The following is a 67,149-nucleotide window of genomic DNA, read 5'->3' as shown; positions in this document are numbered from 1 at the left end:
AGTAAATTGAAAATATTACCACATGTCATCCCAAATACCCTACACACTGTAGATAGTAACAATACAGTGGTATTTTAAATAGCACTTTCTTCACACTCAATCAAGTTAACATAATGATCACACAATAAAATTTCTCCCATTGCCCCAATAAAGGCCATTTATAGCTTTTATCTCCCCAGTGAAGGGTGCAGAGATTGCGCATTACTTTTGATTATTGAGTCTGTATTTTCTCTGTTAAGAACATGGGTCCTGGGTCTGGAGAGATGGCTTAGCGGTTAAGCACTTGCCTGTGAAGCCTAAGGACCCCGGTTCAAGGCTCAATTCCCCAGGACCCACGTTTGCCAGATGCACAAGGGGGCACATGCATCTGGAGTTCATTTGCAGTGGCTGGAGGCCCTGGTGCACCCATTCTCTCCCTCTCTTTCTGTATCTGCCTCTTTCTCTTTCTGTCTGTTGCTCTCAAATAAATAAATAAAAATGAACAACAACAACAAAAAATACTTAAAAAAAAAAAAAAGAACATGGGTCCTTAGGCTTCACAGGCAAGCACCTTAACCGCTTAGCCATCCCTCCAGCCCAACATTGATTTTTTTTGGTTTTTCAAGGTAGGGACTCACTCTAGCTCAGGCTGACCTGGAATTCATTATTTAGTCTCAGGGTGGCCTCAAACTCATGGTGATCCTCTTACCTTTGCCTCCCGAGTGCTGGGATTAAAGGTGTGTGCCACCATGCCCAGCTCCAGCATTGATTTTTAAAGGCCTATTTCAAGCAGGATATCTCTCAATATAGATTTGTGTGATCATTTCTTTATTATTAGGCTATAGACAACAACCAAGAACCCTTAAGATCTATCTAGTGTAAAAGGACATCTTTTCTTTGTAGTTAAAAGGTAACCTAGGGGCTGGAGGAATGGCTTAGCGGTTAAGGCATTTGCCTGCAAAGCCAAAGGACCCAGGTTCAATGCTGCAGGACCCATGTTAGCCAGATGTACTGGGGGATGCACACATCTGGAGTTTGTTTGCATTGGCTGGAGGCCCTGGTGCGCCCATTCTCTCTCTCTCTCTCTTTCTTTCTCTGTCAAATGAATAAATAAATATATATTTTTTAATAAAAAGGTAATCTAGGGCTGGAGAGATGGCTTAGCGGTTAAGCACTTGCCTGTGAAGCCTAAGGACCCCAGTTTGAGGGTCAATTCCCCAGGACTCATGTTAGCCAGATGCACAAGGGGGCTCACACATCTGGAGTTCATTTGCAGTGGCTGGAGGCCCTGATGCACCCATTCTCTCTATCTCTCTCTGTCCATCTGTGTATTGCTCTGTCTGTCGCTCTCAAATAAATAAATTTTAAAAATAAACAAAATCAAATTTAAAAAGGCAATCGGGGCTAGAGAGATTGCTCAGCAGTTAAAGGTGCTTGCTTGCAAAGCCTGTTGGTTCAGGTTCAATTCCCCAGTACCCACATAAAGCCAGATGCACAAGGTGGCACAGGCATCTGGAGTTTGTTTGCAGTGCTGAGAGCTAAGAGACCCTGGTGTGTCTATATCATCTCTCTCTTGATCTCTCTCTCTCTCTCAAATAAATAAATAAAATATTTAAAGTAACCCAAGAAAATAAGTATGTCTTCTATAATAATCTTCCACCAAACGGCTTTAGGATTCATTGCCACTCCTTTCCCAAGACAATTGTTTCAATAGTAGTTGAGAAAGAATGATATTCCCAATTACTCTGTTGGTATTATTTACATATCTTGGTTTTGGCATTTTGTACTTCCCGTGTAAGTTTTGGCTTAAAGGCATTTTGTGGATCATACAAGGATGCCTCAGCAGCACGCTTCAACTCCAGCCACGCTACTTGTACAAGGGTTCCCTTTCCCCATTTCTTTCCCTTCTCTCTCCTCCCCTTGCCTGCTACGGGCCACATGGCCACATGCTCCCACTGGGCTAATCCCCAAACCCCTCTGGCCTGTAACCATCATCTCCTAAAAATCTTGCCATAACCCTGCAGGGCTGGTTTTATTGTCCATATGTCCATCTAGAAATTGATGACTTCATGGCTTGCCCCATCATACAAACTCACCCTATTGAATTACCTCTGGACATATTCAGAAGGCTGGTGTTGGAGGGAACACAGGGAGACTCTTGCCCCAGAACAAAAAACCAAACCAAAACAACAACAAAAACAATGTGCAGAACATGGTGGTGTACACCTGTATGCCAACACTTGGGAGGAAGACATAGGGAGATCAGTTCAAAGTAATTCTTGACTATCTATTGAGTTCAAGACCAGCCTTGGATATATGAAACTTACTTCAAAGAAAATTACAAACAAGGCTGGGCATGGTGCTGCGCACCTTTAATCCCAGCTCACGGGAGGCAGAGGTAGGAGGATCGCCCATGAGTTTGAGGCCACCCTGAGACTCCATAGTGAATTCCAGGTCAGCCTGGGCTAGAGTGAGACCCTACCTCGAAAAAAAAAAAATTAAAAACAGGGCTGGAGAGATGGCTCAGTGGTTAAATGTTATTGCTTGTAAAGTCTGATGGCCAAGTTTAATTCCCCAGTAACCATGTAAAGCCAGTTGTACAAAGTGCCTTATATACCTTGAGTTTGTCTGCAGTGGCAGGAGGCCCTGGCATGCCATATTCTCTCCTTTCTCTCTCTCTCTCTGTCTCTCTCTCAAATAAATAAACAATAAAATATTTTTAAAAGCCCTAAAAACACAAAATGCTTAACAGCATTACCTCCTTGAATGATCATATGGTTTAATTATGCATCACTGATCATGGATGTTCCTTGTTGGTGACCATTGGGCTCAGAATGGACCGTCTCCATTGGCTAGCTACATTTATTGTAGTACCTTTTCTGAGTCAAGGCTTTGATAAATATTTGGTTGGTAGAAATGTACCTTTTTGTCAGTTGATCCATATATATATATATATATATATATATGGATATATATATATATATAATTTATTTATTTATTTGTTATGAAGCAGGGTCTCATTCCAGCCCAGGTTGAGCTGCAACTCACACTGTAGCTCCAGGCTGGCTTTGAACTCAGGGCGATCCTCTTACCTCTTCCTCCCAAGTGCTTGGACTAAAGGCACCACACCTGGTGTGTATGTGTGTAAGAGCCTCACTATGAAGTACAGGCTGGCCTCGAACTCATGATCCTGCTGCCTCAGCCTCCTGAACACAGGGACTATACTCTTACATCACCATGCTTGGCTTGTCCATTATATTTATATTTCAGAGTATTTATTGTTTGGGGAGTCTTTTCTTCTTTTGCTTTCTTTTGTCTTTCGTTTGTTGGCACATCCACTTCAGTGGATCTGGCTAAGAAGAAAATCCTCAACCACAACATCTTTTCCTAAAACCCTGGTGAACCCAAATGCTGTTTACAATGCTGATGGTGGCTGTGTGGAAATTCTCAGGTTGGGTCAGAAGGATGTTGACTGAGGTCTCTTTTTCAGACATTAGAAGGCTGCCACCAACTCTCTCTCAATCTGCTTCCTGGTGCTGGTGGGAGAAATGCTGAGGTCCTGTGGGGATCTCTGATTCCATCTTGACTCATTAGGAAACTCCTGTGAACGTCCACAGCAGATGGGGCAGGGAGTGGGGCTTTCCGGCACAGAGATTTCACAATGGCAGCTACTTCTTTTGCAACAGAGGCAATTCTGAGACAGAGGCTTCTGGAAGGCTATGTTTTGATACCACTGGAGCCTTACTAGGTGACAAGATGCCCTCAAATGTTTCATTTTGAGAGGCTTCGAATGAATTTTTAAAATGAAATGGAAAGATTTAAAATAGGATTGTGACGTACTTAAGTGTTTGACTTAATATTGAAATTGGGGGGCTGGAGAGATGGCTTAGCAGTTGAGGTGCTTGCCTGCAAAGCCTAAGGACCCAGGTTCAAGTCTCCAGATCCCGTGTTAGCCAGATACACATCATGGTGCATGCATCTGGAGTTCATTTGCAGTGGCTAGAGGCCCTGGTACACCCATTCTGTTTCTCCCTCTGTTTCTAATAAATAAATAAGTAAATAATATTGAAAGTGGAGTGGTAATAAGCTTTCCTTTCTTGATCCTCTGATACCAGCTGTGTGATCTTTTAACGTGTGTGCGTGTGTGTAGATCAAAGGACAGCTTCTGGATGTTGAGACAGGGTATCTCCTTGTTGTTTTGCTGCTAGGAACTCCAGACTAGCTGGCCTCTGAGCTAGGTGCATTGGGACTTAAGACATGTGCACCACTTTGCATCTGGCTTTACATAGGTGCTGGGAATCTGAACTCTGCTCAACAGGCTTGCAGAGCAAGTATTGCTGCTGAGCTATTTCCCCAGCACCTCACATGTGTGATTTTATTTGGGGTCAACACAGTAACTATAAACCTAATACAGATGATGCAAAGCATCAGTTTTCTGCTCTTAGTCCCAAGAAATGTACAGCTGCAATGTCCTGACCCTTGCTCTATTTCTTTTATTTCTTTAAAAATATTTATTTAAGAGAGAGAGAGAGAGAGAATGGGCATACCAGGGCCTTGTGGCCACTGAAAATGAACTCTAGATGCATGCACCACCCTATGCATCTGGCTTGACATGGGTACTGGGGAATCAAACCCAGATCCTTAGGCTCTGCAGTCAAGAGCCTAAACCACTAAGCAATCTCTCCAACTCTGCTTGCCCTATTTCTGATCAGCAGTTACTTTCATTTTTTTAGTGAAGAGAATCAAACCCAGGGCCTCTGGATGCCAAAGCACTTTCCCACCAAGCTATATCTCTAGCCCTATTTTTGGAGTTTTACAAATGAATATTTGCATTACGTAAAAATATGGCCTTAACCCTGAGACTCCATAGTGAATTCCAGGTCAGCCTGGGCTAGCGTGAGACCCTACCTCAAAAAAAAAAAAAATGGCATTAGCCAGGTATGGTGGCACGCACCTTTAATCCCAGCACTCAGGAGGCAGGAGTCTGAGGATCACCATGAGTTCAAGGCCACCTTGAGACTACATAGTGAATTCCAGGTCAGCCTGGGCTAGAGCAAGACCCTACCTCAGAAAAAAAAAATAACTTTTTAGGGCCAGAGAGATGGCTTAGTGGTTAAAGCTCTTGCCTGCAAAGCCTAAGGACCCAAGTTTGATTCTCCAGGTCCCATGTAAGCATAAGGTGGCACATGTGTCTGGAGTTTGCTTCTAGTGGCTAGAGGCTATTGTGAGCACATTCAATCTCTCTCTCTCTCTTTCTCTCTCAACTTTTTTTCTGTCTCAAATAAAAATAAAGTTAAAAATTTAAAAATAAGGGCTGGAGAGATGGCTTAGCAGTTAAGCGCTTGCCTGTGAAGCCTAAGGACCCTGGTTCGAGGCTCGGTTCCCCAGGTCCCACGTTAGCCAGATGCACAAGGGGGCGCACGCGTCTGGAGTTCGTTTGCAGAGGCTGGAAGCCCTGGCGCACCCATTCTCTCTCTCTCCCTCTATCTGTCTTTCTCCCTGTGTCTGTCGCTCTCAAATAAATAAATAAATAAATAAATAATTTAAAAAACATTTAAAAATAACTTTTTAGGGGGGCTGGAGAGATGGCTTAATGGTTAATGCACTTGCCTGTAAAGACAAAGGACCTCGGTTCAATTCCCAAGGACCCACATTAGCCAGATGCACAAGGGGGCACACACATCTGCAGTTCGTTTGCAGTGGCTGGAAGCCCTGGTGCACCCATTCTCTCTCTCTCTCTCTCTCTCTCTCTCTCTCTCAGTCTGTCTCTTCCTCTCTCAAATAAATAAATAAAAATAAAATATAAAAAATAACTTTTTAGGGCTGGAAAGATGGCTTAGCAGTTAAGCTGCTTGCCTGCAAAGCCTAAGGATCCAGGTTTGATTCCTTAGTACCCACATAAGCCAGATGCACAAGGTGGCACATGCATCTGGAGTTTGTCTGCAGTGGCTGGAGGCCCTGGCATGCCCATTCTCTCTGAAAAATGCCTATTTCTCTTTGTCTCTAGCTCAAATAAATAAGTAAAATTTTAAAACTCTTTTTGACAGCTTCCATAAGTATAGACAATAAACCATGATAATTCCCACCCACTCCTAATCTTCACCTCTCAAACCCACTCCCTATTGAATCCCTTCTTTCCAGTTAGTCTCTCTTTTATTTTGATGTCACCATCTTTTCCTCCTATTGTGAAAGTTTTGTGTAGGTAGTGACAGGCACTGTGAGGTCATGAATGTTAAGGCCATTTTGTGTTTGGAAAATTGCACTGAAAGCTGTCCTACCCTCCCTTTGGCTCTTACATTCTTTCCACCACCTCTTCCACAATGGACCCTGAGCCTTGGAGGTTGTGATAGAGATATTGCAGTGCTGAGCGCTCCCCCGTCACTACTTCTCAGCACTAAGGTCACTGTCGTCACTGCCATCTAAAAAGAGAACTGCTCTAACCAAAAGTGAGAGTAGCATTCATATATGCATATAAACATAAAAAGTGCTTAAAGGACAGTTTGGTCGGCATAATAAATGCATTTAGCCAGACAATAGCCAGAATTACTCCCCTAGGGCTCATGACCTCCCCAGACATAGGGTTTTGACTAGGTTTTCAGTACCAGGCATGTAGTACCTCCCTTAGAGTGGGCCTCCAGTCCAATTAGAGATGTGCCACTATTGCACCAGTTAGCACATTTGGCCTGGCTGACTAGTCTTAATGTTTGAGGGGTTCACTGCTGTTTAACACCATTGGTGACATCTCTCCCAAAAGGCTGCGTGCAGCACAGCTCTTTCCAGCTTTCTGGCAGCTAGTCAACAGGGAGGAAGTTTCCAAATCAGTTCCAGCTTGACTTTTCAGTAACCTGCAGCCAAAGCGTAAGAGTCTGCAGCAATGGTTCTTAACAGTTAGTTTTAGTGGGCAACCAAGAGCCTTGACAATGGCCTATAATGTTTTGGGGGCATTGGGGAACCTCCTGCTACTGAAAATTTTCTAATAACAATCTATGACTTCGAGATACTCACTTAATCATTTCCATACAATACTTCTGCCCATACTTCTCTTTTTTGTGTGTTTTTCAAGGTAGGGTCTCACTCTAGCCTAGAATGACCTGGAATTCATTTTTGAAGTCTCAGGGTGGCCTTGAACTCATGGTGATCCACCTACCTCTGCCTCCTGATTGCTGGGATTAAAGGCATACACCACCATGCCTGGCTCTCTCTCTCTCTCTCTTTTTTTAAATTATATATCAGTGTCTGGCATGGGCTGGACGGATGTTATCGTGGTTAAGACACTTGTCTGCTAAGTCTAAGGACCCAGGTTCAATTCTCCAAGTCCTGTGTAAGCCAGATGCAAAACAGGGTGCATGCGTCTGGAGTTCGTTTGCAGTGGCTGCAAGCTCTGGCGGGCCTATTTTCACTCCCCCCCCCTCTCCCTCTATCTTCAGTAAGTATTATTGTCTAGCAAAGAAGTTATGTTCCTTCCTAAAAAGAAATCAGGTGGATCAGTTTTTTAAAAAATCATTTTATATATTTATTTGAGACAGAGGGATTGAAGGAGGAGGGGGTTAAAGAATGGGCACACCGGGGCCTCCAGCCACTGCAAACAAACTCCAGATGCATGCGCCACGATGTGCATCTGGCTAACGTGGGACCTGGAATTGAACCTAGGTCCTTAGGCTTCGCAGGCAAGCCATCTTTCCAGCTCCAGATGGTTAAGTTTTAAAAACACTTGGGACACAGAAAAATGCAGGCCTAAACCGATCTTAAGACATTAATTGGAGCCAGGTGTAGTGGTGTATGTCTTTAATCACAGCACTAGGTAGGCAGAGGGAGGTGGATTGCTGCAAGTTCAAGGTCACCCTGAGACTACATAGTAAATTCTAGGTCAGCCTGGGCTAGAGTGAGAGACCCTACCTCGAAAACAACAACAACAACAACAACAAAAACTAATTGGTCACAGGGAATCCAGTTCCAGGCTCCAACACCCAGACAGCCTTTGTTTGCCCCTGAGGACAGTTGACTCTGAGGATAAGTCAAGTCACCTATATGGTTGCACCAAGGAGCACATGCACCTGGCATTTGTTTGCACTTTCTAAAGATACTGGCACACTCATTCTCCCCCTCAGATAAATAAAATAAAGTAAAATAAAATAAAATGAGGACAATCAGCCAGCTTAGGACACTCTCGCTTGTGGATAGAGACAGTCCCAACATAACTAAACCCTCTGAATTTAGATGTCAGTGTTGTCCCCACTCTGGGGCTCTCCCCCTTTCCTCATAGGGTGCTGTTCTTGCTTGTGATTAAACCATCATGCTCTTTATTCTTTTCTCTTTTAAAAAAATATTTTATTTATTTATAAGGAGAGAGAGAATGGATGCACCAGTGCCTCTGGCATTACACATTGGGGAATTGAACCTGGTTTTTTAGGTATTGCAGGCAAGCACCTTAACCTCTGAGTCATCTCTCCATCCCTCTTTGTTCTCTATAATTCTTTTTTTTTTAAGACTTTGTTTTTATTTATTTATGAGAGAGAGAGAGAGAGAATGGGCAAACCAGGGCTTCTGGCCACTGCAAATGAACTCCAGATGCATGCGCCACCATGTGCATCTGGCTTACATGGGACACGGAGAATTAAACCTGGATCCTTTGGCATTGCAGGCAAATGCCTTAACTGCTAAGCCATCTCTCCATCCCTTCTTCTCTATAACTCTGATTGCCTTACAATAAAGCTTGTTGCATTCATTCTCCCCACCAGTCTTGTGATTATCTCTCAGCCCAATAACAGTTAATTATCTCTTATTTTTGTTCGTTTTTTAATTTTTTTTAATTTATTTGTGAGCAGAGAGCAAGACAGATACAGAGAAGAGAGCAAGACAGAGAGAGAACGGGCATGCCAGAGCCTGTAGCTCCAGACGCATGTGCCCCCTGTGCATCTGGCTTTCGTGGGTCCTGTGAAATCGAACCTGGGTCTTTTCTGTCTCTCCAGCCCTCTTTTTTTTAAAAAAAATAATTTATATGAGAGAGAGAGAAAGAGAGAAATGAGAATGGGCACGCCAGGGCCTTCAGCCACTGCAAACAAACTCCAGACACATGCACCACCTTGTGCATCTGGCTAACGTGAGTCCTTGGGAGTTGAACCCGGGTCCCTTGCCTTTGCAGGTCCTTAGCCTCAAACACCAAGCCATTCCTCCAGCCCTGTTTGTTTGTTTTTGAGGTAGAGTCTCGCTCTAGCCCAGGCTGACCTGGAATTCACTAGGTAGTCTCAGGGTGGCCTCGAACTCAAAGTGATCCTCCTACCTCTGCCTCCCACACCTATGCCTGCTTGTGGGCTACCTGGCCTCTGGACAGGCATTTGTCCTAACAGCCTGTGGGCCTGTCTTTGTACCCATGAAACAAGGGCACGAAATACTCAGGGCTCTTCACACTCAGCCATCATCCAAAACTGACCGTTATCATCCTCACCAGCTTGAGCTGTGTGACTTTGGGCAAGTGAACTTATTGACCTTTGGTTCTATAATTTGTAACAACGTACTGATATATGTCTTCATACAATATGGTGAATGAGCCACTGTATATATAACACGTGCTCAATAAACGGTTACTGGTTGTCACGACTAACTCTTAGAATCTGTTGAGCCCATGAGCTGACCAATGTCTGGCTAGCTCTCCCCTCAAAAGCCCTAGAATAAGACCTTGCGTTTCCAGCCCTTGCCCCATGAAATTCACAATGGAGGATCATGCACTCCAGAGCTAGGACAGTTTAAAATCCCGTCTGAAATCAGAAGCCCGGGGCACCACCCATGCCCTGAGCGCTCCTCTGGGTAGAACTGCAGCACGAAGCCGGACGCGGATCACAGGGAGGACTTCTAAAACCTCTTATCAGCAAAGGAGCGGCTAGCTCAGAAATCGACTTGCCCAGAGCGCAGGCGCAGTAACAGAATCGCGCCGCGAACTACATCTCCCAGCAGGCCCCTCGTGGCAGCGGTGCACACCTCCCATTTCATCCGGGCGGCGCCGAAGTCCACCAGGCGGCTGCGCCCCATTCAGACACACTGACAGCTTTATTGCGCTTTATTTACTTTAACATTTTATTTATTTAGTTGCAAGCAAAGAGAGACAGAGAGAAATTGGCGCGCCAAGGCCTCCAGCCGCTGAAAATGACCTGCAGATGCATGCTCCACTTTGTGCCATCTGGCTTTACGTGGGTCCTGGGGAATCAAACCCGGGTCGTTAAGCTTTACAGGCAAGTGCTAAACCTTGATTGTGCTTTATGTGTGGCTCTGGAATTTACATTTTCACGCACTTTCCCCCCGGAAACCTGATTCAGGTCATTCGGCTTTCTTCCCTTCACTTCCCCCGACCCCATACAGGCCCCGGGATCACCCTCGCCGGCCTCATCTTTCCTTGTTGATGTGGACAGTGAGTGAGTCACGACCCCAAAATATGCCAGTCGCGGACCGGAAGTCCGCCGGGACGACTGGCTGCGGGGTCGTGACGCGTAACGTGCGCGCCGAAAGAAAAGAGACTTCCGCTGCTGGCGCTGAGCGCTGAGCCCTGCGTGGGTGTGCGACGCGGGAGCCGGCGTCTGCGTCCGGGAGCACTGGGGCCGAGCCGCGGAGCCGGCTTCTGGCGTAGCGACTCGGGAAGCCCGGGTCTGCTCGGCTCCGGCTGTCTCCTCGCGCGGAGTCCTCCGAGGCAGGGTCCGGGCTCCAGCCACTCTGGGGGCATGACCATGGCTTCCGGCCCGGGCTCCCAGGAGCCCGACGGGCTCCTGATCGTGAAGCTGGAGGAGGACTGCGCCTGGAGCCAGGAGCTGCCACCTCCGCCCGACCCTGGCCCGAGCCCCGAGGCCTCCCACCAGCGTTTCAGACGCTTCCGCTTCCAAGAGGCCGCCGGTCCCCGGGAGGCCCTCAGGCAGCTGCAGGAGCTTTGCCATGGGTGGCTGCGGCCGGAGATGCGCACCAAGGAGCAGATTCTGGAGCTGCTGGTGCTGGAGCAGTTCCTGACCATCCTGCCCCAGGAGATCCAGAGCAGGGTCCAGGAGCTGCGTCCCGAGAGCGGCGAAGAAGCGGTGACCCTGGTGGAGGGTATGCTGAGAGAGCTGGGGAGACTGAAGCAACAGGTGAGCGAGAGAAACGAATAAAAAGCTGTTTTATCCGCGGTTTGGCCCTGGGCACTGGAACGTCCTGCTAACCTCATACCCGCGCGAGTACACCTGGTATCCTGAGTAGATTTTACATGGGAAAGAAGACTGAGGATGTAGCCCTGTGCTAGGAAACTTTCGCAGCATCCATGAGGTGTCCTGGGTTCAATTTGGAGCACTTTTCCCTCCATATTTGTCTCACCTGAAGAGTGAGCCGTGGGCTGGAGAGATGGCTTATTAGTTAAGGCGCTTGCCTGTGAAGCCTAAAGACCCGGGTTCGATTCCCCAGGACCCACGTTAATCAGATGCACAAGGTGACGCACACATCTGGAGTTCGTTTGCAGTGGCTGGAGGCCCTGAAGCACCTATTCACTCTCTCAAAATAAATAATAAAAATTAAAGAAGGGAAGAGCACCCTGTTTCCACGCATAGGCGTTGCTTCAGCACTACGTAGTCCCGGAGTTAGACAGCCAGTGCTCCACATCCTCTACTGCTGTCTGGTTTTGTGACTTGGGGCAGGCTCATTGATCAGTTTGGCCCTGTTTTCTGACTAGTAAAATGAGGTTGCTAACGAACGCTCAGCGGCTGCTTTGAGGGCTAGAATGAAAGCAGTGTGTAAAGATTTGGTGACTCGTATGCTAATTTGTTACTGTTTATAAATACCGGGTCTCATTTAACAGATTGGCCCCAAACCAGTGGGGGTACTCCAGACTCACTTTTCCAAGTGCTGGGATTACAGGCATGCGCCATTTACCTAGCTTTACAAAAATATTACTTTTTAAATGTTGTGTATATGTTCTTATGGGCACGTGTGTATGCAAGTGTCCGTGTATGTACAAGAGTGTGTGGAGGTCAGAGGTGTTGTCCTACGTTGTTTTCCTCAGTTTCTCTCTAATGTGTGTGTTTGTATTCTTTCTCCTCTTAGCTTTTCAAGGTAGGGTCTCACTCTAACCCAGGCTGACCTGGAATGCACTATATACTGTTAGGGTGGCCTCAGACTCATGGAGATCCTCCTACCTCAGCCTCCTGAGTGCTGGTATTAACGACGTGTGCCACCATGCATGGCTCCACCAATGTATTTTTAAAAAGTACACCACGGTGTATTTTTTTTTAATACATTTATTTGCAAGTCGGGGAGGGAGAGAGAATGGGTGTGTCACTGCTTCTTGCAGCTGCAAATGAATGCCAGTTGCATGTGCCACCTTGTGCATCTGGTGTTACATTGTACTGGGGAAATCAAACCCAGGCTTTGCAAGCAAGCACCCTCAACTGCTGAGCCACCTATGTAGCCCCTCTACCTTTTTTTTTTCCCCCGAGGCAAGGTCTCATTCTCTAGCCCAGGCTAACCTGGAACTCACTGTGTAGTCTCAGGGTGGCCTTAAACTCACGGCAATCCTCCTACCTCTGGCTCTGGAGTGCTGGGATTAAAGGCGTGTGCCACCATGCCTGGCCCTTTTTATTTTTATTTTTGAGAGAGAGAGAGAAAGAGGCAGAGAGAGAATGGGCGGGCCGGGGCCTTCAGCCACCGTGAACAAACTACAGGTGCATGCACCCCTTCTGGCGCATTGTGACATTGTGCATTTGCATCACTGTGTCTGGCTATGTGGGACCCGGAGATTCGAACATGAGTTTTTAGGCTTTGCAGGCAAGCGCCTTAATGACTAAGCAGTCTCTCCACCCCATTTATTTGTTTTTTGAGGTAGGGTCCAGCTGACCTGGAATTCACTATGGAGGCTCAGGGTGGCCTCACCCTACCACTGCATTCTGAGTGCTGGGATTAAAGTGTGCGCCACCATGTCTTGGCTACTTTTTTTTCCTTAAGGTATGGATGGTTTCACTCTATCTCAGGTTGACCTGGAATTCACTATGTAGTCTCAGGGTGGCCTCGAACTCACGGCGATCCTCCTACCTTTGCCTCCCAAGTGGTGGGATTAAAAGGGTAGGCCACCATGCCTGGTTACATTATATTTTAAAAAAATAATATTTTTACTTATGTATTTGCAAGAGAGAGTGAAAATGAGTATGGACACACCAGGGCTTCTGGCAACTGCAGACAAATGTGTGTCTGGCTTTACGTGGATATTGGGGAATCAAACTTGGCCATCAAGCTTTGCAGGCAAGAATCGTTAACCCTGAACCATCTCCCCAGGTCCTCCATTATATATATATTGTATGCTTTAAATATTAAAGACTTTATTGGATAAATATTTCACAACATTCTTTAACATTTAACTTTGAGCCGGGCATGGTGGCACACGCCTTTAATCCCAGCACTCGGGAGGCAGAGATAGGAGTATTGCTGTGAGTTCAAGGCCACCCTGAGACTGCACCCAATTTTTTTTTTTTTTTTTTTGCATCCTATTTTTTGGTCCATACCATCACTCTACAAATAAAGAATTCTAAAGTTGAAACATCTTCATTATACATTCCATGCATAGTTCTACCATGGCATGGGAGAGAGCTGATGCTCAAAGTGAACCTGAAGGTACTGCTGGTGTTCAGGATTGCAAAGAAGACTGACAAGCCAGACTTGGGCCATCCACAGCAGGGGACTGCCACAGCACACACCTCCTTAACAGCTCATGGTTCCCTGCTGTTACAGTTCCTGAGCCAATCTAGTAAGTTATGTAGTAATGACTTCATGATATAGAATTTTCCAAAAAGATACTTTAGAATGCATCCAAACTTCTCTAAGTTCACTAGATTCCAGGCTGCTTGCCTTTTCTTTTTGAGTTGTAAAACATCTTTTTTTTTTTTTTTTTTGAGATAGAATTTCTGTCTGAATCTAGAGTTTCCCCAATCAGCTAGCCAGGAAGCCCTCGGGAGCCTCCTGTCTCCACCTCTCCAGAGCTGTGGTTTCAGGTGTGCACCAGCATGCCCAGCTCTTAAGGCAAGAGCTTTACCCTCTAAGCCATCTTCTCATCCCTCCTTCTTTTTGGGGGGAGGGTTTTTTTGTTTTTGTTTTTGAGGTAGGGTCTCATTCTAGCCCAGGCTGACCTGGAATTCACTATGGAGTCTCAGGGTGGCCTCGAACTCATGGCAGTCCTCCTACTTCTGCCTCCCGAGTGCTGGGATGAAAGGTGTGCACCAGCACGCCCAGCTGAGGCTGTTTTTTTTTTTTTTTTTTGAGGTAGAGTCTCACTCTAGTAGTCCAGGCTGACCTGGAGCTCAAGGTGATCCGCCTGGCTAGTGCTGGGATTATCACAGGTACTTGCCACCTTCCCTCCCCTGGCTTATAATTAGTGCTTAGTACAGGTTAGCTCTGGGTCAACTGTGTAGTCTCCTCTGTAGAGAGTGATCTGATTTTTTTTTTTTTTTTGAATTTTTGAATTTTCTCACTGAGGCTTTGAGGTCACTGCCTCCTTTCTTGGGCCAGTGAAGTTCAGAATCATTTAGCAAAGGTGAGAGAAAGGAGTGAGTTGTATTAGAAGAGTGTGTGGGAGGACTGGAGAGATGGGTCAGCAATTAAGAAACTGTAAAGCCTAACAACCTGAGTTCGATTCCCCAGTGCCCTTGTAAAGCCAGATGCACAGAGTAGTACATACATCTGGAGTTTGTTTACAGTGGAGGCCCTGATGTGCCCATTCTGTCTGTCTCTTCTCTCTCTGCTTGCAAATAAATAAATCTTTTTTTAAAAAAGAGAGGAGTGTGTGGGGAAGGTGTTTACTAGGAGTGGATCCTTCCCTTTACTGACTCTACCCACACTTCCCATTTTCTCTGACACAGGTGGAAACAAAAAGGTCTTTTAGTATAAGCCATCCTTCACTTGCTGAATTCCAGGGGATGGTGTGTGGTTTCCTGCTGAAGGCTTGTCCTTAGAATCCTGGTTAATTTACATTTCTGTAAGCCCTGTTGTCATGATGAGTGATGTGGGTTGGTTCCCAGATCACAAACCAAGGGCAGAAGCAGACTTGCTTTGGAAGAGCCTTTGACACTTGAAAGAGGAGGAGATTCGTCAAGCTCCAAGCTGGAGCCATGGAGGCTGAGAGAAACCTTGGCCCAGGCTGCAGGAGCTGCTAAGTCCCAGCCCCAAAAGGGACCCCTCCAGGCTGTAAAGGAGAGGGGTGAGGGACAGTTATCTGGGCAAGTGGGAGGGAAGAGGGATTTTGGGGTTGCCCCTGACAGATGCCGGGAGAAAGAATTTTTTTTAAGATTTATTTTTATTTATTTATTAGAGACACAGAGAGGGGGAGAGTGTGAGTGAGTGAGAATGGGCGTGCCAGGGCCTGTAGCCACTGCAAACAAATTCCAGACACATGAGCCACTTTGTGCATCTGGCTTATGTGGGACATGGAGAATCGAACCTGGGTCTTAGGCTTTGCAGGCATGCGCCTTAACCACTAAGCCATCTTTCCAGCCCAGAAGAAAGAATTTCTGAAGGCAAGGTTGTTAGATGTGGCCTGAAAAACCTAATTGTGTTGGTGTGGTTTCTGCAGGAGGGTAGGTCAAGAAGAAAGGTATCTCAGTAGAGCCCTTTTGTATGCAGAACAGGCAGTTTAGGGCTAGCTGGGTACTAGGGTGGGGAATGCTTGTGTTCCTTTACACTGGCCCTCTCGTCTGTTTTTTCTTAAGTTTTTTGAGGTAAGATCTTGCTCTAGTTCAGGCCTACCTGGAATTCACTATTCAGGGTGGCCTTGAACTCACAGTGATCCTCCTACCTTGGCCTTCTTAATGCTGGTGTTAAAGACATATACCACCACACATAGCCCTGTTTTTTCCTTTTTATTTATTTTTTTTTAAATTTTTTTTGTTCATTTTTTATTTATTTATTTGAGAGTGACAGACAGAGAGAAAGACAGATAGAGGGAGAGAGAGAGAATGGGCGCGCCAGGGCTTCCAGCCACTGCAAATGAACTCCAGATGCGTACGCCCCCTTGTGCATCTGGCTAATGTGGGAACCGAGCCTCAAACTGGGGTCCTTAGGCTTTACAGGCAAGCGCTTAACCGCTAAGCCATCTCTCCAGCCCGTTCTTTCCTTTTTAAAAACAAATGTTTTACTTATTTATTTGAGAAAGAGAGGCAGATAGAGAATTGGCATGCCAAGGCCTCTGGCCACTGTGAACTCCAAATGGATGTACCACCTAGTGCATCTGGCTTTACATGGGTCCTGGGTAATCAAATTTGTGTCCTTTGGCTTTTCAGGCATTTGCCTTAACTGCTAGACCAGCTCTCCAGCCCAAAAGAAAGTTAGTTACATGGATCTGGAGTTTTAAAGCTTTAAGAGAGCTTTTTATTTAGTTTTCCCAAGGTAAGATCTTGCTGTAGCCCAACATGGCCTGGAATTCACTGTTCTCAGGGTGGCTTTGAACTCACAGCAATCCTTCTACATCTACCTCCCACTTGCTGGGATTAAAGGTGTGCGCCATGACACCTGCTGACTCCCTCACTTTGAATATGCCACCTGTTAAGTCAGTCCTAAAATCTGAGTTTGGGTTTTAGGGGATGTGTACTTTTTATAATAATCTGTGGATTGCTGTTCTCATTATAATTTCTATCATCTTCAGCATTACCTACTCCCTGGCTTTCTCTCTTTCCTCCTGAAGGGAGCTGATTGACTCTCAGGTGATATGAAAGTTCTTGTTGTCTCTCCCTAGCACATGCCTTTTTTTTTTTTGCCCGTAGAGCGATGCTTTTGGAGTAGAAGGGGTCCTTGCCACAAGGAGGATCCTTTCTCCTTGATCAGATGTTTCTCTCACCTTCATCTCACCTATCCTCACTTACAGACTTGGGACCATTCTGCTATCATATGTGTCCTTGGCTCCCCTGGGTCTTGCTCCTTTAACCCATAATTCTGCTTGAATTGTCCTTGGTGCATCTGGTGCTAAAGGAGATCTTGTCCTATTTCAGTTGCCTGAGAGCTTTGAGGACATGGCAGTGTACATCTCCCAGGAGTGGGGACATCAGGATCCTAGTAAAAGAGGTCTCTCCAGGGACACAGTACAAGAAAGTTATGAGAACGTGGACACAATGGGTAAGAACTTCTTTGCCATTTATGATGACTGCATCATTTTTGACTAGGGTCCTGCTTCTTGGGCACACTTACCCTCTGAACATAAGCTCCGAGTTCTACCAGGAGACCTCCCTTTGGTCAGTTAGATACCTGCCAAGTGTCCCGGTTGGCTTGGAGTGTAGCTCTGGTGGCTGTGGTCTAAAACATAGTCTAAACTGCAATGGCTTCCAAGGGCAGCACAAATCAGACCCGTTGACTGCCTGCAACCAGGCCACATCCTGCATAACTGATGCCCCTAAGTTCTTAGCTCCTTGCAGTAGAGATGGTTATTCTTCTGAGCTCACTTAGGTTTCCTGTACTTCATTATTATTTCTAGGCTTTTCATTGAAGACAAAAAGTTAGGAACATTAGCATCAATATACTGGTTTGATAATTTTCTAGAGCATAAAACTTCAAGAGGGAAAGAGGGTCTTGTAAAATTTGGGAATAATGTGTATAGACAAAGTGGGCTAGATAGTGAATAAATTACAATGCATCTGTGTGTCAAACAGCTGTGCAAACACAACTGTCAAAAATGGTGCCTGTGAGCTGTGCGTGGTGATGCACACCTTTAATCCCAGCACTTGGAAGGCAGAGGTAGGAGGATTGCCATGAGTTTGAGGCTGCCCTGAGACTACATAGTCAATTCCAAGTCAGCCTGAGCTAGAGTAAAACCCTACCTTAAAAAAAAAAAAAAAAAGTACCTGTGGAATACAAAATTGATGCTTGCATTTTGGTGAAAGATATATATATATGAGTACTTATTAGACAGTCCCTCATCTTGTCTTGTGTATATGAACATTCTTATTATAAAAAGTTGGGGAAGGGGCTGACAAGAGGGCTTAGCAGTTAAGGCACTTGCCTGCAAAGCCAAAGGATCTCAGTTTGATTCTCTAGGACCCACATGAGCCAGATGAGGAAGGTGCTAAAGTGATGATTTAGTGGTTTAGGCACTTGCCTGTGAAGCCTAAGGACCCAGATTTGATTCCCTAGAACCTATGTAAGCCAGATGCACAAGATGGTGCATGTGTCTAGAGTTCATTTGTTGTAGCTAGAGGCCCTGGCACACCCATTTTTTCTCTCTGTCTCAAATAAATAAAATACTAAAAGAACAAAATAAAAATCTGGGGAAGTCTGTCTTTACATAACACTGTACAGTACAAGTGCCTAGGTTGAAGCATACACCAGTTAAAAATTATACCAGTTCTCTAAGTTTTCTTATTTTAATTTTTTATTTATTTGAAAGTGATAGACAGAGAAAGAGGTAGATGGATATAGAGAGAATGGGCATGCCAGGGCTTCCAGCCACTGCACACAACTCCAGATGCCTATACCCCCTTGTGCATCTGGTTAACATGGGGCCTGAGGAATTGAGCCTTGAACTGGGGTCCTTAGGCTTCACAGGCAAGTGCTTAACTGCTAAGTCATCTCTCCAGCCCAAGTTCTCTAAGTTTTTATAGATAATCTAAACTGTGAGTGCCTTTCTGTTGATTCTACAAAGCAGTTGTTGCTTTTATTTCCCTTCATTGGGACCATCTCAGGTTTTCCATCTCTTTTCTACTTTGTTACCTTATAAAACTCCCTTTTTTTTTTTTAAAATATTTTATTTTATTTATTTATTTGAGAGCGACAAAGAGAGAGAAAGAGGGAAAGAGTGAGAGAGAGAGAATGGGCACGCCAGGGCCTCCAGCCACTGCAGACGAACTCCAGATGCATGCACCCCCTTGTGCATCTGGCTAACGTGGATCCTGGAGAATTGAGCCTCGAACCAGGGTCCTTAGGCTTCACAGGCAGGCGCTTAACCGCTAAGCCATCTCTCCAGGCCCAAAACTCCCTTTTTTAAATCGAGAACTTTAATATATGAGCATTCACTAACTTGACCAAGTTTCCCTCCTATTCTCTTTTATCCACTCTCCTTCTCCCGTTTTGACCCTACTGTTCAAGGTAGTGTTTCCTCTGTTGTGCTTTTCCCCCCAAGGAAAGAGAATGAGAAAGAGGGAATGGGCATGGCAGAGCTTCTTGCCATTTCAAACATACTCCAAATATATATGCCACTTTGTGCATCTGGCTGTAAATGGGTACTAGGGAATTAAACCCAGGCTATGAGGCTTTGCAAACAATTGCCTTTAATGGCTGAATCATCTCTCCAACCTTGACTGTTTTACTTACTTATTTGCAAGCAGAGAAGGAGAGAGAGGAGAATGAGAGAGAAAAGGAAAAAAAAAAAAATGATTGGGTGCACCAACGCCTCTAACCACTGCAGACAAACTCCAGATGCTGTGTCTCTTTGTGCATCTTACTTTATGTGGGTACTGGGGAATCAAACCCACATTGTAGGCTTTGCAGGCAAGTGTCTTATCTACTGAGCCATTTCCCCAGCCCTATGTTTATTTTATTGTTGCTTTAATTACCAAGTATACATTTTTATTGCAAAAAAAAGTTGAAGTATTTTGATAATATTCAAAACCTACAGTCTCCCTCTCCTAGCTTCATTGTAGAGGATAAATACTGTGAATAGTTTGGTGGACCTTCCAACTAGTTGATATCAGAATTGTGATGGATTCTGTGCCTCTCCTCCAGTGTCAGAGAACAAGACTATGTTTCCCTGCCTGGTAGAGGAATGTTGATGCAGCAGCCTTTTTATTTTATTGTGAACAGAATCTTGCATTCCCAGTCAGGAGGTCCTAAGCACCCAGGTGGAACAAGGAGGGAAGCCGTGGAATCCTATTGTCCAGAACTGCAAGGAGGGTGTGAGTCCCAGAAATCCAACTCCAGGTAAGGAGTGAAAATCAACTGTTCGGGAAGGCTGCCAAGGTTGTGTAGGGGACATCTGAAGGTCTGGGTTGATGGCTAGTGCATCCCACTACCGTCCAGGTACACTACCTCTATGTGTCCACTTCTGTGCTCCTCCCATTGAGGAACCTAGGGTGGAAACTGTGAGGAGGTTCTTATTCTTGGGCTTTCTTACCCTACCCTGGTCTCAGTCCAGCTCCATCTCACCCATTCTTGAAGGATAAAAGCCTATTGGAGCAGGGAATGGAGACCATGAAGGAAATTAAATACGGGTTTGAGTTCTGATTCTTTGAGTCCCCTATCCATGTGCTTTTCTAGAGTACTTTACTTATAGGTAATGAATGGGAAACAGCACTGTCACTTTTGGGCTTCCGACCTGAAAGACAGTAGTAGGCACAAAATATTATCTTTTTTCTAGTGTTAAAATAATGTAGATGTTTGGTTTTTCTTTTCTACCAGGAGTAGAGAAATTTGAAAATCCAGGAGGAAGTATTCAATCTGTTTGCCCTGAAAATATCCATCCTGCAGCACTGCTTTCTGGCCAGGCCAGAGGGGAGGTGCCCTGGAGTCCTGACCAGGGAAGACCTCATGACAGGGCAGAAGGACATTGGGAACCTCCCCCAGAGGACAAAATGGAGCAGTCCTTGGTGGGAGCCACAAGTTTCATAGGACTGGGACGACCAAAGGAACAACTGAAGAAACTCCATTTGTGTCCCTTGTGTGGCAAAAATTTTTCTAATAACTCAAACCTAATTAGGCATCAAAGAATACACGCAGCAGAAAAACTGTGTATGGATATAGAATGCAGTGAAGTCTTTGGTGGGCATCCACATTTTCTGTCACTGCACAGAGCACACCTTGGAGAGGATGCTCATAAGTGCCTTGAATGTGGAAAATGCTTTAGTCAAAATACTCACTTGACTCGTCATCAACGTACCCACACAGGTGAAAAGCCCTATCAGTGCAATGTATGTGGGAAAAGCTTCTCTTGCAACTCCAACCTCCACAGGCACCAGAGGACACACACTGGAGAGAAGCCCTACAAGTGCCCCGAGTGTGGGGAGATCTTTGCTCACAGTTCCAACCTGCTTCGGCATCAGAGGATCCACACTGGAGAGAGGCCCTATAGGTGTGGCGAGTGTGGGAAAAGTTTCTCTCGGAGTTCACACCTTGTTATTCACGAAAGAACCCATGAGAAAGAGAGACTTGACCCCTTTCCTGAATGTGGAGAGGGCATGAATGACAGTGCCCCCTTTCTTACAAACCATGGAGCCCACAAAGTGGAGAAGAAGCTGTTTGAATGTTTAACTTGTGGGAAAAGCTTCCGGCAGGGTATGCACCTTACCAGACATCAGAGAACACACACAGGGGAAAAACCATATAAATGTACTCTTTGTGGGGAAAACTTCTCTCATAGATCCAACTTAATCAGGCATCAGAGAATTCATACAGGAGAAAAACCGTATACTTGTCATGAGTGTGGAGACAGTTTCTCTCACAGTTCCAACCGGATTCGTCACCTGAGAACCCATACAGGAGAGCGACCTTATAAATGTTCTGAATGTGGTGAAAGCTTTTCTCGGAGTTCACGCCTTATGAGTCATCAGAGAACTCACACTGGTTAATTTGTCCCAGTTTAGGTGGCAGAAAGATATCTTATTAAGAGCTTACTTTACCCATAGGGCTGAATAAATGACCTTTGTATTTTTCCAGGTAATACAAGAGGAAATTGCTACTTATTTCCAGAGAGGTACAGGGGTAAATGATAAGCCTAAAATTAAAAAGGAGTTTAGTCTATAGTAAGAATGCCAGTTCTTTGAAGTGACATGCTCAGGGCAGTTTTGTTTCTAAGTCTATCCTGTCCCCAGATGCACCTTCCTTGCTATATGAAGTCAAGATGTGGTTTTGGTACCTTGCTGTATCCAGTGCTTATTCTAGCTATTTTGGGAGTATAAATGGTCTTCACGTCATTCCTCATTGAGGACATTCAGGAAACGTGCTTGGACTCCTAAGGCCCCTAAGACCAGAGAAGAGGGGCCAAGTCTCCTGGGAAAGTCAGCTGGAGGTTAACATGTTGCAGCTCTTGAAAGGCCTTGACTGGGAAGTCATGGGCTGTACAGGTCAACCACCACAGTACCCATCTCAGATTGGTAAGACTGCTCACTGGCATATAAGTAAGACTTCTGACAAAAAGGAATTAAAGACCTAAAGAAAATTACAAGATGGAACTTGTACATGAGCCCATAAATTGTCAGGTTAAATGGGTATGTGGTTATAGTCTACTTTTACAGAGACTTAAACCCTTCCACCTTTTTAAAAAAGATACACAGAGTTCTGGAGTCAGTTTCCTGGGTGGAAGATATGATGAAAGATGGATTCCACAGAAAAGAATGAAAACAGATCCTAGAGAAATTAGGAATTACGACTTTACATGTTGAAAATGTTTGGGTAGTAATAAATGCCTTCAGAAAACAAATATGTATGTGTGAATCTTCCTGAGGGTTTTTGTGGCATTGATCTTTTTGAAAGGATCTACTCAGTAGGCTTCCTGAGTCGATAGGAAAGTTCTGACAAAGGGGGGACTAGGTCAGCTGGGGCAGGGTGTTAGGCCTGGTGGATCTAGGTTGGGCTGCTGCTTAGGCTAAGTTGAATGATTGCTTGGGGTGATGTGAGGTCTGTAGTAATTACTCTCTATGTGTTGTACACTAAAAATATTTTTTTATATTTACTTATTTGCAGCCAAGCATGGTGGTGCATGCCTTTAATCCCATCACTGGGGAGTCAGAGGTAGGAGGATGCTCTAAAAACAAAAAAAATGTATGAGAGAGAGATTAGGCACACCAAGGATTCTTGCTACTGCTGCAGATGAACTCCAGATGCATGCACCACTTTGTCCATCGGGTTTTATGTGGGTATTATGAAATCAAATCCACAGGCTTTGCAAGCAAGCGTATTTAACCTCTGAGCCATGTCCCCAGCCCAAGTATGTATGTATACATACATACATACATACATACATACATACATACATACCTACATACATACATAATGGGTTTTTGAGGTAGGGTCTCGCTCTAGCCCAGGCTGACCTGGAATTCACTATGTAGTCTCAGGGTGGCCTCAAACTCATGGCAGTCCTCCTACCTCTGCCTCCCAAGTGTTAGGATGAAAGGTGTATGCCACCATGCCCAGTTCAATAAGCTTTAATTTTTTTTAATTCATTTACTAGAGACAAAGTGAGAGCGAGAGAGAATGGGCATGGTGGTCCTCTAGCCATGGTGAATAAACTCTAGAAGTATGCACTACATGTGCATCTAGCTTATGTGGGACCTGGATAATCAAACCTTGGTCCTTAATCTTTGCAGGCAAGCACCTTAGCTGCTAAGCCATCTCTCCAGCTCCCCCTGCCCTTTTTTAAAAATTTTTTTTGAGGTAGGCTCTCACTTAGCTCAGGTTGACCTGGAATTCACTATGTATTCTCAGGATGGCTTTGAACTCACAGTGATCCCCCTACTTCTGCTTCCTGAGTGCATGAGCCACCATGCCCGGCTCCCAACAGGCTTTTGACTTAAGTTTTCAGTACAGGAACTCCCTCCTGTGGAGTGGGCCTCAAGTCTATAACACATGCCACCATTTTACCAGTTGGTACATTTGGACTAGCTGGCCAGCTGCAAAGCTTGCAGGGTCCACCACTTGATAAGACAATTGACTTTTTCTCCCCCACCAGGCTATATAGCTCTTTTCCAGCATCCTGACAGTCAACAGGGAAGGCGCTTACAGCTCAGCACCAGCTTGATTTCTCAAGTGACCTGTAACCCAAGCATGTGGTGTCTTCAGCAACAGGCTTTACCATCTAATTCTGGTGGACAACCAAGATCCTTGGCCCTGGTTTGTAGTGCCTTGGGAGCATCAAAGGCCTCTCTGACCAACAACTGTCTAGAAGTGCCCCACCCCTAGCACTGAAATTTTCTACTAACAAGCTACAGCTTATGGGCACAGCAATGTCCACCTCTACAGCATCACAGAATACTTCTGCCCTCTCACGTGCCTCCCTCTTTTTTTCCCCAAGGCAGAGTCTTGCTCTATCCTCAGCCTCCTGAGTGCCGGGATTAAAGGTGTGCTTTGGGCTGTAGAGAGGGCTTAGCATTTAAGGCACTTGCCTGCAAAGCCAAAGGACCAACATAAGCCAGATGCACAAGGTGTTGCACTCATCTGGAGTTTGTTTGCGTCGCCTCGAGGCAGCACCCATTCTCTAACTGCCTCTCTGTCTCAAATAAATAAAAATAAAGGTGTGCGCTACCATGCCCAGCCAAACTTCCCCGTTCCCCAGCAGGGTCTCACTCTAGCTCGGGTTGACCTGGAATTCACTATGTATTCTCAGGGTGGCCTCGAATTCTTGGCGATCCTCCTACTTCTGCCTCCCAAGTGCTGTAATTAAAGGTGTGTGGCACCACAAACTCTGTTTTAACATATGTATTTTTAGTTCATGGCTTATTCATAATATCGTTAATTTTGCTTATCCTTCTCCCAGCCCCTCCTCTGATCCCACTTGAACCATTTCACCCTCAGTATTCTGCCCCTCTGCTTACATACCTACCCTCTCTTGAAGTCTTCCCCTCTCCTCCAAGTCATAGCCCATGTCTAGCTTTCTAGGCTTGGCCTTATGGGGTATTTATGTGGAGTTGGTATTTGGACATTTGAGTAGGTAATAAGTGGGACAGTTCACTATCTTGTTAAAAAGTGATTTTCTTTGTTTTTGCACTGCTGGGGACTGAACCCATAAGCTTGCACATGCTAGGCAAGCACTCTAGTACTGAGCCACAGCCACAGCCCTAGTTTAAAAATTGGGGCTGGAGGGATGGCTTAATGGTTAAGGCATTTGACTGCAAAGCCAAGACCCAGGTTTGGTTTCCCAGGACCCACATTAACCAGATGCATAAGGGAGTGCACTCATCTGGAGTTTGTGGTGTCTGGAGGCCCTGCTCAGCCCATTCTTTACCCCTCTTTCTCTGTCAAATAAATAAAAAAAATATTTTTTTTAAAAAAAGTCACAACGGTGCTGGAGAGATGGGCTAGTGGTTAAAGTACTTGCCTACAAAGCCAAAGGACCCATGTAAGTCAGATGCACAAGGTGGCACATGAATCTGGAGTTTGCAGTGGCAAGAGGCCCCAGCATTGCCATTTCTGTCAAATAAATAATAAAGTAAAATATTTTTTAAAAGTTATAACATTGGGCTGGAGAGATGGCTTAGCGGTTAAGCGCTTGCCTGTGAAGCCTAAGGATCGGTTCCCCAGGTCCCACGTTAGCCAGATGCACATACATACATACATACATACATACTTTATATTTTATACTTTATATATTTTATTCACAAATGCCCGGTTCGAGGCTCGGTTCCCCAGGTCCCACGTTAGCCAGATGCACAAGGGGGCGCACGCATCTGGAGTTCGTTTGCAGAGGCTGGAAGCCCTGGCGCGCACATTCTCTCTCTCTCCCTCTATCTGTCTTTCTCTCTGTGTCTGTCACTCTCAAATAAATAAATTAATTAAAAAAAAAGTTATAACATTATTTAACCTTCCTGAGGCCAGGCATTTAAGGTGAGGCACCAGAGGTTTTTAAGGGTTCGCCTCTAATTGTTTCTTTTTTTTAAACATTTTATTTTTATTTTTATTTACTTGAGAAAAAGATGGAGAGAGAAAATGGGTGGGCCAGGGCATCCAGCTGCTTCAGACAAACTCCAGATGCATGTGCCACCTTGTGTACCTGTCTTAAGTGGATCCTGGGGAATCAAACTTGGGTCCTTAGGCTTCACAGGCAATTGCCTTAACTGCTAAGCCATCTCTCCAGACCCCAATTCTTGTTATATTTTTTTAATTTTTTTTTATTTTTTTATTTATTTATTTGAGAGCAACAGACACAGAGAGACAGACAGATAGAGGGAGAGAGAGAGAATGGGCGCGCCAGGGCTTCCAGCCTCTGCAAACGAACTCCAGACGCGTGCGCCCCCTTGTGCATCTGGCTAACGTGGGACCTGGGGAACCGAGCCTCGAACCGGGATCCTTAAGCTTCACAGGCAAGCGCTTAACCACTAAGCCATCTCTCCAGCCCCAATTCTTGTTATTAACAACTTCCACGATTATAAAAATATCCCATGGTAATGCCCCCCACTTTCTCCTTTGTCTACCTAAAAAGTACAGTTATCGCAAGCGTGGTAGTGCACACCTTTAATCCCAGCATGCGGGGGGCAGAGGTATGAGTTCAAGACCACCCTGAGACTACATCGTGAATTACAGGTCAGCCTGGGCTGTGAGTGTGACACTACCTCAAAAAAAAAAAAAAAAAAGGTACAGTTATCCAAGCATTAGGAAAGGGTATTAGTAATTAATGGAAGTGTTTTTATATTCTCAACAATATTGTACTTCCAGAGTAGGAAGAAAACAAGTACTAAATAGGTGGTAACAGTAAAGAAAGCAAATGATATGTCACTACCATAAAAACCAAGTCTGCCAGGCGTGGTGGCATATGCCTTTAATCCCAGCACTTGGGAGGTGGAGGTAGGAGGATTGCTGTGAGTTCGAGGCCACCCTGAGACTCCATAGTGAATTCCAGGTCAGCCTGGGCCAGAGACTCTACCTCAAAAAAACAAAAGATATAAATAAAGATAAAAACCAAATCTTGCATTGGCACACAGCCTCCATTTTATGCTGTGATGGCATAGGGTATTTCTGAGGAATGAACCTAAGTCTTCATGTATTCTAAGGACATGTTCACCTACGTTGGTATGAAGTAGAATTTTCTCACAGCCATTACACATTAATTTGGGGCAGTAATTCATTATTCAGATTCTTGCCTTGAATAGAAAAAAAAACAATGTTTTCATACATTTAAAGAAACAATTTTTTTCTTTTTTTGAGATAGGATCTTGCACTAGTCCAGGCTGATTTTGGAATTCACTATTTAGTAGGCTGGTCTCGAAGTCAGTGATCCTCCTACCTCTGCCTACCAAGTTCTGGGATTAAAGGTGTATGCCACCACACCTTTCAATTTTATTAAAGTATTGTATAACCAGGTCTGGAGAGATGGCTTAGTGGTTAATGTGTTTGCCTGTGAAGCCTAAGGACCCATGTTCGACTCTCCAGATCCCACATGAGCCAGCCCCACAGGTGACATGTGCAAGGTCACATATGCACACAAGGTGGTGTATGCATCTGGAGTTTGATTGCAAGGGCTGGAGTCCCTACTGTGCCAATTCTCTCTCATAAAAAAGTATTGTATAACCAATATGTAAATGGACACTAAAAATGTGAAAGTCAGGCATGGTGGTACACTTGGGAGGTAGAAGTAGGAGGATCGCCCAGAGTTCGAGGCCACCTGAGACTACATAGTGAATTCCAGGTCAGCCTGAGCTAGAGACCCTACCTAGAAAAATGGGGGGGGGGGCAGTTAAAAGAAAACAATTCACTGTAGGTTTATATCATGTAACTACAGTTATCTTTATACATACAATCTAATTCTAGAACCAGAAATTGAAAGCATATTAGTTATTTTTAACATTATGAGGCCTATTTTCTTTTTTTTTAACTTAAAATTTTTTTATTCACAATTTCCATGATTATAAAATATATCCCATGGTAATGCCCTCCCTCCCCCCAATTTCCCCTTTGAAACTCCATTCTCCATCATATCCCCTCCCCCTCTCAATCAGTCTCTCTTTTATTTTAATGTCACGATCTTTTCCTCCTATTATGATGGTCTTATGTAGGTAGTGTCAGGCACTGTGAGGTCAGATATCCAGGCCATTTTGTGTCTGGAAGACTGTGTTGTAAGGAGTCCTACCCTTCCTTTGGCTCTTAACATTCTTTCCACCACCTCTTCCACAACGGACCCTAAGCCTTGGAAGTTGTGATAAGATATTGCAGTACTGAGCACTCCTGTCACTTCTTTCCAGCACTATGATACCTTCTGAGTCATCCCAAGGTCACTGCCATCTGAAAAGAGAAGATTCTCTACCAGAAGTGAGAATAGCATTAATATAAGGGTATGAACATTAAGAGAAGTGCTTACTGGGCAGTTTGATAAGCATAGTATATACATTTAGCCAGACTGCAGCAGATGTTATACCCCTAGGGCTCATGACCACCCGTTTTAAGTTTTCAATATCAGGGATGTATTCCCTCCCATGGAGCAGGCCTCCAGTCCAGTTAGAGGGACAGTTGGTTTCCACCATGGCAGATGTGCCACTATTGCACCCATTGGCTCATTTGGCCTGGCTGGCCAAATATAAGGCTTGAGGTATCCAGAGGTCTATTTTTCAAACAGCTGCCAATTCTTGAATGGATTATACTCTAAAATTGCTTCTTGGCTATTCTCGTTGCATCTCTTTCAGCATGAAATGGAACCTATGAAACTCAGGTGTGGCATGGGAAAAAGTTAAGACAGTCCAAGTTGTCTCTTATAGCAGATAACTTAAACTTCAGCAATTTGCTTCTCAGCTTCTCCATTTTGGACAACTTCCTTTGTTAATCCACCCTTTTCTTCCTCATCTCCATTTACCACCCTGTAATCATCATCCAGTTTTGTTTCCGGTTCTCCATTTTTCAAGAATTTCTCTGTAATCCTTTTTTTTTTTTTTTTTTTGGTTTTTCAAGGTAGGGTCTTACTCTAGCTCAGGCTGACCTGGAATTCACTATGGAGTCTCAGGGTGGCCTCAAACTCACGGTGATCCTCCTACCTCTGCCTCCCAAGTGCTGGGATTAAAGGTGTGTGCCACCACACCCGGCTGTAATCCTCATTTTCTAAGCCTTGAAGATCACAATAAGGTTCCTTTGTGTAAAGAAGATTTTCCCATGCATTTGCTATCGTCGTTTTATTTCATCCCAGCTTTTTGATCAGTTAAAAAAATTCCACTTTTTGTATTGTAGATTTTAATCTTGAAAATTTCCTTTTCTCCTTTATCCTCATCATCACTTTCTCCAAAAGTTACAAGACTCTCTTCAAGCTGCTTCCATCTATAAAGTTGTTTGCAGCTCAAGAGCACACCTTGATTCACTGGCTGAATCAAAATTGAAGTTTTGTGGGGAAAGAAAATGCATTTTATTTGACCATCCTCACCGGTTAGTGATTCAGAAGAAGAATGAGCTGCAGGATTGTCCAGAAGTGATAATGCCCTGATTTTCTCTTCACGAAATCTTAGAACATAAGTTGAAAATGCCAGACCTCAGGAACAAAGGTTTGAAAAAAACATTCTGAAACAAATTCTCTGGTGAACCAAACATCTTTACTAGGTTTGTGTATCACAAATAATGTACTTGTGTCCTCTTTAATGCTTTTGGGCAGCCTTGATTTTCCAATTATGACAGATTTTAACTGAGTTCCATATGCATTTGCACATAAAAGGGCAGATAACTGTTCTTTATTTTCCTCCCTGGTAGGCAGATATCTTCTACTTGCCTCAGCAGATTCAGGCATTGATTTCCAACAGGTCAATCTCACCCCCATCGTATAGCTATGCTAGGTACACTTTCTCTTCTTTAATTATCATAGTTTTTTTTCAAAATGGTTCAACATTTTCTGAAACTGAACATAGGACTTACTCTCCACATCCTTTTCAGTTCCCAATTGCATGCCTGTTATTAAATCTAAAAAGCCAACTACTACTAGCCTTAAGTCTGTAAGCCCCAAACACTGCAAATCTCTCTGCAGAAAGCCTGAAGCTCCACACCTCTAATGGGGATGCCAGCTGAACATTTCTGTTGGCACCACATGTAGACTGCATTGCCTACATCACCATACTTGGCTTTCTTCTCAGCCCCTACTAATGGCCTACTAATGGAGTATCTTGCTTCAGCACAAAATCCAAAATCAATTATTTTTCATTTTGGCTTTTTGAGGTAGGGTCTTGCTCTAGCCCAGGCTGACGTAGAATTCACTATGTACTCTCAGGGTGGCCTCGAACTCATGGCGATCCGATCCTCCTACCTCTGCCTCCCCAGTACTGGGATTAAAGGTGTGCACTACCACGCCCAGCTCAAAATCAATTTCTTATTCTTCTTAATGTCATAAAATGTTGATTTTCTAATAACAAATTCATCCACCACTTTTAAGAGATCGTCCAGCTTCAGTCTTACTTAGGACCTTCATTTTTTCTCCTCCCAAATTTATTGCTGTATATCGTCCCTCTCTTGTTCATTCTGAATTTGACTTCAACCAACAGGAGAAAAGGGAAATGTCTTTCCAAATTGAGGGGGAGGAAGGTTTTAAACAACAAAAAAACTCTCCAGAAGCAGAGACATTTGTAATAGAGGGTAATTTCTTAAAAAGGATAAGGACTCATGGCTGAAGTGCTAAGCTAAAAGCAAAGGTTTTATACTCTGAAAACCGCCACTATAAAAGTCCTGTTTGGCTACTGCTATTGCAAGACATGTGAAATCAGTTTTCAGAACTTGACTCCTTGTTCTCTTCTCCCAGAACAGATATATCTGCTTCAGTTAGGAATGACAGGTATGCCTGCATATTCTCCCTAAATCAATTACAGGAAAAGAGACAAACAGGAATGGTCCCACAAGAATAGACCCAGATGGGATGTCAATAAAAAATGATCCTTGAAAAAAAAAGTTCAATACTACCCTGAGACTACTTAGTGAATTCCATGCAGCCTGGGCTAGAGTGAGACCTTACCTCAAAATAAATAAATAAATAAATAAATTTAAAAATTAAGGAACACTAAGAAAAATCATGAAAGAAAGAATAGACCCAACACTTAGAAGGCAGAGGTAGGAGGATGGCATGAGTTTGAGACTACATAGTGAATTCCAGGTCAGCCTGGGCTAGAGAGACCCTACCTTAAAAAAAAAAAAAAAAGCTGTGGATGGTGGCGCACGACTTTAATCCTACCACTTGGGAGGCAGATGTAGGAGGATCATCGTGAGTTCGAGGTTACCCTGAAACTACATAGTGAATTCCAGGTCAGTCTGGACTACAGCGACCCACTACCTCAAGAAAACAAACAAACAAAAATAGAGTATGGGTTCAATAACAGACTAAGATCAAATGCCATCAACCCCAAACCCTTCCCTATTCTCTCCTCTCTGAGACAAGGTCTCACCCACACAGCAGCCATAATGGAATGAATGTTTTTGTTGGGTGATTTGGTGCTGCTACTCATAAATACTTTCCATATAAGACAAGTATAGTGGCTCATGCCTGTAATCCCAGCACTTGGAAGGCTGAAGTAGGCAGATCACTGTGAGTTTGAGATCATGGGCAAGAGTGAGATCACCTGAAAAGGGGGTGGGCGTGGGGAGTAGGAAGCAAAACAAAGCCGTCAAATACTTCAGAAGTTTGTTCCTTCCTTCCCTTCTTTTTTCCAGGTAGGGTCTCACTCAGGCCTCCAAATGTAGTTAATGTTTTAAACTCTTGTTCTAAATGTACCCCAGGGCTGGAGAGATAGCTTCACTGTTAAAGTACTTGCCTACAAAGCCAAAAAACCCAGGTTCGATTCCCCAGTACCCACATAAAGCTAGATGCACAAAAAGGCAGATGCATTGGTAGTTTGTAGCAACTGGAGTCCCTGACTCTCCCATTCTCTCTGCCTGTTCTCTCTCTGCTTGCAAATAAAGGGAATGTTACATTTTCTTTCCAATTTGCAGGTTCTTATTTTTCCCTTTGCCTGGATTGTCTCTCTCTGCTGTGGGTAAAATCCTTCAAGAATTACAGATTTCACCAACCCAAAGTCAACTTTTTTTGTTGGCATACTTACAGGGTTGTTTGTATACTACATTGTTGTTGGTTGTATTTTTTTGTTGTTGTTGTTCATTTTTATTTATTTGAGAATGACAAAGAGAGAGCGAGAGACAGAGACAAGGGGGGGGGGGAGAGGGGCAGACAGAGAGAGAGAGAGAATGGGCAGGCCAGGGCCTCCAGCCACTGCAAGTGAACTCCAGAGCGTGTGCCCCCTTGTGCATCTGGCTAACATGGGTCCTGGGGAATCAAGCCTTGAGCCAGGGTCCTTAGGCTTCACAGGCAAGCACTTAACCGCTAAGCCATCTCTCCAGCCCTTTCTTTCTTTCTTTCTTTTTTTTTTTTTTTTTTTTTTTTTTTTTTTGAGGTAGGGTCTTACCCTAGCCCGGGGTGACCTGGAATTCACTATGTAGTCTCAGGGTGCCCTCCAACTCACTGCGATCCTCCTATCTGTATGCTATGATTAAAGCAGAGGCCAGCCTGAGAGTACATAATGAATTTCAGGTCAAACTGGGCCACAGAGAAACTCTAGCTTGAAAAACAAAACAAATCCTGAGATCACTGACAATCTAAAAAGGATTCTTATAGATGACACTCAGTACACATTATGGAGAATCCATGTTACCCAGATGGCTTTGCTTAAGGAGTTGCTGGAGGTGTTTTCCTCTTCAGTGAAGCATACTTCAAAAAGAAAAAAGAAAGAAAGAAAAAGAAAAAGAAAACAGGTCATACATACAACTGGAAGGTTACCTTCTGGTTGTCACCTGTCGCTGACAACAAGGTGGGGCTTTAAGCCGGGCGTGGCGGCGCACGCCTTTAATCCAGGCACTCCGAGGTAGAGGTGGGTGGATCGGATCGCCAAGAGTTCGAGGCCACCCTGAGACCAGTGAATTCCAGGCCAGCCTGGGCTACAGTGAGACTCTACCTCAAAAAAAAAAAAAAAAAAAAAGAAACGTGCAGCTTTGAGCACAGTATTCTTAGGTCTCATTTATCATCATCTTTTGTCTGTCTAGGAGAAATACAAAGGGAACTTTAGCAGGTTAAAACCCACCTCACAAGAAAACATAAAAACCGTCAACTAACGGCTGCGAGGAAAAGTTTCACGCGAAACCCTTAGGGGCCTCTGCTGCTGCGGCCCCAGAGTGGCCTGACCCCAGGCAAGACGGCGTCTTCCCGGGCGAGGTCGCCAGGAGCCCCGCGGTGACGGCCGCTCGGCCACAGCCCGCGAGCACGGCGCCCGCAACGGGGCTGCTGGGAGACGAGCCGGCGTCGCCCCGCCACTCGCGGCGCAGGGACACTCGGTGACGCCAACTCCCTCCGGGAGCGCAAGCGCAGCTCTGCAGCCGGAGCCTCTGGGGTAGCCCCGCTAGCTGAAGGCCTGGGGAGCACTACTTCCGCTTCCGGCCGCGCGCGCAGGCGCAGCCGTCCCGCCTGAGGAGTGCGCCGGGACCACCTGCGCTCCAGGATCGCTGAAGGTCGCGCGGCCCCCGCTCACCTCAGAGCCGCGGCCGCTCGGACGGCGGCTCGCAGGGGACACGCCCGAGGGAGCGGCCGCCGCCGAGCTGTCTGAGGTAACCCGGACGGATGCCCCTTCCCTTGGCTCGCCTCGGCCAGGCGGGTGGTGAAGGCGACCGCGTTCCGTACGCTGCGGCGGAGTCGGCCCGCGCGATCGCTGTCGGGACCCGGGAGTCCTAGAGTGGAACCCGTTGTGCTGGCACCGCTCGGGGCAGTCGCCCACACTGCTGTGCTGAGCAGAATTTCGGTTCACCTCAGAGGAAGAGGCTCTCGAAGTGTTCCTCAGCCTCACAGGTCTAAGCGACTGGGAAGAGAGAAAAATCAGTAGAGTGAATCCCAGCTCAAGGGAGGCAGAGGTAGGAGGATCGCCGTGAGTTCGAGGCCACCCTGAGACTACACAATGAATTCCGGATCGACCTGAACTACAGTGAGACCCTGCCTCGAAAAACAAAACAAAACAAAAACAAAAACAAACAAACAAACAAACAAAAAACCCACTAGAATAGTACCATTTATTACCAGCTCCCATTTTTCCTTAAAGAAAAAAACTGGGCTGGAGAGATGGCTTAGCGGTTAAGGCGCATGCCTCGTGAAACCTAAGGACCCAGGTTCGATTCTCCAGGACCCACATAAGCCAGATGCACATGGTGGCACATGCATCTGGAATTAGTTTGCAGTGGCTAGAGGCCCTGATGTGCCCATTCTTTCTCTGTCTCTCCCACAAACAAACAAATAAAATCTTTAAAAAGAAAGAGAAAAGGATTTAGAGATGGCTTAGAGGTAAAGCCACTTGCCTGCAAAGCCTACAGATGCAGATTCGATCCCCCATTATCCAAGTAAGCCAGCAGCACAAGGTGGCACCTACATCTGGAGTTCACTTGCAGTGGCTACAAGCCCTTGCACGCCCATTCTCTCTCTCTCTGTCCTCTCCCCCTCTAAATAAATAATTTAAAAAAACTTGATACTTTTGTAAAATAACTGATTTATTCCTTTTAGCCAGACTTCCTGAACTTTTTTTAGGAAAAAAGGTAACTATCAGTTGACATTTGTCTTCTCTGAGCTGTTATACTTTACTTGAAAAATAGAAAAGAGAGAAGTAAGGATCTGGAAGTTGAATTTAAAGGGAAAGGTGAGCCAGGACCTTTTCTGTTCAATTTTCTCCTACAATGAAGTAGTAAATATTAAGGTTCATGAGACATTTTTGCTTTGTTTTTTTCAAGGTAGGGTCCCACTCCAGCTCAGGCTGACCTGAATCTTACTCTGTAGGTCCAGGCTGTCCTTGAACTCCCAGCAATCCTCCTACCTCTACCTTCCAAGTGCTGGGATTAAAAGCATGTACCACCACATCAGGCTCATGGGGCTTTATTATTGACATGTACTCTCCCCCCCCCCCCATTCTCAGTGCCTTTAGAAAGAAGACAATTAAAGTGACGTTTGTACTAGACCAGCTGTGGCCTTGGTTGCAAGTGGTGGCACCAGAAAAGTGTCAGAGAAGAAGAACTGGTGCCGGAGCAGAATGATGATGGTAAATCTGAAGGTGGTTGAATATTTGGACCCTCAGATCAGAGCTCTGTGGGAAACCAAGGAGCCTGTGTTAGCAGGGTCTAGTGAAACACCTATTTCACTAGCAAGCAGTCTTGAACCCAAGAACTCTTGTTGGCACTTCTGGAACTTCAGGTATCACAAAGCAGCCGGACCCCGGGAGGCTGTCAGCCAGCTTCGGGAGCTCTGTCATCTGTGGCTGAGACCAGAGATCCACTCAAAAGAACAGATCTTGGAACTACTTGTGCTAGAGCAGTTTCTAACCATTCTGCCAATGGACATGCAAATTCAGATGCAGAAGCACCGTCCACAGAGCACTGAGGAGGCCGTGGCCCTGGTAGAACACTTGCAGAGAGAATCTGATCAAACAAGGAATGGGGTGAGAAGATAAATTATTGACATGAATTATGAAATAGGATTTAGGTGGATACAGTATGAGGAGGGGAAATTAATTGAAAAATGATGGGTTAAGGCACTTCTTTTGTTACCGTATGGCACTTAAAGTGGGTCTTTTTAAGAATTGTTATTATTTTTTTTTGTTTTTATTTTTATTTATTTGAGAGTGACAGAGAAAAAAAGAGGCAGAGAGAGAAAGAGAATGGGTGCACCAGGGCTTCCAGCCACTGCAAACGAACTCCAGATGTGTGCACTCCATTGTGCATCTGGCTAACATGGGTCCTGGGGAATCGAGCCTCGAACCGGGGTCCTTAGGCTTCACAGGCCAGTGCTTAACCGCCAAGCCATCTCTCCAGCCCTATTATTATTTATTTATTTGACAGGAAGGGACAGGAAGGGAGAGAATGGGTGTACCAGGGCCTCTAGCCACTGCAAATGAACTCCAGATGTATCCACCACCTTGTGCATCTGGCTTATGTGGATCCTGGGGAATCGAATCTGGGTCCTTTGGCTTTGCAAGTAAATGCCTTAACTGTTAAGCCATCCCTCTAGCCCTAAAGTGGGCCTTAAAACTATAAGCAATCTACCTATTTCAGAGGTCATGGCAGAGACTTTGCTCACTTTAGAGAAAAAAAAAAAGTTGTATTTTGCCCTTTTTATTATTTTTATATTTTAAAATTTTATTTGTAAGAGAGAGATGGAAAGAAAGAGGCAGTCAGAGAGTGAATATGGGCATCAGGGCCTCTTGCCCCTGCAAACAAAGTCCAGAAGCATGTGTCACTTTGTGGTGTCTGGCTTTATGTGAGCCCTGGGGAATTGAACCCAGGGCTTCATACTTTGCAAGAAAGTGCCTTTAACTTCTGAGCCATCTCTCTAGCCCCCTTTTTTATTTTTTTTTTAATTTTATTTTTTTTTTATTTTAAATTTTTTTTAAAATTTATTTATTTGAGAGTGACAGACACAGAGAGAAAGACAGATAGAGGGAGAGAGAGAATGGGCACGCCAGGGCTTCTAGCCTCTGCAAACGAACTCCAGACGCGTGCGCCCCCTTCTGCATCTGGCTAACGTGGGACCTGGGGAACCGAGCCTCGAACCAGGGTCCTTAGGCTTCACAGGCAAGTGCTTAACCGCTAAGCCATCTCTCCAGCCCTATTTTTATTTTTTTAAAGGTTGCTTTTTTTATTTTTATTTGTTTTCTTTTAATTAATTTATTTTTGAGAGCGAGAGCGACAGAGAGAGAAAGAGGCAGATAGAGAAAGAAAGAGAATGGGCGCACCAGGGCCTCCAGCCACTGCAAACGAACTCCAGACGCGTGCGCCCCCTTTGTGCATCTGGCTAACGTGGGTCTTGGGAAATCGAGCCCCTAACCAGGGTCCTCAGGCTTCACATGCAAGTGTTTAACTGCTAAGCCATCTCTCCAACCCAAAGATTGCTTTTTTTAAAAATAATTTATCTGTACATGGGTTCACCAGGCCTCTTCCCATTGTAAACAAATGCTTGTCTGGCTTTACATGGGCAGCTGGGCATTGAACCCCAGGCTGGAAGGTTTTGCAAGCAAGTGTCTTTAACCACTGAACCATCTCCCCAGCCCCAAATTGTATGCTCGTTAGAGCCACAATGAATTGAAAGTGGTCATCTTATCTTGGATTTGGTGATGGAGTCTGATTTTTGTTTTGTTTTGTTTTTTTGAGGTAGAGTCTTACTCTAAGCCTATGCTAACTTGGAATTGACTATGTAGTCTCAGGATGGCCTCAAATTCACAGTGATCCTCCTACCTCTGTCTCCCAAGTGATGGGATTAAAGGCGTGTGCCTTGATTTTTTTTTTTTTTTTTTAAGGTAGGGTCTCACTGTATCCAGGCTGACCTGAAATTCACTATGTAGTCTCAGGGTGGACTTGAACTCATAGCGATCCTCCTTCCTCTGCCTCCTGAGTGCTGGGATTAAAGACTGGCGCCACCACGCCCGGCTTTTTTTCTTTCTGTACTAGGGTTTGGACCTAGGCTTTGCATATGCTAGGCAAACTACTCCATCACTGAGCTGCATCCCCAGCCCTTATTTTTTAATTTTTGGGGTTTTTGATTCAGAATCCTGATATGTAGCCCAGACAGGCCTTTAGCCTGTGGTCCTCTGCTTTAGCTTTCCAAGCAGCTGGGGCTGCAGGCCTGCTCTACTATACCCAGCAGAACCTGAATTCTTTTCTTTTTTTCTTTAAATATTTTTATTTATTTACTTATTACAGGCAAGGGATTTGAGCATTACAGGGCCTTTAGCCACTGCAAACTAAATCCAGATGCCTGTGCCATCACGTGCATCTGGCTTACATGGGTACTGGGGAATTGAACCTGGGTCTTTAGACTTCCCAGTTAAGCACTTTAACTGCTAAACCATCTTTCCAGCCCAGAACTTGAACCCTTAGAAAAGTCAGTAAAGGGAGAAGGGGATGTCCAAAATAGGACATTAAATGGCTATAAGAAAACAAAGACAGTAAAGAGAAGCAGAACTAAAGCCATTATGGGAAGATTGCACAGGAAGAGGCAAAGGTAGAAAAAAAGAGGAACAAATTTTTGGAAAGAAGGAAAGCTCTTAATGATAGTGAGAGGAAAGGCACTTAGAGTGTTAATCCTTGGCTTTACTGGAGGTTGGAGGTCATAGTATATTGGGCATCTGGCAAACAAAAAAAAAAAAAAAGGCTTTGGCCTATTGTAATGACTATAGAGCAGGGTATGTTTGTTTTTAAAGTAATTTGCATAAAAGTCACTCTTCTTGCCTTTTCAATATTCTGCCCCTTTCTATGAACACTTTAACTGGCCTTAGAGAAAATCTGGCTAATGGAGTATTTTATTCAGTTACTCAATTTTTATAGATAACCGCTAAGAAAGAGATATAAACAGAGAGAAAGGTGGCCTGTCAACCCTACGAGTTAACTGAAGTAGGTTGTATACACAGAGGTGAAGGTTTTTGTGTTGAGGAATAGCAGTAGCCACAGTTTTTCCACCTCTTACTTTTCCAAATTTGTGGAGGGTGCTTTCTGGAACATTGGGGGCCCAATATTTCTTTAAGTCCTTTTGTTAATTCCTGTAGTTTAGGGTACCACGCCTTCCTTTTACCTGCACTTTCCAAACTAAATCAAGTTCTGTAGTAATAAGTATGGGAATTATTTCTAGGTTGCAGTCCCTGAGCTGGGAAAGGATGCAATACTCTTGCAAGAAACAACAGAGACCTCAAGTTTTGAACTGAAGCCAGCAAAGTCTCAAGCACAGGGTATGTCTCAGGATGAGGAATTTTGGAACACATATCAAAATCTACAGGAACTGCTGAGCAGGAGAACTCACACAGAAACTGAGCCAGCCTATGAGTTGAGTAGGGGCTTTATGATAATTTCTGAGAATTGTGATAGAAATTTGTTAAACTAAAATGCTATGGGCATTTTTTGCATACTCGTGTGTGGGTCTATTACAGCCTTTATAACAATCATGATGTCCCCTAGGGTAGATTATACCAACTACAGTGAAGTGGCGTTTGGCCAGGGGTATAGAAACAGCTGAACCACAGAACCCTGGTAATAACATCATAAACTCTGTTACTTAGGAAAATGGAGAGGAGGTAAAGAATTGGAGCCAGGTGGTCTGAAGCTATATTATTCTCACAAAACAGAATTGATCTGAACTGGCCACTAGCAGTAGGAAAAAGAAATGGAGGCCAGGTGTGGTGGTACACACTTTTAATCCCAGCATTTAGGAGGCCGAGGTAGGAGGATTGTTGTGAGTTCAAGGCCACCCTGAGATTACATAGTGAATTACATAGGTCAGCCTGGGCCAGAGCAAGACCCTACCTTGAAAAAAAAAAAAAAGAGGGGGGCTTGTTAGTGGCAGAATGGAAAGACAGTTATGTACCATAAAATGAAAGACTTTATATTTAGCCAGGTGTAGTGGTGCACGTCTTTAATCCCAGCACTCAGGAGGCAGAGGTATGAGGATCGCCGTGAGTTCAAGGCCACTGACACTCCATAGTGAATTCCAGGTCAGCCTGGGGCTAGAGTGAGACCCTACCTCGGGGGTAGGGGGAGACTTATTTTTAAACTTTTATTTATTATTTGTTATTACTGGTTTTTCAGTGTAGGGTCTCACTCTAGCCTAGGCTGGCCTGGAATTCACTATGTGGTGTATCAGGCCGACCTCAAACTCATAGTGATCCTCCTAACTCTGCCTCCCGAGTGCTGGGATTAAAGGCATGCACCACCATGCACAGCTTGTTGGTTATTTTTTGAGGCAGGGTTTTACTCCAGGCCAAGTTGGAACCCAGACTAATCTTAAATTCATGGTGATCCTCCTGCCTCAGCCTCCCCTGTGCTGAGATTAAAGACTTGAGCCACTGTGTCCAATTTGTCTTCATTCTATATTATGTTCTAGTGTATCTAAGAAGTTCATTTAGAAATACCTTTACTTTTTGTCTAACTCAGAAAAATTTTTGTCATATGAAAATGAAAAATGGGTTACAGTAGTTCTTATTACAACTAAGAAAACAACTGGGGAACTGCTTCTAAGTGCTGGTAGATACTTGGTTCTTATTTATGAGAAATTCACATTTGATATCTTTTGCTACTTGTACAAGTCCCATCTGTACAGAAAAAAATAATCAGGATCTGTATTTTACAAATGAGCTCAGGATGTTCATAGAAATAAGAAATTTCTTCTGGTTCTTTTCTATCCACAGCTGTGCCTGCTCAACAGATTCTAGCCTTTCCTGAGCAGACAAACACCAAAGACTGGGCAGTGGCACCTGAACTTATCTTGCCTGAGTCCCAGGTGAGCTGTGCTTTCTAGCTGTTTTGGCTGCCTTTCTCTGCTGGTCATGACTCAGAATGCCAAGGAAGGGCTCAGAGGTATGTGAGACCCAGTTGTTCTTACCTGGGGACTGGGTACCTCTTAGGCTATTTGTTGATTCCTTGGTTCCTTTGTTCCTTTGCACTTTTAAAAATGCACTCATCTGTCTCTTAACAATGGGGATATTTTTCTGAGGAATTTGTAGTTGGTTTTTGTCATTGTACAAACTTAAAGTATGCTTACACAAAAAGGTGGTATTGGCCAGTCATTTGAGGATAGGGTTTTTTGTTTTGTTTTGTTTTGTTTTTGGTTTTTTCAAGGCAGCCCAGGCTGACCTGCGTAATTCACTATGTAGTCTCAGGGTGAATTCAAACTCACAACGATCCTCCTGAGTGCTGGGACTAAAGGAAGGCATGCACCACCACACCTGGCTCTTGAGGATAGATTTTGTTTACACAAGTTTAGATGGTATAAGTCAGTCGCTTGAATTAAAGTAACAATATAGTATTAGTAAATAGGTAAGTTAATAACATACTCATTTGTTAAGTATTGTAGACTATATATAACTGATGTTCTTTTATATTACTAGTATAGGCTTATTTATACCAGCATTTCAGACATGAAAACACATTGTACTATCATTTTATTAAGCAGTAAAAATTTTACAGCTCCACTATAATCTAATCTAACCACTTTGAATGGGTTGTTGTTGCCCAAAACATTCTTTTTTTTTTTTTTCTGACCAGGACTTATGTTTATTTATTTATTTATTTATTTGGGAGAGAATGGCCATACCAGGGCCTCTTACCACTGCACCCAACTACAGATGCATGCACCACTTTCTGTATCTGGCTTTACCTGGGTACTGGGGAATTGAACACGGGCCTTGGACCTGAAGGCTTTGCAAGCAAGTGCTTATAACCACTGAACCATCTCCAGCCTGATTGAGACATTCACTGCATGACCATAAGCATGTACTGTTACTTCCTCCAGTACCTGGCCTATCACACATTTCTTAGCTAAAAGGTTACACTGCTTCAGTAGTGGCAAGTACTGAGTTAAATTTCATCTTATTTTTTAGAGCTTGTTGAAATTTGAAGATGTGGCTGTGTATTTTTCCCAGGATGAATGGGAGCTAATGGATCTCTCTCAGAAAGTTCTCTACAATGGCGTAATGCAGGAAAACTATGATACTGTCATCTCTTTAGGTAAAGATTCTGCCTCACTGTGTAGAAGTTGAGTAATCCATTAATTATGTTGGATTACTGAGCATGAAATCCTTTGAATTTCACTCTCAGTAGCTATTTGTCTCAGAACTACATGGTCTGAGGAAGCTATATATCCAGATCACCTGGGAGGCTTTTATCAAAATATGCATGCTCATTTTTTTATTCTAAAATCCTTCATTTCTCCTTCAGATTTGCTCTTCCCATGTTTTCCATTTTAATAAAAGACAGCACTATTTTCCCAATATCTCAGGCTGAAAACTTGTGGTCATCATTTATTCTGATCTTACCACTACCAATTGACCATAACCAATTAAGTGATACTGCTTTTAATTTTTATCTTCAGAATACAGCTTGAATCAAACTATGTTTCACCACATTTCACTATTAGCATTCCAATCAAAACTCCTCTCTATAATAAATAACATGATAAATAAAAAATAAATCACGGTATCTTACCCCTAAACAACTAGGCTTGGCTCAGGACATCCAGGAACCTCCCAGGCTGTTTAGTGATCCCTTAGCACCTTCCTTTTACTTTCTTCCTTTAAAAAATAATCATGTGCCATCAATTCCTCAGAAGCTCGTCTACTACTCAGGTCTTAGTCTTGTCCTTCCTGCTGCTCCTGTAGTGCTGTGAAATCCATTCTCTTTGTAACTAACTGCATTTAAAGAAATGACCATGTGTGTTTCCCAGAAAGAAGTTTTTGGATCCCATTCAAGTTTCTCTACAATGATGTTATACAGGAAAATAAGTAAAGATTCTCCTTTAATGAAGCAGAGTGATAATCCCTCTTCTTGGCTTACTGTCAGAGTTCTATTCTTCTGTTAGGTAGATATCGCCTACAGAGCTTTTTTCAAATGTACATGCTTATTTCTTATCCTAAATAAAATTCTTGATCCATGTCATCCTTCTTGGCCCAAACCTGCTCTTCCATGGCTTTCCATTTGGTAGTGGGTACCAACACTATCTAAGTAACTCAGGGCAAATGTATAGTTATCCTTTCATCTTGCCTTCATCTCCTGAGTCCAACCGCATGTCAAGCTGATGTAAGCCAGTTATCCTCTTCCACTCTTTTCCTCCCACAGCCCTTTATCATACAGAGGCCAGAGTGATCTTTTCAAAATCTCACTATGAACTTGTCAGTGCTCATTTTTTACTTTTCCCTTTCTTGTGCTTACCATATTTTGCTATACTATGTAGCTTTCACTTCTCTGTAAGATTTCTATAAAATCTTATCTAAAATAAGCTTCACAAGAGTAAAATCTTAGAATTCTTGCCATCTTTACATTTTGTTTATTTATAATTTGTTGCCTCATTGTCCTACCAGCGTGTAATGTAAGCTTCATGAAATCAGGGCACTTTGACTTCTTCACTACTGTATACTTAGCCCAGAAAGCAGTGCTTAGCACATCATAGCCACTAAATAGATATTTGCCTGTTTTTAGTGCCAAGTGTTGACTACAGGGCCTTGTGCATGTGCTTAACCATTTACGTAACACTGCCAGCCACCCCATCATACTTACTGAAAGAATGAATGATAAACCATTTGTGGTGGTTCATGCTAGTGGTAATACCACTCAGAAGGCAGAGACAGAAGGATTGCTGCAAGTTTGAGGGCAGCATTGACTATACTGTTAGGCCTTGTCTGAAAACAAAAAAAGAATGATAAAGCCAGGTGTGGTGCCACATGCCTTCAATCCCAGCACTCTGGAGGCAGAGGTAGGAGGATTGCTGTGAGTTCAAGGCCACCCTGAGACTACAGAGAGAATCCCAGGTCAGACTGAGCTAAAAAAAAAAAAAAAAAGATAAATATGTCCTGTACAAGACAGTCTAAAAAAGGTTCATTAGTGTTGTTGGTGTTTCCTTTACCAAGATGTGAAACAGTGAGCTCAAGGATAAAAATCTATCCTTAATCAGGGTTCAAAGCTATAAAATGCTAAATAGGCAACTATAATTAATGAGAATAGTAATTTATGCATGTGCCATACAGCCTTCTATCCTTCACATTGTCTATACTAAAAATGGTTTTAACACAAGATGACTCCTAAGGACTTACTAGGACCAGCTTATATATCTCACAACCTCTGGAATTTGGTAACAAATGAAATGGATCCCCTTTCTCTGTATTCTTTTCATTGATACACATTGGAATTTGTTTCTTATCACATATCCACCTGTCAGTGCATTTTATTTAATCATTTGAGGAAAGACACTAAAAATGTATTTTATTCTTCCTGAGTAGTCCAGAATTAATCAGCCAATTCACTGTTCCCTTATAAGCTCTTGACCTTTTTTTTTTTTTTTTTTTCCATTTCATAGCATTATCTGTGCTTCCCAAACCTAAAGTGATTTCCTGTCTAGAACAAGAAGAACAATGGGTTCAGGGATCCTCAGATTTCAAAGACAGTCCCAGGGAATCTCCTGCAGGTAAATCATTCAAAGGGAAGAAGTGCCTTGATGTGAACCTTTACAAGAACTTAGCCTTTTATTTTTCTGCTCATCAGTCATCATTGGACATTGCTTTCTGTTCCTGTGGTTTTCTTGTTCTAGGAGAGAAACAGATAGCTGATTCTTATGTTTATTTCAACAGGGATAAATGCCACTGAAAATCATCAGCCTTTACCTCTTTCTGACATAGAAATACAAACACCAATTATAATATCAAAAAAGGCTAAAGTTAAGGTTGCACTGAAAACAACAAGCAAACAGAATCATGATGATACACACAGAGTGGGAAAATGGCACCAAGATGTTCAGGTGAAGAAAAGAAAAAAATTTTCAACATGGAAACAAGAGCTGCTGAGACTTATGGATCTTCACAAGAAAGACCGTGCAGAAGAGAAACCATTTAAATGCCAAGAATGTGGGAAAAGCTTCAGAGTAAGCTCTGACCTCATTAAGCACCAAAGAATTCACACTGAAGAGAAACCTTATAAATGTCAGCAGTGTGATAAGAGATTTAGATGGAGTTCAGATCTTAATAAGCACTTAACCACACACCAAGGGATAAAACCATATAAGTGTTCATGGTGTGGGAAAAGCTTCAGTCAAAATACAAATCTTCACACGCACCAAAGAACTCATACTGGAGAGAAGCCATATTCATGTCATGAATGTGGGAAAAAATTCAGTCAAAATTCCCACCTTATTAAACATCAGAGAACCCACACAGGTGAGCAGCCGTATTCATGTGGTGTATGCAAGAGAAACTTTAGTAGGCGATCAAGCCTTCTTAGACACCAGAAACTCCACTGATGAATGAAAGTTTGTCCAGAAGACTTTCATTCCATGGAACTTAACTATGAAATGGCATGCAGAATTGTGAAGCATGAACAATATTTCAAAATTTTAGGGATTTAGACATGTTTCACTGGAAGGAATCAAGGGTTGTGCTGCAGTGAGCACATCAGTATACTACTTACTGTTTTTGTTTTTAAATGGCAGGGAATTTCTTAACAAAAGAGGTGTTTTCAGAGTATCCTGAAGAGGGAAGGGCTGCTTTTGGATTGTATCTGGGAGAATAACTATTTCGGCTTCCTATAGCTGATGCAGCCAGTCAGTGTTCTGTGATCACAGAATATTGATTTTCTATCTATTTCAGTCTTGACCATGTATGGTAAAAATACATGGATGCTTCCAAGACAGAAAGCAATAATGTATTTTTATGTTTAGTTGCAAGCCATTGTCTTCAGCATAGCAGACATTTCAGTTTCAACAATCTAATGAGGCAGAAACAAAACCTAATGAAGAGTTTTCCAGGGTCCAAATTGAAGTTTTTTTCTATTGTCATTAGACCCTGTTTACAAAGTTGTCTACTTAGCTGTGAGTACTCTGATATTTAATACAGTGGGAGTTCTGACTGAATTTTTTCCCACATTTAAGACAAAGAGCTTGTTCTTGAACACTTTAGCAACTTTACCTTTTGAGTCCTTTTAGCACAATTTTTAGTGTGTTGAAATAATATTTACAGCCAGGTGTGGTGGTGCACACCTTTAATACTAGCACTTGGGAGGCAGAGGTAGAAGGATCACTGTGAGTTCAAGGCCACCCTGAGACTACATAGTGAATTCCAGGTCAGCCTGAGCTAGAGTGAGACCCTACCTCGAAAACAAAAAAAAAGAAAGAAAGAAAGAATGCTTATTTCAGCCTTAGCTAACCTGCCAGATGAACTAAAAATACATTATTTTATGCTTCTCATTGGTGGTGATTAGAAACTGAAAAACATCCTTAATGAAGTTATGTGAGAATAGGTTGGAATTTATAGCCATATAAGTGTACTGTTAGATACAATTTTGTGTAACAAAAGCTAAGATTTTGCTTACCTTACAATGTTAATGGGGAAAAGAAGCCATGAAAATTAGCACTTGCCCAAGGAATGAGTTAAAACTAGTGGGAATTTAGGATGTACTCTTTAATTTAAAAAGTGTAGCCTTTGTTTGTTACTGAAAGCAAGGTATTTCTGTTCGCTTTAAGAACTGGAATGTATGTGTGTAGTCTGGTGGCTCAGTTGGCATGAAGACCTGGGAATCTAGTCAGCAGGAGACTGGGTTCCCAAAAGGGAAGGTCTGAGAACTGATGCTGAGTGCTGAGCAAAGATGGGCAAGTACATGTCCATGTTTTATCTTGCACTGGAAGTTCTCAGGCAGTTTATATCTGTGCCTCTCCAAGCACAGTATTTTAACAGTAACCTCAGGTGAAAGAGTTCATAGATTATTAATTGTTTGTATAACCTGCAGATTTTCTTATAACTCACCTATTTAGCTATACCAGTGGCTAAAGTATGTCTCTGTTAGGGCTTTCAGGTATATCAGGAAAGAGATTAAAGAAATTATCTCTTCTAAATTTTAGAATTTAGACTGAGGAGATGGCTCAGTACTTAAAGGCACTTGTTTACAATCCTGCCAGGCTGGGTTTGATGCCCCAGTACCCACATAAAGCCAATGCACAAAGTGTGACACATTGCATTTGGGGTTTGCAGCAGCAAGAAGAATTGGTGTATCCTCCCTCTCTCTGTCTGTCTCTCTTTATCAAATAAACAAATACATTTCAAAAAAAAAAAATTATAATTTGAGACTCAAAGGTGTACAGATATTTTCTCAGGTCCCTATCTCTTGAGTCTCTGGACTCCCACTTAGCTTCAGGTGTGACAGCAGGTAATTAATTAGTAGGCCCAAACATGTTATCCATGTATACCCAGCAAGTAACATTGTATTGAACATAATTCTTTTTATAAGACATTCTTGTTTCATGATTGGTTCCTGAAAGTGGTTTGGTTTTAGGGTTTTTTTTTGTTTTTTTGAGGTAGGGTCTCACTCTGGTCCAGGCTGACTGGAATTAACTATTAGTCTCAGGGTGACCTTGAACTTTCCTTGATCCTCCTATGTCTGCCTCCCAAGTGCTGGCATTAAAGGCATGCACCGCCACGCTCAGCTGGTTTTAGTTTTTTGAGACAGAGTTTTATGTAACTCAGGCTGACCTTGAACTGCTATGTAGCCAAAATTGTCCTTGAACTCTTGATCCTGCCTCTGCCTGAGTACTGGGATTCTAGGCATGCACCGCCATGCCTGGATTTTTCTTGTTGAAATGATCTCACTGTATGCAAGGGTAACCTCAAGCTGCAGGTAATTTCTGAGTGCTAGAATTACAGGTGCACACAACCATGCCTCATCTGAAATTTCATATTTATTACATGAATCTGAAAATTCATTTACATCACCCCAGGGTTGGTTTGGAGATTAGATTGAGGAAAGTAAAGTACCTAAATGACCAGACCTGTTCAGTATGAATTGGTTCCCTTTTCCATGCTCCCCAGTAAGTTGGGCTGGGTGACTACATTAAAGAAGAGGTACTTGTGGCTGTTAGGCCAAGCACTTCATGATCTATGTCTGTTCTCAGGAGTAGTTTTATTAACTGAAATTAATCTCTGTCGTGTTTCTTAAACATAATTAGCTCTGAAGCCCTTATATGCATAGCTCCTATCCAACCAGTGTCTTCTCAACTTTGGATCTTGTGTTATTTATTTTTTGGATCTTGTGGTTTTTGTTTTTTAAGTTTTTTGTTTTGTTTTTTTGTTTTTTGAGGTAGGTCTTGCTCCAGCCCAGGCCAACCTGGAATTCACTATATAGTCTCAGATTGGCCTCAGACTCAGCAATCTTTCTACCTCAGCCTCCCTAGTGCTGGGATTAAAGGCATACGCCACCATGCCCAGCAAACCTTTTGTTTTTGTTGTTTGTTTTGGTGTATGTGTGTGTGTTTTATATGTATGTATAAATATACATGGTGTGCCCATGTATGGAAGCAAGAAGAGATTGTCAGGTGTCCTGTGTCATTCTTCTGCATTATTTCCTTGACATGGTCTCTCACTGTAGTCACCTCCATGTTGCCAGGATGAAAGTCCAAGCAGATAACAGTTTATTGGAGGAACAGAATTTATTTCAGGCTTACAGATCCAGGAGAAGTTCCATAATGGTAGAAGAGACTTGCCCCTCCTCCCATCCTTTCACAGATCCAAGCAGAGAGAATCTACCAGCAATCAGCACTCACTAAAAACAAGCCCACCCAGAGCTCAAAACCTCTCTGCACACCTTTAGGCTGAATATCAAGTCCACCTGCAAACACACCTTAGGGCTGGACCCCAGGATCTGCCCACAGTGATACCTCTTCCAGCCGAGTCTCCTGGGGGACATACCTTCAAGCTACCACACTCACTGAACCTGGAGCTGCCGTTCCTGATCTGCCTGGCTAACTAGCAAGCCCCAGTGATTCTACCTCCCTCCTGCCATAGGACTGGGGTTGCAGGTATGTGTGACTACATATGGCTGAGGTGCTGGGGATCAAATTCAGTGTCTCCTGCTTGCATAGCAAGGTGCTTTACTCACTGAACCTCTGAGCCATGAACTCTGCTTTTTAAAAATGTCTCCTTACATCCCCCCTTTTGGGGGGTAGGAGTTGGGGAATATATTTTCCTCCAGTGCCTGTATTTCTTCCTGATACTCCAAATTCAATTCAACTTAGTGAGGCTACTGTGTTTTAGAAACTATTCTAGACTGAAAATGCAGAAAAAGAAGAACCTATCCCTTCATGAAACTTGTATTCTAGTGAACAAAAGAGAGGGTTTAAAAAAATGGCTTTTATTCTTGCAGAAAGTCAGGGTCATGAGAGAATTTTGGTCCGCGGTTGTAAGCAGAAGCCTCAGTTCTGGATTGAAACAGCTATTTTCTAGTGTAAAATCATAGTGCTCTTCTGTGCCTCAGTCGTGGAAGCACGAGATCAGAGTGGTCCTCTCCACTTGAAGGGCTGTTGTTGTAGTATCCCCAGACCTGTAATGGATATTGTGGGAATTTGAAATAAATGCTTGTTATGTAAAAGCATGGAGATATTGGTGCTGTTTGTTTCTGACTTAGTACACTGAGAATTTGGTGGCCCGCTGAAGGTAACTAACCACCCTTCTAGAGCTCAGGAAAATGTCCCTTTGGCCTTCAGAACAGATCTAGAAAATGGACGCTCACAAAATAGGGGAGAAACATCTGGGACGAAGCTTGGAGATACCAGTTGCGAAAGAGGGCAAGGCAACCCTCCATTCTCTTCCTGGTTCCACTTTCCTTATCCCTAGTCATTCTACTACCTATGCCCTACTACCTCACATTCAAGCATCTCTGTTGATGTTTGCAACGGCTGCCTTTCATTCCTGTCATGAGTGGCAGATTTCAAAGGATGGTTTAGAACTGCCCCTGTCATGTCTTCTGTGGCTTAGGTCTCAGAAAAAATGGTAAGACAACAAAAGCAAATTTTCCTAGATCAGTGTTGCCATTTTGGGTTGAGAAGTTTGGGCAGGAACTCACAACAGGGAAGTTCCAATGGAGAGAGAGAATGGGTGCGTGCCAGGGCCCCTAACCACTGCAAACGAACTCCAGAGGCATATGCCACCTTGTACATCTGGCTTACCTGGGACCTGGAGAATTGAGCCTAGGTCCTTAGGCTTCCCAGGCAAGTGCCTTAACTGCTAAGCCATCTCTCCAGCACATGATTTTTCTTTGGTCGGTTCATATGGTGCATTACATTCATTGCTTTTTTTTAAATTTTTTTTTTTTTTTTAATTTGGGAGCAACAGACAGAGAAAGAGGCAGATAGAGAAAGAAAGAGAGAAGGGGCGCACCAGGGCCTCCAACCACTGCAAACGAACTCCAGACGCATGCGCCCCCTTGTGCATCTGGCTAACGTGGGACCTGGGGAATCGAGCCTCAAACTGGGGTCCTTAGGCTTCACAGGCAAGCACTTAACCGCTAAGCCATCTCTCCAGCCCACATTCATTGATTTTTAAATTTCCAACCAGCCTCACATACTCAAAAATCCTGGTCTAGCTGGGCATGGTGGCGCATGCCTTTAATCCCATCACTTGGGAGGCAGATGTAGGATTGCCATGAGTTCAAGGCCACCCTGAGACTACATAGTGAATTCCAGGTAGGCCTGGGCTAGAGTGAAACCCTACCTCAAAAAAAACCAAAAAAGGGCTGGAGAGATGGCTTAGAAGTTAAGTGCTTGCCTGTGAAGTCTAAGGACCCTGGTTTGAGGCTTGATTCCCCAGTATCCGTGTAAGCCAGATGTGCAAGGTAGCACATGCATCTGGAGTTCGTTTGCAGTGGCAGGAGGCCCTGGCATGCCCGTTCTGTCTCTATCTGCCACCTCCTCTCTCTGTCTGTCTGTCGCTTTCAAATTTAAAAAACAAAAAAAATCCTGGTCATATTTTCTTCCAATTTGCCCCTGGGGTTTCTTTGTTCGTTCTCTGCCAGGCTGGGGCAGTTGGTGTTTACAGTGCCCTTCATAAGATACTTCAGTTAGTTAGTTAGTTAGTTGTGTGTGTGTGTGTGTATGAGAGAGAAAGAGCATGCAAGAGACTATTGCCAGTACAAATGAAGACCAGGTTCTTTTACCACTTTTTGCATCTGGCTTAGATTGGTGGCTTGGGAATTAAACCCAGGCTGGCAGGCTTTGCAAGTAAACGCCTTTAACCACTGAGCCATCTTATCAGCTCAGGATACTTCTTTATCTTGGTGGATTGCCTAATGTCCGATCTATGACCAAGTGTCCTTTTCACAAGAAACTTGTTTTCACTGACGAGCTCTTATGACTCCTATCTAACCTGTGTCCAGTTTATTCTTACCATGAGAGCCACTCTGACTGGAAAAGAAGATAGGTTTGAATATGTTGGTCATGTAATACAGCAAAATGTGAAATAAAAAGCAGTTGTTATTATACATATCTCAAAGAGAAGAAGGCAACATGCCTCACAGAACAAGTTGGAAGTGGAGAACCATCTGAGACATACGTAGTCAACCAGCAAGCAGATACAGGATGACAAAGTGAAGGATCTGTAAGTTTAGGAACCTATTGGGATCCAAGGGATTACCTAGGTAGATGTCTATATGCATGTATGTATGTATATATGTGTATATATATATATATATTTTTTTTTTTTTTTTTTTGAGGTAGGGTCTCACTCCAGCCCAGTCTGACCTGGAATTCACTATGTGAATCAGGGTAGCCTAGAATTCATGGCAATCCTCCCACCTCTGCCTCCAATTGCTGGGATTAAAGGCGTGTGCCACCATGCCTGGCTAAAAATTTTTTTTTCATCTTTTTACCTAAACAAGAGTTAAAGTGTTAACTGTGGCGTGTTTACACAAGTGCTAGCACACTCTAGCAGAAGTTGTATATATGGCAGATACACAACATCGTACTTCAATTTCTCCTGTAAGGTCATGGAAGGCCACCCAGCAGCACAGCAAAGCAAGCACCATTAAGTAATTATCCAGGGAAGTTGACTTAGGAGTGCAGTGCCAGAAAAGTTAAGGCCACACCTGACTTCAGACATGAGCCAGTCAACTTCACAGAAAACCTTAGCCCTTAACACTGGCCATCAGCCTTGCAAACAGATCTGGCTTAAAATATTTTTAATTTTCATTTACTAGAGAGAGAGAGAGAGAGAATGGATACACCAGGGCTTCCAGCCCCTGCAAAGGAACTCCAGACACACGTGCCACCATGTGCGTCTGACTTACATGGGTCCTGGGGAGTTGAACCTGGGTTCTTGGACTTCACAGGCAAGTGTCTTAACTGCTAAGCCATCCCTCTAGCCCATAGGTAGGTTTCTTATGGAAATGCTAGTTGAGTTTATGGCAATCAGCCATTAGTTCCATAGAGGCATGCTGTGACTGAGAGGTGGTTACTGTGCTATAATTGCCTAGTTAAGCAAGGTTATTTCTAGCTGTCTCACAGGTATTCATCACATGGAGCAATTGTATAAGGCATGTGTCTAGACTGACCACACTGAATAAGTGAGAAACTGTATCAAGGGTGACTAAACCCTGCTTTTTTTTGTTTTTATTTTTAGAGGTAAGGTCTCACTCTAGCCCATGCTGACCGGGAATTTATGTAGTCTCAGGCTGGCCTCGAACTCACAGTGGTCCTCCTACCTCTTCTTCCCAAGTGCTGGGGTTAAAGGCGTGCAACACCACACCTGGCCTAAGCCTTACTTTTGCTATGAGAAAATTAAACTTATATTCATGATGGCCACTTAAACAGCATAAAAGAATTAGTTCATTACAATCCCACCTGATAATGGTAGATAGTTCTTATTACATTGTTGGATTTGATGTGATAATTTTTGTTGAGGACTTTTCCATTAGTATTCATGAAAGGTATTAGATGCATATTTTTACATCTTGTAATGTTTCTGTCTAATTTTGGCATTAGGGTAAGGATGCCTTTATAGTTAGAGTTAAGAAGCATGCCCTCTGTCTTCTGGAAGAGATTGTAGAGAGTTGGGATATTTTATTCCTTAAATGGTAGAGTTTACCAGTGAATCCATCTTGTTTTTGTGTTTTCTTCTTTGAAAGGTTATTAAATATTGATCGTTTTTTGCTGTTGTTTTGTTTTGTTGTTCTTTTAAAAAATATTTTATTTGTTTATTTGACAGAGAGAAAGAGGGAAGAAGAGAGAATGAGCATGCCAGGGCTCCAGCCACTGTAAACAAACTCCAGACGTGTGCACCCCCTTGTGCATCTGGCTTATGTGGGTCCTGGGGAATCAAATCTAGGTCCTTTGGCTTTGCACATAAATGCCTTAACTGCTAAGGCATCCCTCCATCCCCTGGTTTTGTTTTGCGAGGTAGGTTATCACTCTAGACCAGGCCAAACCTGGAGTTTACTATGTAGTCTCAGAGTGGCCTTGAACTCATGGTGATCCTCCTACCTTGCCTCCTGAGTGCTGGGATTAAAGGCATGTGCCACCATGCCCAGCCTGATTCAGTTTTTTAAATAAGTACAGGCTTATGGTGGTTTGAATGAAATGTTCCCCATAGGCTTATGTGTCTTTAACACTTGCTCCCCAGCTGGTGGCAATTTGGAAAAGTTGTGGGCCTTCGGGAAATGAAACCTTGCCAGAGGAGATGCCTCTCATGGGGCAGCCTTGGGGGTAAAACAGCCTAGCTCCATGCCCAGGACTTAGACTACATCCTTCCAGCTCAAGTGACAAAATGTGGTGCCCTGATGTCTTGCTCATGCCATGCTTTCCCTACTGTGATGAAAATGCCCTTCAAAACTGTAAGCTGACATAAACCCTTTCCTCCCATAAGCTGCTTCTGGTTGTGGTTTGTCCCAGCAACAAGAAGGTAACTACAATACTTTCTTAAAAAAAAAAAAAAAAAGCATAGTATGCCCTCACTACTATCCCCATTGGTATCAGGTGCCCCTGTCTTTTCATTAAGAAACTCATTTCTTGGCCGGCATATTCATGACCTCATAATGCCTGACACTACCTACACAAGACCATCATAAGAGGAGGAAAAGATCATGACATCAAAATAAGAGAGAGACTGATTGAGATGGGGAAGGGATATGATGGAGAGTGAAGTTTCAAAGGGGAAAGTTGGGGGGGAGTGAAGGTATTACCATGGAATATTTTTTATAATCATGGAAAATGTTAATAAAAATTGAGAAAGATAAAAAAGAAACTCATTTCTGGGCTGGAGAAATGGCTTAGTGGTTAAGACGTTCGCCTGCAAAGCCAAAGGATCACGGTTCAACTTTCCAGGACCCACGTAAGCCAGATGCACAAGGGGGCACATGCATCTGGAGTTCGTTTGCAGTGGTTGGAGGCCCTGGTGTGCCCATTCTCTCTCTCCCCTCCCTCTTTCTCTCTCTCAAATAAATAAATAAAATATATTTTTTAAAAAAGAAACTCATTTCTTGGGGCTGGAGAGATGGTTCAGCAGTTAAAGCCTGCCAGTTTGGGCTTAATTCCCCACTTCCCATGTAATGCCAGATGCACTGAGTGGTATATGGGTCTGGAGTTCATTTGCAGTTGCAAGAGGCCCTGGCATGCCTATTCTTTAACTCTTCAAATACAGAAATTTTGTCTTAGAAGAAAAATATTTCCACCTCTATAGACATCCGGGTGACTAATTCTTTGACCATAGTCCTACATGTATTTTTCACTTTCAGGTGATAGGGTTCATGGTCCTCATTCTAGAATGCTCCTACATAAATAGTGCAACCCGGGAGTGGTGGCGCATGCCTTTAGTCCCAGCACTCGGGAGGCAGAGCTAGGAGGATCGCTGTGAGTTAAGACCACCCTGAGCCTACATAGTGAATTCCAGGTCAGCCTGAGCAAGAGTGAGACCCTACCTCGAAAAACCTAAAATAAATAAATAAATAGTACAAAATGGTCGAAGTATGTTCAGGGCCATTTTAGAAATGGTTGGAAATTCTATCCCTATACCAAGCCAAAACTCATTTTTATTTATTTTGTTTTTTCTTTCTTTCTTTCTTTCTTTTTTTTTTTTGTTTTTCAAGGTAGGGTCTCTCTCTGGCTGACCTTGAATTAACCCTATCATCTCAGGGTGGCCTTGAACTCATGGTGATCATCCTACCTTTGCCTCCCAAGTGCTGGGATTAAAGGCGTGCACTACCATGCCTGGCTAAAACTCATTTTTAAATGAAATTCGAGTCAGCAATTCAGCATTTTTAACACCAAACATTCTAACAATCTGAAGATAGACTACTTCTAACAATGTAGCCATCTGAAGATAGACTAATTAGGTAGTCTTAGGCTGTCCTTGAACTCATGGTGATCCTCCTACCTCTGCCTCCCAAGTGCTGGGATTAAAGGCGTGCACTGCTCATCTCTCAACGGAGTCAGAGGCGTCAAATCATTATCAGGCAGTATGTCATGCACTATTTGCAGAAACCATGGACCTGCACATGTTCCTGACCAAAATTAGGAGCTCAAAAGAGAATCTTAAGAAGATTCAAGAAATGGAAGAGTGATGAATCTAGCACAGACCTGGAGGAACTGAAAAACGCCAACTGGGCAAGATTTTGTGTACAAGTGATGAGGGATTTGTGGAACGGAGTAAAACTTAAGAAAGTCCAACAGCGGCAGTGCAATGCAATGCGTATTGAATACCAGCTCACCCCTTATGAGATGCTAATGGATGATGTTCAGTGCAAAAGATACACCCTGAGAAAAGTGAGGGTAAAAAAAAAAGTGAGGTTAAAAAAGAGTGCTCATGAACACATCCTTGACTTCAGCACATCAAGAGCTCCTTTAAACCCAGCCTCAGCCAGAAAACTGAAGCCAACCCCTCTCCGGCCACGGAGCCTCCATGAGAAATTCAAGTGGAGAGAAAGCTGCAGCCTGTCTCACCCGGAGAGATTCGACGGAGCAGATTAGATGTCACTCCGGAATCTCCAAAGAATGTTGAAGAATTATGTCCGCTGAATGGAGGTTTAGCATCTCAGGCCAAAGAAAGCAGTTTGAGTGCCACCCAACAGGTACCTATGCAGCAAAGAAGCTTCTCAAAGCCCCAACGCTGGCTGATGAGGAAGCTGCACAAGTCAACCAGCAGCAGCAGTGTGCCTCCCTCCTTCCTTGAGGAGCCAGCACTGGAGGCTGTGTGTTCCAGGAAACAGCCTCCAAAATCCTTGCCCAGTCCACCAACACCACAGCCAGAGAGACGGCAGTCACTCCAGAGATGTCACTCCATTGAGAAGGAGATGCCTACAAATGTGAGGCCGTTTCTCCCACCATCCAGGCAGAACTCCCGCTTTCTTGAGGCCTTCTGCTACCCAGGGGAATGCCTCGCTCCCACTGTGGAGGAAGTTATGCTCATCCACCAGGTCCTGGGGAAGGCAGAGCTGGAAACGTACCAACAACAGACGGATGTCTGCACAGCTCCCAAGAAAGGAAAACTCTGCTTCTGTTGCCGAACACGGAGGTTTTCCTTCTTCACCTGGTCCTACACCTGTCAGTTCTGTAAGAGGCCCATGTGCTCACAGTGCTGCAAAAAGATGCAGCTGCCATCCAAGCCACATTCTACTCTACCTATCTGTTCACTGGGACTTCTGCCTTGCAAAGAGGGGAAAGTAAAAGATCTGAAAAGCCCTCCACTGGTCACTGCCGGCCCTTCGGAGCATTGCCAGGTTTTCCTCCAAGTCTAAGTCTGTGGACAAGTCAGATGAAGAACTCCAGTTTCCCACAGAGTTCATGGAGGACTGGAGCACGATGGAGGTGGGTGTAGACTGCAAAAAGCTCATTTCAGAAATCATCAACTCAAGCTGGCGCAGCCCGGTGTTGGCCAACAAAAGAGCTCGGTTGAAAAGGAAGACACAGGAGCTGGAGAGATGGCTTAGCTGTTAAGCACTTGCCTGTGAAGCCTAAGGACCCCGGTTCGAGGCTCAGTTCCCCAGGACCCACATTAGCCAGATGTACAAGGGGGCGCACACATCTGGAGTTCGTTTGCAGTGGCTGGAGGACCTGGTGCGCCCATTCTCTCTCTGTGTCTCTCTGCCTCTTTCTCTCTCTGTCACTTTCAAATAAATAAATAAAAATAAACAAAAGAATAAAAAAAAAAAGAAAAGGAAAACACAACCTTTCTACATGCCCTTGTGAAAGGACTGTCAATGAGATCTGAGCCTCTGTGTCCAGAGGCGACCTTCCTCCAGCAGTGCTGTGGGACCACCTCGAGATCCTTCCTGTAGTTTCAGTTACTAGGTTTCAGTTCACAGTAGGTCGGACTTCTGCTACATCACCTTGTAGCACCAACTGAATGCTGTGTTCATATCGATTGATGTCATGTGATTATGACAGGTCCACCTGTTGCTCATTTGCACCCAGAAAGGACAACAGTCTCAAAGTCGTTTGGGGTGTGTAGATGGGAAGTTGGAAGCTCTTTAGTTCAGGTTCTCAATCCTCAAATATTTCCTGGCTAAGGCAGAAAGCTTGTGTGGGAAGTCAGGCTGACAGAGATGTTGATGTTAGCACAATTCCAAACAGTAAGTCATGTTGGCATTCCACATGACAGTATTCCTGTCTCCTATACATAGTGCCCAGCGCTCTGCCACTCTGGCTCCCTGAGGTGGGCCAGGCTGGCTGTCTTCTCACAGCACAAAAAGTAAAAGGACTTGCTGATCCTCTCCACTTGCATCTCAAATTGTTGTTGCTCTGAGGGCTGGAGAGATAGCTTAGTGGTTAAGCACTTGCCTGTGAAGCCTAAGGACCCAGGTTCAAGGTTCGATTCCCAGGACCCAAGTTAACCAGATGCACAAGGGGGCGCACGCGTCTGGAGTTTGTTTGCAGTGGCTGGAAGCCCTGGCGCGCCCATTCTCTCTCTCAGCCTCTTTCTCTGTCACTCTCAAATATATCAATAAATAAACAAAAATGATTAAAAGTTATTGTTGCTCTGAGATACAAATTGCATAAGGGCTTCTGACCGCGTTCTAGTGCGAAGCACTTGGGTAAGCCGCACAGTGCACGGGTGGCCGCTTCCTCTGAGCTGCTGGGTCTGCCCAGGCACCATGAGTCAGTATCTCCTAAGCTGGTTCCAGCCCTTCCATCCTTGATCATGATTGTATTATGGTTACAGAAAGTTCTGTGATGGATGTCTGAGACTTAAAATTTTGTGGGAGTTTGAGGACAAAGACAGTCTAAGATTTCATCAGGCAGCTAAGTGTATTTTGGTTAACTGTAATGCGTTGTGATAGCAGAGGGTACCAGCATCAAATGAGCCAGAGTGTACACATTTTCAGCTACATTTTTCACACTTCACAGTGCAACCATCATGACTAAATTAAGCCACAATTTGGTACCTAGGTCTCAAACTGAAATTGATTTTTATAAGTGAATTTTAAAAGAAAAGATATCTGACTCCTCAAATATTATAAGAAAATTAACCTGCTGACAGGCAAAAGTTTTGGGTACCTTTTGCACTAGTTTTCCTTGGAAGTGAGTTGCATTATAGGTTGGGTTTCTGGTGAAAGGGAGATTGGCAGATAGTAGCATGCACCTCAAAATCCTCAGCTCCTGAGCTCCATACCAAGGCTACCCTTGATGAGCTTAGAAATAACCAACCAAGCTGGGCGTGGTGGTGCACGCCTTTAATCCCAGCACTCGGGAGACAGAGGTAGGAGGATTGCTGTGAGTTTGAGGCCACCCTGAGACTACACAGTGAATTCCAGGTCAGCCTGGGCTACAGTGAGACCCTACCTCAAAAAAAAAGAAAAAAAAAAAAGAAATAACCAATCAATCAAATCACCATCATTGTTAACAAGCCAGTTAATACTGTGCAAGATGATTTTCTAAAAGCTTTATAATGCCCTTGTAGTCAGCACTGACAGCTCCATGTAATAAAAGGTATGAGAGTCACATTTCATTCCACATAAAAATATAGTGACATTTCCACACTAATAGTGATACCTCAGAACCATTCCAGTAGTAGTTTTAAATGCATTAGAATTTACTTTGTACATGGCTTTAAATTATTTATGAAACAAACTCTACCAATTGACCGAAATAGTGCATCTTAATAGTTTATCTGTATTGCATGTAAAGTGGGCCACCAGAAAACCCTGGTAAGACTCTGTGTTTCAGTCTCTTTTTTTTTTTTCAGTTTTTTTTTTTTTTTTTTTTTTTTTTTTTTTTTAAGGAGTAAGAGAGAAAGAAAGAAAAAAGAACTTTTCTTTCAGTTATTTTTAAAAACTATTGATTAAGACCTTTAAATTTGTCACTGGGTGAAAACTTTCCTTGAGAATATCTGAACTTGCCAGACACTGTACAATTAAGTAGGTTCCAGTTGCTATGATCGCCCCAGGCAGGAGCTTCTAAAATAGCCATGAAGAAGGGGACAAGGGAGGAGAAATAGATGGTCCCTGTGTAGGTTGATAAGCACCTAGGGTAATGTGCTTCCTAAAATAGTGACTAATTACTCTTTGACTTCCAAAATAAGACAGTCCTGAAAATGAGAATTTTGTTCACATTCACAGACCAATTATCTACTAACCCCCGTTTCTTTTTTTTTTCTAATATTTTTTTTAAATTTTATTTATTTGAGAGCGACAGACACAGAGAGAAAGACAGGTAGAGGGGGAGAGAGAGAATGGGAGCGCCAGGGCTTCCAGCCTCTGCAAACGAACTCCAGACGCGTGCGCCCCCTTGTGCAGCTGGCTAACGTGGGACCTGGGGAACCGAGCCTCGAACCAGGGTCCTTAGGCTTCACAGGCAAGCGCTTAACCGCTATGCCATCTCTCCAGCCCTAACCCCCGTTTCTTTTACCTCACTTCTTCAGCTTTATGGTGTTAGACACAATAACTTGGGCTTTATGACCACTTCTTGCAGAATGTATAAGTCATTCAACAACATTATCTGGTGTTTTAAAGAATGGTGTGTCCAATGAAACAGTTTGTCCAGGCAAACTGCTTAAGCCCAGCATTTGGGAGGCAGAGGTAAGATCACTATTAGTTTGGCACAATCCTGGCTGGGGCTACAGAGTGAGTTCTAGATCAGCCTGGGATAGAGTGAGACCCTGCCTCAGGGGGAAAAAAAAGAAACGGTTTGTAGAAAGTGATGTTAAGAAAAAGCACAGCTGGGTGTGGTGGTTCATGCCTTAAATCCCAGCAGAGGCAGAGGTAGGAGGATCACCGTGAGTTCGCGGCCACCCTGAGACTACATAGTGAATTCCAGGTCAGCCTGGGCTAGAGTGAGACTCTACCTCAAAAAACCAAAAGAAAAAAAAAAAAAAAGAAAGAAAAAAAGAAAAGGTAGTAGGCAAGGTTAAAATGGTAGAAATAAAATTAACATGTTTGGGGTTAGATTTATGTTAACCCTCCTTTAACGCTTGCACTGTTAGCTTATTTCCATAGGTTAATCCACTAAGAGCTTGCGTAGCTTGCTTTTTAAGTCTGTAGCATAAACCACCTTCAGTCAGAGCTTCCTGTTCCCCATCCACACTAATCTCCCGGCGCAATGCCCCTCTTTGACCTGACGTCCTGCCGTCTGCCTCGTACTCCCAGCCCAATAGCAACTGGGCTGTGTGGCTGGCTCAGTGGACATCTGATGCATCTTGAACATGTGCGCACATCTGGATGGTTGTCCCTCCTCCCAACTCCCTCCAGATGTGAGCACCAGTTCTCTTGTCCCATAGGCCATAAGGTCACACTGTAGGGAAATCTGTTTCCCTTCAGTGGCTTCACTTTCTGTCAGAGTATGTAAGAATGCTTGTAAATACTGTAATCTATTCATTAACGTTTGAAAGACATCCAGTGAACACTGGGAGTTAACTCTTCTGAAGCAGGTAAAACAATTAAATAACTGATATGTACATGGACTTCATGATTAACTAAATTTCAAGATTTAGGCCTTTCAGATGAAATCAGGAAGTTGTTATGCAGGGGTTTAAAATCACCTGTTTAAAAGAGATATGTGCCAGGTGTGGTGGCGCACGCCTTTAATCCCAGCACTTGGGAGGCAGAGGTAGGAGGATTGCTGTGAGTTCGAGGCCACCCTGAGACTCCATAGTGAATTCCAGGTCAGCCTGGGCTAGAGTGAGACCCTACTTCGAAAAAACAAAAACAAACAAACAAAGAAAAAAAACCTGTGATACCATCACGAACTCATACCATGACATTTTTAAGGTATTTATTTTTCTAACTATACTAATAAATAAAAGATGACTTTTAGGCATCATGTAGGAAACAGAAGCTTTCAGTTACGTTGCTATTTGCTAAGCAAAGCAACAGAAAACTTTGAACATGTAAAACCATTGAAGGGCCATGAAGAAACGTGTGCTGACTGGGTTTTGACCTGGTTACCCGTGCGCAAAATGACTGAGAGCATTGCTCACATTCAGAGTGACATGGTGGTACTAAGTGTGTTCCATTAAAGTATTGTATTTTGAAATTTATATAGGAAAAAAATAAGATAGACTAATTAGATCCATGCTGAGGAATGATGGTGGGAAAATGTAAAAAGTTTTTTTTTCTGTGACTAAATCATTCTATTTCTACAAGAGCAGAAAACTCTGTAGATAGAATTTTAAGTAACTGCAGTTCATAAATGCAGCTGTCTCAACTCTGACTACTGTTTCAGACAGTGTTCATTGGTGTGGCACGGTGACAGCCCGCATAGCGCACAGCGCCAAGTACGTGGACCGTGTTTTCAGAACCAAGGCTGCAGCAGAGCCACACAATGCAGACAGGTAAGCGCTGCCAGAAATGCCTAGGATTTATTATGCATTGGACTTCGAACTGAGTTTTGGTTGTTGCATCTTTAAAAACTTTCTGTTGCTGGATGTGGTGGCCCACGCCTTTAATCCTAGCACTCAGGAGGCTGATGAGTTCAAGGGCAGCCTGAGACTACATAGCAAATTCCAGGTCAGTGTGGGATAAAGTGAGACCCTATTAAAAAAAAAAAAAAAAAAAAACAACACTTATTGTTGCTGTATTTTTTGCATGACCTTCATATTCAGTTACATGAGGAATCTAGGGGTAGACAGTGGCTGTGGTTTGGCCCTGTGACCTTCAACTGTTGTCTTCTAGACTTTCACTGGAAATTCTAGAACAAATACAGTGCTTGCTGGATGATACACATAACCCAATAACCACTGACAGTCCTCTGGAAACTAAGGTCGGTGTGAGCTTTACTATGACGCCAACATCATCAAAAGAAGAGGAGAAGGATAGAAATTTCATCTTTAGTGACACCATTGAGCTGTAGGAACAAGCATCAATCATCTGCGGTCTACATCTTCCCTGGACTTCCCAGTTTACGTGCACAAATCTGTGTATTTATTGTTGAAGCTGATGTGACCTGGACTTTCTGTTCATTACAACTGAAAGAACCCAAAAGTACACAAACTAATAACTTCCTTAAAATGGAAATTATTTGTTGTGAGGAAGTTTGTTTGCTTTGCAGTGTTTTAAGGCAAACATCAGGCATCAGTTTTCCCCATAAATGGTTTAGCTTGTAAGAGAGAGATTGTTCCTGACAATCTCTGCTCTCAGCTGTCTTTGAGAAAGTTCTAACTCAGCAGAGCTCTCTCTCCCACAGGTCCCACAGGGGCAAGGCTGAGAACAAAAGAGCTGCCTTTCTGTCCCCCAGAGGACAACCACGCTTGACTTGTAACTTCTCAAGATGGCTCTGTAAGGGCCCTTGTTGGCCTCCCGCCTGGAGTTGCTTAGGAGAACACCAGGGCATTGCAAATGCTCAGACTGAGGTTGGTCCAGAAGGGACATTAGCCGCCTATAATGATGACTAGAGCAACTTATTAGTAACTTGAAACTACATGGTCTATTGTTTCACTTTTAATGAGCCCCAGAGGCATTCATTAAGAGTTCAGTGGCATGGGTTAATTGTTGATTTTCTGGAAAGCCTAAAGAACAAAATAATTAAAATAATCACCCTTCCCTGTGCTGCGGAGCAATTTCCCATAGCTGCTCATGATTTCAAAATAATTTCTCATTTACCTCCTGCATTGACTTTAAGTATCTTTTCTTAAATAATGTGTGGATATTTGAAACACTGGAACTTCATTGTGATCCACTCTATGTGTTGATTTACTCATTCAATGTGCAGAAAATATTTAATTGAACACTTTTATGTGCTAGACATTGCTTCAGCTTCTAGGATTTTATGTTTGCTAATACTGTCAATTTTGAGGGAGAGTTGAAATGTTTTTATTTATTTATTTGAAAGAATGGAAGAATGGGTGCACCAGGTTCTCTTGCCATTCACTACAAACAACTCCAGACACATGCTCCACATTGTACATCTGGCTTTATGTGGGTGCTGGGGAATAGAACCTTGGTCTGCAGGCTTCACAAGAAAGCTTTTCAACCATTGAGCATTTCCCCTGACCTGGATTTTTTTTAAAATAGAAATCACTTTTTTGGGTTCATTTTTATTTATTTATTTGAGAGTGACAGAGAGAGAAGGAGACAGATAGAGAGAAAGAGAAAGAGAGAGAGAATGGGCGCATCATAGCCTCCAGCCACTGCAAACGAACTTCAGATGCGTGCGCCCCCTTGTGCATCTTGCTAACTTGGGTCCTGGAGAATCGAGCCTCGAACTGGGATCCTTAGGCTTCACAGGCAAGAGCTTAACTGCTAAGCCATCTCTCCAACCCCCACCCTGGATTTTTATGGTGTTTTTTTTCTTCTGAATAAATTTGAATTTAATAAACAATTTGAGTAACTTTTGTATCACTTTCATTTGGCTAACAGGCTTTGCTTGGTCAGTTTCTTTTTTTAGTGAAAGAGCGCAAGAGAGAGAGAATTGGTGTGCCAGGGCCTTAGCCACTGCAACTGAACTCCAGATGCATGTGCCACCTTGTGAGCATGTGTGCATGCATCACCTTGGGCATCTGACTTATGTGGGATCTGGAGAGATGAACATGGGTGCTTAGGCTTCACAGGCAAGTGCCTTGACCACTAAGCCATCTCTCCAGCCCCAGTTTCTTTTTATTTATTTACAGGAAAGAGGAGAATATGCCAGGGAGGATGCCAGGGCCTCTTGCCACCGCAAACATACTCTAGATACATAACACCACTTTGTGCCATTTGCCTTTATGTGGATACTGAGGACTTACCTTATCTTTAGTTTCCATTCACCAAAACTGTAGCAGGAAAAATAATCTCTCTTCAATTTCCCATAATGTATATTTTTAAAAATATTTATTTATTTATTTATTTATTTGAGAGAGAAAAAGGCAGAGAGAGAGAAAGAGAAATGGGAGCTCCAGGGCCTCCAGCCACTGCAAATGAAATTCGGATGCATGTGCCCCCTTGTGCATCTGGCTTATGTGGGTCCTAGAGAATCACACCGAGATCCTTTGGCTTTGCAGGCAAGCGCCTTAACCACTAAGCCTTTTCTCCAGCCCTGTATATTATTTTTTAATAGATGCAATTGACTTGGCTTAGATTATGTACTCTTTGAAAGTGGACATTAAATACTGATGTTTGGGAGTCATCTCAAAATATTTACTAAGATTTTTTAAAATCTTGTAGGTTCAGATACAGACAATGAGATCATGAAATTCTTAAGAAGACATAGAGACACAAAGCAACCTTCTAAGAAACTTGTAGGCCCTTCAGTACATAAGTACTTAGTCATGTATCCCTTGCCAATGGGGGCTCACTCTAATAAATGCATCCTTAGGTCCTTGTCGTTGTGTGAATATCATTAAGTATACTTAGATAGAATTGGTTTCAGTGCCATTACGTAGTATAATCTCATGGGATCACAGTCATGCCTCTTGTTGGCAAAAGGGTCGGGCTGGAGAGATGGCTTAGCAGTTAGGTGCTTGCCTGTGAAGCCTAAGGACCCCAGTTCGAGACTCGATTCCCCAGGACCCACATAAGCCAGATGCACAAGGTGGTGCATGCAGCTGGAGTTTGTTTGCAGTGGCTGGAGGCCTTGGCGTGCCCATTCTCTATCTATCTGCCTCTTTTTCTCTGTCTGTCACTCTCAAATAATTAATTAAAAACGTGTCACTAGTGTGTTCTGTGTGATGATTTAAGTGTGTTCTTTCTAAAATTCAGGTGTAGGGCTGAAGAGATGGCTTAGCGGTTCAGCGCTTGCCTGTGAAGCCTAAGGACCCCAGTTTGAGGCTCGATTCCCCAGGACCCACATTATCCAGATGCACAAGGGGGCCCATGCATCTGTATTTCGTTTGCAGTGGAAGCCCTGTCACACCCATTCTCTCTCTCTCTCTCTCTCTGCCTCTTTCTGTCTGTCACTCTCAAATAAATAATTAAAAATAAACAAAATTTTTAAAATTCAGGTGTAGCTGGTGTGATCATACTAAGAGGAAAGGGCTAGTCAGAAATAATTAGGCCATGAAGCTTCAAGGGCTGGGGAAATAGCTTAGCTATTAAGGCATTTGCCTGTGAAGCCTAAGGACCCTGGTTTGATTCCCCAGGACTCACGTAAGCCAGATGCACAAGGGGGCATATGCATCTGGAGTTTGTTTGTAGTGGCTGGAGGCCCTGGGACACCCAGTCTCTCTTTCTCTTTACCTGCCTCTCCCCCTCTCTCTCAAATAAATAAATAAAAAGCAAAGCTTCAAGAAAATAGGGCTGGAGAGATGGCTTAGCAGTAAAGGAGCCTGCTTATGAAGCCGAAAGACCCAGGTTTGGTTCCCCAGTACCCCAGTAAGCCAGACACAAGGTGACATATGCATCTAGAGTCTATTTGCAGTGGCTGGAGGCACTGGTGCTTCCATTCTCTCCCTCCCCTCTCTCTCTCTCTCTCTCTCTCTCTCTCTCTCTCTCTCTCTCTCTCTCGCAAATAAGTAAATAAAAATGTTCTGTTTCGTTTTTAAAAGAGAAGCTTCATGGTGTCATCGACCGTCTTTCCCTTCCACCACATGAGGGTGCAGTGTTCATTCCCTCTGGAAGACACAGCTGCCAGGTGTTGTCTTGGAAGTAGGAGCTCTCAAGACAACTGAGCCTGCCTGTACCTTCACCACCTTCCTCTTGTGCTGTTTGACCTCCTGTGTGCCTGGTACTGTTGTAGTTACCTTCTCATTGCTAGGATAAAATACCTGCCCAAAAGCAGATGATGGGGAGGAAAGGATATATTATTTTTTGGCTTACAGTCTCTGGTGGAAGCTTCATGATGGTAGGAGAAAGCATGGCACAAGAAGAAGCTGGATATCACGTCTACCACATCGGGTAGAAAATAGCAAGAAAGTGAGTTGTAGCAGTTAAGGCACTTGCCTGCAAAGCCTAAGAACCCAGGTTCGAATCCGCAATGCTCACGTAAGCCAGATGCACATGGTGGCTCATACATCTGGTGTTCATTAGCAGTGGTTGGATGCCCTGGGGTGCATATGCTGTCTCTATTTCTTTGTCTCTCTCCCTCAAATAAATAAATAAAATATTTTAATTGAAGAAAGTGAGTGAAACTGACACTGGCAAGCTAGGAGCTAATAAACCTCAAGGCCCACCCCAGCAACACACCACCTCTTTCAAGACTCTACCTCCCAAGTCACCATAAGCTGGAACCTAAGCATTTAGAGCACAGGAGTTCATGAGGGACATTTGATTCAAACCACCACAGGTACTGAACTCACTTTCTTCTTCTCCCCAGCCTGTTAATGTTCTCCCTTCTGCATCACATATCTGGTTAGTGGCACAGTATGAATGGCTATTTCTCCCTCACCTCATTCGTCTCCTCCTACAGGGCTTCCAGAATTCTTGTTGCATCCTAGCTCATCACAGCATAGCCCAGAGTTACAACACTGCAAGGCTCCCTATTACTTACAGAATTATTTCCGACAGAAGCAGGGGTATCCAGAAGGCCCCCAGTGGTAGGGACACCCATGGTGTTCAGAGAGCCATTCCCTTGAGGCCAGATTGTGATACGGCTTTGACTGTAGTTCCTGTTTCATGTGTTTGTTTGTCCATGCATCTTTTCCAATCCAGTCTTCCATTAGCAAGAAAATATCTATTCTTTGGTATTGGTTGCTTTCTTGCTACTGTGACAAAATACACAACCAGAAGCAGCTTAGGAGATGAGTGGGTTTACTCTGGCTTATGGTTCCAGAGAGTAAAGTCCACTACAGCAGGAAAGCACAGCAGGAGCAGGAAACCAGCATCACATGATTACATGAGCAGGGGGGAAGTAGAGAACAGCAAGCAGGACTCTGCTGGCTAGCTTTCCCAGTGCTGAAAGGTGTTAGGAAGGCTGTGGGAGGAGAAAATCCATCTATAATATTTTTTTTTTTCCCAGCAGTGGATCCTGCAAGCTACACAACTCACTAGGCAAGTAAGATATGGCCACTGTTACAATAGTGAAATGACTATTATGAGGGTTCTTTCATAAATGAAAGAATAAGTACAATAAATCGAAACAAAGTACTGGGATTGGAGAAATGGCTTAGTGGCTAAGGCACTTGCCTGCTAAGCCTAAGGACCCATGTTCTATTCTCCAGATCCCATGAAAGCCAGACAAACAAAATTGAAGCAAGTGCAAGGTCACACATGCCCACTAGGTGGTACAAGGGTCTGGAGATTGATTTCAGTGGCTGAGGCTCTGGTGCACCAATTCTCTCTCTGTCTTTCTAAAATTAAAAAAAAAATAGCAAAGTACTGATACATGCTACATCCTGAATAAGTCCTGAAAATGTTATGCCCAACAAAAAGAGCTAACACAAAAGACCATTTACTCTACAGATTAGTTTATAGGAAGCTGAAGTGATCCTGCCACTGTTTTTCATACTTCCTATAAATTAGTTTGTCAAATGGCAGGCTGGAGTAAACGTTCCCCTGTCTACAGTCCCGCCACTTGGGACACACTGAGTGCAGAGTAACTGCTCTCTGCCCTTCTGTCACTTGAGACATTTAGGACTTGGGAGCAGGCTCTGAGAACTCCCATCAGGTGACTGAATCCACTCCCCTGTCATGTGAGATATGACATACCTTACAGAGAAAGGAGGACCCTCAGGTGGGCCAGTCTGTATGGCTGGGACAGCAGCAATGGACTTTGACGTCTTATTTCTCCATGTGTCCTTGTTGTGGATATGGTGGCATCTGTGGCCCATTTGAGGGGAACAGGTACTATTTGAGCCTGGGGACATCCTGGCACATATGCATAATAGTCACTCTTATTGAGTGTGTGTACTGTAAATTTGACCAATTCTACCCAAGCATTTAAATATTTAGATAGTGTAGTGTTGTTTTTTT

General features: G+C 43.7%; 2 protein-coding genes and 1 pseudogene across 7 annotated transcripts; all 3 read left to right on the top strand.

Annotated features, from left to right (window-relative positions):
* Positions 1-10,524: 10,524 nt before the first annotated feature.
* Positions 10,525-22,363, top strand: Znf263 (zinc finger protein 263). Of its 2 annotated transcripts, none has more exons than XM_045161490.1 (4): positions 10,525-11,084; positions 16,953-17,076; positions 19,769-19,869; positions 20,347-20,481. In XM_045161490.1, the coding sequence occupies exons 1-3, from the start codon at positions 10,689-10,691 to the stop codon at positions 19,780-19,782; spliced, it is 534 nt and encodes a 177-aa protein (XP_045017425.1). In that variant the 5' UTR covers positions 10,525-10,688; the 3' UTR covers positions 19,783-19,869; positions 20,347-20,481. The 2 variants fall into 2 exon arrangements, with proteins under 2 accessions (XP_045017425.1, XP_045017424.1); XM_045161489.1 differs by having other exon boundaries at positions 10,535-11,084; positions 19,753-19,869; positions 20,347-22,363.
* A 10,738-nt stretch (positions 22,364-33,101) lies between these two features.
* On the top strand, positions 33,102-46,084 carry Znf75a (zinc finger protein 75a). 5 transcript variants are annotated; one of them, XM_045161491.1, is made up of 7 exons: positions 33,102-33,198; positions 34,545-35,063; positions 38,246-38,342; positions 39,795-39,886; positions 40,986-41,112; positions 43,454-43,561; positions 43,725-46,084. In XM_045161491.1, exons 2-7 carry the CDS (start codon positions 34,659-34,661, stop codon positions 44,387-44,389), a joined length of 1,494 nt encoding a protein of 497 aa, XP_045017426.1. In that variant the 5' UTR covers positions 33,102-33,198; positions 34,545-34,658; the 3' UTR covers positions 44,390-46,084. The 5 variants fall into 5 exon arrangements, with proteins under 5 accessions (XP_045017426.1, XP_045017430.1, XP_045017427.1 ...); XM_045161492.1 differs by lacking the exons at positions 33,102-33,198; positions 34,545-35,063; positions 38,246-38,342 and adding an exon at positions 38,417-38,436; XM_045161495.1 differs by lacking the exons at positions 40,986-41,112; positions 43,454-43,561; positions 43,725-46,084 and having other exon boundaries at positions 38,246-38,436; positions 39,795-39,941.
* An 8,282-nt stretch (positions 46,085-54,366) lies between these two features.
* LOC101613975 lies at positions 54,367-61,180 on the top strand (annotated as a pseudogene).
* The last annotated feature ends 5,969 nt before the right edge of the window (positions 61,181-67,149 follow it).

The sequence above is a fragment of the Jaculus jaculus genome, chromosome 11 (assembly GCF_020740685.1).
Source record: "Jaculus jaculus isolate mJacJac1 chromosome 11, mJacJac1.mat.Y.cur, whole genome shotgun sequence".
NCBI lineage: Eukaryota > Metazoa > Chordata > Mammalia > Rodentia > Dipodidae > Jaculus > Jaculus jaculus.
This window is presented reverse-complemented; position numbering and strand designations above follow the sequence as displayed.

What these genes read in the sequence shown, in the direction of transcription:
- Znf75a (XM_045161491.1), top strand. Translation starts at nt 34,659, where the DNA reads ATGATGATGGTAAATCTGAAGGTGGTTGAATATTTGGACCCTCAGATC. An exon ending in AGCAAAGTCTCAAGCACAGG is followed by an intron (nt 38,343 to 39,794) that starts GTATGTCTCAGG and finishes TTCTATCCACAG; the next exon opens with CTGTGCCTGCTCAACAGATT. An exon ending in TCCCAGGGAATCTCCTGCAG is followed by an intron (nt 43,562 to 43,724) that starts GTAAATCATTCA and finishes TTATTTCAACAG; the next exon opens with GGATAAATGCCACTGAAAAT.
- Znf263 (XM_045161489.1), top strand. Translation starts at nt 10,689, where the DNA reads ATGACCATGGCTTCCGGCCCGGGCTCCCAGGAGCCCGACGGGCTCCTG. An exon ending in TGAGAACGTGGACACAATGG is followed by an intron (nt 17,077 to 19,752) that starts GTAAGAACTTCT and finishes TATTGTGAACAG; the next exon opens with AATCTTGCATTCCCAGTCAG. An exon ending in TCCCAGAAATCCAACTCCAG is followed by an intron (nt 19,870 to 20,346) that starts GTAAGGAGTGAA and finishes CTTTTCTACCAG; the next exon opens with GAGTAGAGAAATTTGAAAAT.